Source organism: Trachurus japonicus, chromosome 13 (assembly GCF_045865225.1).
Source record: "Trachurus japonicus isolate A0001 chromosome 13, Traja_1.0".
In the NCBI taxonomy this organism is placed as follows: domain Eukaryota; kingdom Metazoa; phylum Chordata; class Actinopteri; order Carangiformes; family Carangidae; genus Trachurus; species Trachurus japonicus.
The window spans coordinates 23756855-23828943 of record NC_140919.1 but is presented as its reverse complement, the minus strand read 5'-3'; the positions used below and the strand labels follow the sequence as shown (position 1 = coordinate 23828943).

At 41.2% G+C, this 72089-nt stretch overlaps 3 protein-coding genes across 4 annotated transcripts in view; all 3 read right to left on the bottom strand.

Moving 5' to 3' along the window:
* Positions 1–20391: 20391 nt before the first annotated feature.
* rab38a (RAB38a, member RAS oncogene family) lies at positions 20392–29006 on the bottom strand. The gene is made up of 3 exons (XM_085795489.1): positions 28698–29006; positions 24135–24415; positions 20392–21518 (listed from the first exon to the last, which is right to left on the bottom strand). Exons 1-3 carry the CDS (start codon positions 28897–28899, stop codon positions 21363–21365), a joined length of 639 nt encoding a protein of 212 aa, XP_085651615.1. The 5' UTR covers positions 28900–29006; the 3' UTR covers positions 20392–21362.
* A 2003-nt stretch (positions 29007–31009) lies between these two features.
* Positions 31010–40057, bottom strand: ctsc (cathepsin C). Its single transcript, XM_085795488.1, has 8 exons — positions 39695–40057; positions 39116–39261; positions 38276–38430; positions 34307–34462; positions 33729–33847; positions 32082–32213; positions 31462–31694; positions 31010–31374 (listed from the first exon to the last, which is right to left on the bottom strand). Exons 1-8 carry the CDS (start codon positions 39852–39854, stop codon positions 31108–31110), a joined length of 1368 nt encoding a protein of 455 aa, XP_085651614.1. The 5' UTR covers positions 39855–40057; the 3' UTR covers positions 31010–31107.
* Positions 40058–67320: 27263 nt separating this feature from the next.
* The window catches only part of grm5b (glutamate receptor, metabotropic 5b), an 84218-nt gene continuing 79449 nt past the window's right edge, over positions 67321–72089 (bottom strand). Inside the window, exons 17-18 of one of the 2 annotated variants that reach the window (XM_085795487.1) lie at positions 72003–72089; positions 67321–69683 (exon numbers count right to left, since the gene is read on the bottom strand). The exon at positions 72003–72089 is cut by the window's right edge and continues 80 nt beyond it. In XM_085795487.1, coding sequence (XP_085651613.1) covers positions 68600–69683; positions 72003–72089 — 1171 coding nt within the window. In that variant the 3' untranslated portion in view covers positions 67321–68599. The remainder of the gene's footprint in view (positions 69684–72002) is intronic. The other variant, XM_085795486.1, reaches the window with a different exon arrangement.

The following is a 72089-nucleotide window of genomic DNA, read 5'->3' as shown; positions in this document are numbered from 1 at the left end:
TGCACATAAACTCAATCTAATTTGCTTTTATAGTACTTGTAATCAGTTGCTGTTTGAGCAACTGAATGCAGCTGACTTCTTACTTGTGTAAGGTGTGACTCACAGTCACACAGAGGTTGAATACTGCAAATTTCCCCCTGAAGCTGGCACAAATGACTGGCATCACACCAAACTAATTATGCATAGTAAATGTTTCTAAAATAATGATAACAATTAATGTCAAATAAATATTGCTTATTTATATATCAAAATTATATTCCAGACTGGAGCTACTTTAAGACAGTTAAATGGTGAAGAGTATGTGCAGATTCTTCTAACAGTTAAATTAATGAAGAAAATGTGGAGGATTAAGTTTTTAAGACACGCAGGTGCCTGGTAAAAGCTTCTTTAGGGGAGCAAGACGGCAGCTAATGGATATTTTCATTACTGTGCGACGTGCCAAGAATTTTCCGGATTAATCAATGAATTCTTCTGTCTATGAAATGTCAAAAAATAATCACCACATATCGGAAGCCAGGAAATGTTAGCATCTCTCTCTCTCTTTAGAAAGTTCCTTCCAAACAACTTTTAATTGAGCAGTCGTTGCAGCTCCACTTTAGGAGACTTGACTCATGACCCTAGAAAATCCTGACTACCAACAACAACCTGTCTTTAACTCACTTATTGATACCCTACGACCCAGATGACTGACTGTCTGTCAATGCAGCTGAAGTAGCTTTAGGAAAAAGTGCACAAAAGGTGGAAAATTCATTTTCAGAAGACAAGTTCAGTGACTAAGACTTAATGAAACCCATCTTGTATTGTATCTTGCAGGTGTCTTGCTGTGCGCTGCCTCCTCCCCCTCTTTCTCTTTCTCTTCCTTTCTCTCACCTCTCTAGTCAGCTAATAGCGTCCTGGTGCAATCATGATGTGATAATACCTACGTAAAGAGCCCTTGAAGCTGACAGCTCTCAGCTCTCAGACTCTGCAACATCTGTGACTACTTACTGGTTATTGCTTGAGGGAATATAGAGATTAACCCACCAAATCAATGTCTAACATTAAACCTGTGAACATACTGTATTGATATGACATAATAACAGCACCCTTTAGGCTCTGTTTTAATGTCGTACTAAGCAGTGTTGTGATTTTTTTCAAATTTGTTTGTTTTTCTTACATTTTAAAATAAGAAAATTAGATTATTCTCCCCTATGTGAAAAAGTCAGCAAATATTCCAGGACAGTATAGTGTCTCCTTTGAAAAAACACAGAGATAGATAAATTCAATTAGGATGAGACATTAAAACGCGCATTACGTTGAGGCTTGGTCCTGGTGGGCAGCCTCCCTGCTGTCTGAACCCACTCACCACCGGTGGGTAATCAGCGGGCAGCCTTGCACAGTTAGTGCTCCAATTATCTATACACCTCTGTCCAGAACATACGGCTTCAGGTCTCATTAAACAATGACGATGTTAATCACTCGTTCAAGGAGTTCTGGCACTAATTGCACTAACAAACCACCACGTGTCAAAACAATAGAGGTGTTCTCGCCAGTCCAGCACGCGGAGTCTAGCTGCTGTGGGACTTGAAATAGCACATTCTCTGAGCCTGTTGAGTTTGTCACATTCAACATTCACATTCTGCTTCATCTCAGGCTCTGCTCTGCTTGTGTCCTTGTGCCTGTAGACATTTTCTCTTTTCTCCACCCTTCGCCTCCCTGTTGAGCAAATACTATCTTTTCTTCCTGTGATAATCTTGGTTGAAACAGGGGAATTTAAGCTCCAACAGAACCAGCAGGTAGTGTGAGCATTAGTTCATCAGTGGTTTGTTGCCCACTCAGGAATTTACAAGACTGAAACTACAGCTGAGACTAATAGAAATCACTGTAACAGAAGAAGCATCATGGACACACACACAGTTGAATGTTGAACTGCTCACATAAGCACACATGCATTCAATGGGCCACTCCAAAAGAATACACAATGCCTCTGCACAAGTGTACGTTCTGCTTCGGCCGATCAATCTTATTTCACAGCAGCAATTGTGGAGCAGTCTGTAAAAAAAAAAATCAATGAGAAATTTAAATGTCAGACCCAGCTTTAATGTCAGTATAACTAAAATGTCAAGAAAATCTACATTCAATCACTTCCCAGGTGGATCCACAGGGATGCATACACACACAGACACACATACTGACACAGCCAACATGCCGGTAATTTAATATTTCCAGTTCTTTTCACTCCGCTCTCCTCCACTTCCGCTTCTCTTTTGTTTCCTACTTAATAAGTAGCAGCATTTTCATTAAAAGCTCCTCAAGGTCGACCCCTAATCTTTTAGGTGACATGCCAACCTTTTCTGAAGCATCAGAATAAGCCCAAAATATACACTTGTATATGAAAATATCAAATTCTAATGGGAAGATTTTAGTCAAATTCAATTGGCATATGGTTAAATTAAAAAAAGAAAAGAAGTCACATTTTGTGAGTTTTGCTTTATGCCACAGTGTCCAGTTCTTACATTTGATGATAAACAGCTATAACACCTATAGAAGAGATTTGATGAATAACACTCCATACTGTACAATGCAAGCTCACTTCACCTCTTTGGCTTTGAAGGCTGCTTTGCACCTTTAATTTTTCATCATTCCTCACCTTCTGTTTATTCCCTCTACCTCTCTACTTCAACATTTTTTTATAAAATTAAAGGTCATAGCTACAACTTTTTCATCAAAAGGATATTTAAAAAAAAAAATAATGCATCCACAGAATGTCTAGAGGGGAGCAGAATAAAAGTATTAATTTTACTGAATTAAAAAAAAAGTATATAAATAATTGTTTAATACATTTTGGCGGGTCCAAAATATATAAATATTTACATCTGGTTGTGTTGGCAACGTCGGCATGGAATGATCTTTGTGGCAACAGCATAGTACAATGGGGGAAAAAAGGTAACAGAGTTGGAGGAGGAGAGAAAATAAAAACATCAGTAACTGGATCTTAATTCTCACACACAGACAACATTTATTTAAATATCATTAACACTTGGAGTTTTTCTGTTTCGTTTCTTCATATTGTCATTGTTTATTTGATTCTGAATGAGATCAATAAACATCTATGGGATTTAAACTGTGTTATAACAACTGAACTATAAATGCTCCTCTCCTCTGAAAAAAAAAAAAAAAAAACACAGTACAACGGAAGGTTGGAGCGAGAGCAGGCAGTGTGAGTGCGACACCTACTGGCCAGGAGGAATTAAACTTATAGCTAACACCTTTAATATTTCACAATTCCTCATCTTAAAGATGGAACATGTGCTTCAACTGGTAGCAGCAAAGTCTGGTAGCTCTGAATTTTGCTCAATCTTTACTCTTTTTGCTGTTTTTTATCGTGTTTTTGTCAACTACTGATGGATACTTCTGTGGGGAGAAGAGTTTATTCAAGATAACAGCTATTTTCATTGAAACGGCACAAGTCGGAGGATTCCACCATATTCCAGCTGAGATGAAAAGCTGTTTTTGTGTTTTGCCATGCTGGTGCAAAGATGAAGTTTTGGAAGTGGAGATACAGTATAAGCCACATATGTCAAACTCAAGGCCCAGTGGCCAGATCTGGCCCACGATAGAATTTTATGTGGCCCGCGAGAAAATTTCATATTTCTATATTATTAGTAATATATCAACAAGCGCCAAGCCCTATCTGCTGATCTGTTGAAATCAGCACATCATCGTCTCTCTGTCACACCTCCAACTCAGCTCAGGACCGAACCCCAAACATACATGAACTTGCAGCCAAGAAAAGATGTGAGTATCTGGTATTGACAAAATGGCACAGGATAGAAAACCAGGCTAAATATATGTGTTTTGTTTTGTTATTTTTTTACACCCTTTTCTGACGTCACAGTACAGTTTTCATGTGGCCCCCAACATACTTCATGTTTTAAATTTTGGCCCCTTGTCTGTGGATCTACCTGGTTTCACTCTCATAACTGAAGCTAATGGCAAGAAACAAGGTGGGGGTCTGGCTTTATTTGTGAACCAGAGATGGGGTAGTCCTGTGCGCATATGGAGAATGTGTGTTGTCCAGATATTGAATTATTGGCAGTTGGTAGAGACCATACTATGTACCAAGAGAATTCAGTCATATAGAACCAGAACCACCACCCTACTACCACTTGGCAGGTCACAACACAACTTAGTTTATGCAGAAATGTTACAAACCCTGTAATAGACTACTTGACAGAAAAGCCACAGTTTGTCATGTTGGGGAACTGTGTTTCTGGGACATTAATAAGCAGCACGGGGGCTCCACAGGGGACTGTCCTGGCTCTGTTCCTGTTTACATTGTATACAGCAGACTTAAAATACAACTCTGAGTCCTGCCACATCCAGAAATACTCGAATGACACTGCTATTGTGGCGTGTGTCAGGAATGGACAGGCATCTGAATATTGGGATCTGGTTAAAGCCTTCACTAAAACTGTCTCCTACTGAACACCTCAAAGACAAAGGAAATAGTTATAGCTTTCCAAGCCCCCTCTTCAGCCTGTGAATACTTGTGGGGTGGACTGGACGTTGAGGTAGTGTCAAACTACAAATATCTAGGTGTAGTATACCTAGATCTCTTGACATCTGCGGTAAGATGCTGTAGATGTTTTATCAGTCTGTGGTGGCAAGTGTGTTGTTTCATGCTGCAGTCTGCTGGGGAGGCAGTAGCCTATCAGACACAAGGACGCAAGGCGACTGGACAGCAGGCTCTGTGATTGGAGTCAGGTATGATACACTGGGGGAGGTGGTGGAGAGATGCACACTGAGGCCATTCTGAACAACTCAGATCGCCCACTTTATAACACCTTTGATGGACCAGAAAAAAGGGCAGCGGTGAATAGATCCTCTCTCTTCGACGGAGACGGAGAGATATAGAAGATCCTTTGTACCTACAGCCATCAGGCTTTTTAATTTTTTGGTAGATAAGCTGACAGACAAATGACTTTATTTGTGAATAAAGTCATTTGTCTGTATAAAGTCATTTGTCTGCCACAATTAATAAATTCATTCTTATCTTGTCCCACTCTCCTCTCCTTTACCATCACCTCCAATTTCCTATACAACCTCTTGATCCAAATTTGTATTCCCCACATGTGCTCATCCCCTCCATCCACCTCTGCCTTGTTCCCAGTCACCCTTTCCCATCCCTTTCTATCCCCCTCCTCCCCTCTTCTTCCTTGTGGGTTTTGCCTGAGGCCATAATCTGTCTTCCCTTGCTCAGTGCTGATTGGATCCACAGGGAAATGGCAGCAGGAGACAGGTGAAGGGACATGGCAAAGGGGCAGCTGTGACTGAAAGATTGTGTGTGTTGTGTTTGTGTGAGTGTGAGAGTGAGTGTGAGTGTGAGAGGGGGATAGAGAGAGTGAGCAAGGTAAGACCATGAGAAGGAGGGTGTATGTGAACATAGAGAGGTCAGTGGCCCTCAATTGACACAAGTGAAACTTTCACTTCTTGTTGGTGCATGTTTCTGTCAAACAAACTCACCCACCACACACACACACACCTACACACACTTCTCTCCTCCCAGACACTGTGCACTGGTTGCATGCATTATGTATAAGTGTGGCTGAGGGGAAGGAATAGAACGGTTAGGTGTGTGACTGTGTGCTGGGCAGTGCAGTGTGACCGATTGCTTGTAGACTCCCAGGCTAAATCCCCATTTAGACAGGTACATGGCTTAGATGGAATCCCAAGATATATAAGAGATGTGTGTGCTCAAGCACATCTGTGGTTCACTCTTCATGTCCATCTGCACATAATAAATCTGTGTCTGGCTGATAAATGTGTGTCTGTGTGTTTGTTCCTCCAAGCCTGGAATGTTTGTGGTGCAATTTATTCACACAACCTTTGCAGCAGGAGAGCTAATTTAAGCCCTGCGAGACTCTTACACTCAAACTCTAGAAGTGCACTAAGCTCTTCTAAGCATATTAAACAAATGTGTGCACCACCACAAACTTTAAAACTCTTATGTCCAAGCCAAAGTTTAATTCCTTTTGGGAACTGCAGCTTATAAACATACAGACCACTAATTATAAATATGCCAGTGTTAAAATTAACCCCCAAAGACCCAATTATACAACAATGAACAACAATACATTTTGGAAAATTGCAACCATCAATGAAACAATAAGTTCCATTTTTCTCTGACCTTGGTGGAAAACATTAGGAGATCAAAGAAAGGTGTGAGGGAGTACAATCTCAGTGTGGAGAAAATCTGACTGCATTTATAAGTTTATTTTTCCTGTAACTAATTCTATAGATAACACTTGGGCCATAGATGCTCCTGTCCTTACCACAAAACAATGCAAACAGTATTGAAATGTCACAATAAGGTGATATGAAAGAAAAATACAAATAGATGAAATAAATAAAGGGATCTGAATAAATGACATTCAGACATTTTGCATGGACACATTTGACATTGCTATAAATTGTTAAGTCAAGAAATATTCAGTTTCAGAGCATGAGATGTAGTGAAACATTTATGTATGGTGTTTTGTTATAATTATATTGTTAGAAATTCAATACTTGTGTACTGTACTTGAAGATGACTTCTAACAGGACAAACTTGAAAGTGAAGAAATCTTGCCTATAGTTGACTACACAGAGGTGTTTGAGTTCGGTCACTGAGCATGCTGAATGGTGCATTAAACAGGTGATTAGTTAATGGTTGATGCACCCATTACAACTATGCAGAGGTTTAATAATGTCAGCTTTAACCTTGACCCATAACATCCACAATCACATCACATTGCTGTACATTACGTTTAGACCTGCCTCAGCTTCATAGGTCACAGGCCACTGCACCCCTCACACTCTGCCACTGCTTCTGAGCCAGAACAAAATTAATAGAAACCAAATGTGACAGTGAAGTAAGTCAGAGGTTCATCTGTTCAATCTGCAAACTGCCACAACAAAACCATAAACTGTTATTAAGTTTTCAATCTTCCCTCCACCTGCCTCTGCAGCCTATTTTTGTTTAGTTTAGTATCTTCATTGTTGACAGTGTGTAAAAGTCTCACTGGCTCTGAAATTCACTGCAGAAATTTAAAACCAAGACAAGGCAATTAAAGAAAGACATCAGAAAGAAAGTCGGGAAACATGATTGACACGTATGTGTCATAGATTTACTGTAATTCTGTGTCAGTTATCAGCACTTTACTCACGGGCATGAAGACCATGTCTATTTTGATGCAAAGTAGGCCATTAAGCATCGTCATAGACACCAAAGTCAGGATATTAAAGCAGGAGCATATTAACGTGCATTTTCTTTACTCTGTTGAGCTCAGCATTTGCAGGCTGTGGTGTTACTTTCTCTACGTCGTGTTCAAAAGAGAAGTGAATGAGGATTTAATTGTAAAGCTCCCTGAAACTTGATACTGATGTATAAGATCGATCAAACGGGCACTGCGATCAAATTTTCCTGACCATATTGATTTGATGTCATCTGCATTTAGTTAGTTAACCACATGAATGACAGCAACAGCCAATGATAAAAAGGGGTTCCAGTAATGTAAAATAAAAGAAGTGACTGGCATACAATAGACTTTTCCTTTAACACTGATGGTCTTAATGCTTTTGGTAACTGAACAGAGGTGATTCCCTGGATCACAATGCCAAGTAACGCTTGCAGATATAGAGGAATCATTATATTTTAATGCAAACCTGAACTTTGTAATGTCAGCCAAAGGCAAATTCAGCTTTTGCTATTTCATGACAGCAAATCTATCTCACCACAGTGTACATCTTAGTGAGTGTATAAATGGGAGTGAGTCTGTAAAGGACAGTTGCAGAAGGAGACAGTGTGCCCATGAAGCTGTGCAGCAGGAGCATATGCCAGCCCCTGGCACTCCATCAAAGACAGTAAGAAGAGGACAGAAAGAGAAAAAGACATGAAAGCGAGGTGGGGGGATGGAGACCAGAGAGGACTTGTGTTACAAGGCATATGGCCTGTGTGAGGAGACAGATGTTTCTGTATGGAGCGGAGAGGTGAGCGCACACACGTCCTGTTGCGTATGCTATTGCAGTGGCCTCATGGGATGAACAGACAGATGTGTGGAGAGGGCGCACAGGCATGCTGGGACTCTCAAAGCTCATCCAACCCCTCTCTAATGATATTCTCTTTTCTGCTATTCACCTACTACCAGCATCATCTTCTCTTCATCTCCTCATTAAGCTTCACTTTCACAGTTGTTCACACGCTGCCATCTCACCTCTCAGACTCCCCTTTCTTTTGTCCATTACTAATGGTTGTACATGTTATATTGACTGTTTTGGATATCTCTTCATTTGTTTCTGTCTGTAAATACTACAAACAAAAACTTCTCTCCATGATTTTTGACTGAATTACTATTTAACAATTTTAACAACATGCGAGTCCCTGCTCAACATGTGATTTTTCATCATTCTGCAGAACTAATCAAATAAGAGATACACAATGATACTGACAATGTGATTTAATATAACAGATGAATGCTTGATTTTTTATGCGATTATAGTCTTTTTTTTCTATTTGATACAGTTTAGAAAAAGACAGTCTTGTTAAAAAGCTTAGCCAAGCTTAGACTTTAAATGAGCAGTGGCAGAGCCAGTGATGGTTTTCTCTGGTCACTGAGCACAGATCTTAAGTATACAACAGTATTTAACACCCCCCAAGAGCACTGACTGCTATTACTTTAATTTCTCACACTGGTTAAAGAGGGCTATAGTCTATGTATACATAGACACAAGAGCTTCCTATATTTCATAGTTGTACAGGACTTTGTGTACAGAAGAAGACAGAAGATGTGTATCTCCTCTGAGGGTTTATCTTTTTTTTCATGACTTTCCATTGTTCGCCTTTTCTCCCTCTACTTTCTGCAGAATGTGGACAGATGAGTACAGTGTCAGGTCTCAGGTGGTGTCATGTGTTTGTTCTGTTTTTTCCCTTATTCCCTTTCCCAGGGATAGAGACTGTTGCTAATATAGCTATAAATCAAATTGCATGTGCGTGTGTTAGAGAGACCAAGAGACTTGATTTATAGGCGCAGAGAATAAAGCAACAGTGGAGATACAGAGGGATGGTAAAGTAAAGGTGAAAGGTGAGATAACACCTCAGAAGCACGAAATTGGCAACTGTGTCACCAACATGACAATTTATAGTTTTGTTTTTGTTTCTTTCTTGCTTAAATGATTCAATTGCATCTGTGATCTCAAATTTACACTCAACATGATTATTTTATCAAGTTCTACGAAGTGATGCTTTTTATAAATCCTGAAAACACTGGAAACCTGGCATCACTTTCATAGTCTTAGACATATAAAGGTAGTCTTTATCTTGCTTCTTTTTCCAATTCAATTAACACAGATAAGCTGAATTACATTTCCCACCTTGAGGAGTAGCTGTAGTTCATGTGGTGGAGCAGGCTGCTTATTAGTGTGAGTCTGAACAAATGTGTGTGGACAAAATTAAAAAAAGCAAATTTTAGCAAAAGTGTCTGGTAAATGAATGCAGTGATTTTTTTTTTTTTTGCTATTAAGAATATTTTTTATTAATAATAAATAAATAAAATAAAAAAAATGAATGCAGTGATTATGTAATTACAGTAAATGTGGATGTAGTGATAGATAAAATAATTGTAATTCTGTCCCTTAAGACGCATTCTTAAAGAATACCATTTAATATTAGTCAGTCATCATTCATCTGCTAATTAATGATAATCAAGCTTATTCATGTCTCAAAACATCAGTTGGCAATGACAGCTGCTGTTTTGAGACATTGAAACGTGTTTTACTGTTGTTTTTGCAACAATCAATCAATATAATTAAAGATTTCAACAAACCTGTCTGTCTGTCTGTTGATTTGACCCTGCAGTCATCTGGACCCTGTAAGAAAAAGCACATAGTGCCATCATTTAATATATTACCTCTTCAGAGGGTAACTTATTTTTTACTGGAATGTTTTCCTGAGTGTCAGCTGACTGGATGTAAATAAAAACATGCCACCTGACAGATTATAGTATGTCATGACTGATGCAGGTCACATTCCTTGACCTTGTGTGTGTTGTGGAGTATTATTAATAATCTGCTCTCAGTGCTGCTGGTGTTACTATAACCAGGAGCAGTGGGTCAGGGTTACACACTGGTTTTAGTTTTGGACAGAAAAACACATCACATGCATTTACAATGACCTGACTGCAAACACTGGACATGTGTGTGAGCAAATATATTTACTATCAATATGTAAAAAAGCAAAATGAAAATAATAACTGGGAAGCAGAACAAGATGCAAAAATAATGATATGATCTCCCTTAATAAAAGTTCAGCTAATGGTGAGCAAACATCCATACACTGGCTGTTCTTCTCTTCTGACCAGGGTCTTGGGGCGGGTGGGGGGGGGGGCTACAACCTGGGCAGGTCGCCAGTCTATCACAGGGACCAACAACACACACGCTCACATTCACATCTAAGGCCAGCCGCCAATGAACCTACTCTTTGGACTGTGGGAGGAGGCTGGAAAGATCGAAACCAGAACCTTTGTGATGTGGCCGCGGCACCACTGTGTCGTTTTAACAATGACATTTGATTAGGAGCCATGTTTGTGTCATCCCAAGGTCTGTTTTTATCTCAAGAAATCCAGGCTTTTTCAAGTTTGCAGACTGAAAATGAATGAAGATTGGGCTGAAGGATACTAACATGCTGTCGTACCGTTCTGATGGGAGCTGCAGAGTCATGGGTCCAAATCTCAGTGGATTCATCAGTGCTGTGTACGCCCCCTGAGACAAATGTGTGATACTTGACTTGAGCCTGTTTGACCCTACATTAATACAAAAAAGTGATTAACACAGCTTTAAATTTGATTTCAAAAATGTAATCCACATGAGGCATGCTTTAAAAAATAGTATTTAAAGGGATAGTAGCATTTTTTAAAAAGTGGGGTTGTATGATCTGATCTGAAACTGTGTTTTTCCTGCACTTTAAAGGGCTGGAAAATATTATATTATAGCGAACAATGGAACTGTGTATTTTTTTTTTCAGGTAAAACCTCTTTTAGGCCGCGAAAATAGGCCGTTTCTTTGGGTCTGTTCACAACACTGTATGTTGTAAATCTCTGGGCAGGGCTATGGGCTGGTGTTGCTAATGGGAGGAGTGCAGAGAGTCTTCTAGTGCAATTAAAGTACTTAAGGACTATTTGTAGATCATACAACCCCACTTTTAAAAAATGCTACTATCCCTTTAATTCAGACAACTTTGGACTGAAATCATAATTAAAGCAGAAGTAAGCGATCCGGTCGTTTTGGTTAACTTCCTGTCAGCCGATGGAGTTAGCAGTCCCCGCCCTCGTCCCTACGTCACCACATTCACGCGCGTCCCTTGGCTGCACACACAGAGAGGACCGCCCCTTTATGCCGTTCTCCCCCCTCATTGGATAAAGGTTGTAGGACACAAGGAAAGCTTTCTCCTCGGCTTACAGCAGAGCAGAGTGACTGACAGACCCGTGTTTCAGACCAAAAACTCTAAGTGATTGCTGTCGGAAGATATAACTATTTAAGACTTATATTAACACAAATATTCCGCTTACTTCTGCTTTAAGAGCATAAACAGTTTAAGCTGAAGCAGAGCACAGATGATTTTAGCATGTCTAAAGCATCAGGCTCTGTCTCATTTTATTCATTCTCTGAAAAATGATCTGCTTGACAGACATTACAGGGAATGAATAGAAGAACCACTGCAGGGGATCATAGAAACAGAGCCCACAGGTGGATGCTGGGGAGGTGGCAGGATTGAGAAACTTCATAGGCAGCCAGAGCAGCAGTGACAGCAGCAACAGCAACAGCAGCAGGTCATCATTAGCAGAGCAGGAATGATGAAAGCAGAGGGTTAAATAACCCACCCTAATCAGATGAGGAGAGCATGTGACCAATCAGCTGATCAGGATTGGTGCAGCTTCAGTTGCCTAAATGAACTACAGGCTTTGCATCATTTGTTAATTATCCTTGGCGCTTACATATCGTGAATACATTTCTTTTTTCTTTTTTTTTTTTTTACATTTTACAAACTTAGAAGAACAGTTTAGTCTTCAGTTTCTTTATCTGAGATGATCATGTATGTAGCTTTAAAACAAGCTCTTGCACTGGTGGGATTCTAGAAATGCCTGAGGGTCACAAGCTTGACAGAGTTAAGCGGCCTTGGTGTTTTGATGCTAAAGCGGTAAAGCTGCGAATTAATGAGCCATGTGTGAGTACTTCATAACAAAGCTATGGGGGTGGTGGTGGTGGTGTTGGTGGTGGTGGTGTGTGGGGGGGGGGGGCTAGATGAGTTACAGCTCCCCCATGTACGGGGGAGTCTCCACAGGTCACTGGAGTGAAAATCCAAACACACATGCACATATAGATATACACCCTGGCAGCCTTGCTGCAATTTATTACCTCTATTTATATCTGTTACAGCTGTGGAGGCGAGGAGTGAGAGGGGAGGAGGAGGAGGAGGAGGAAGAGGAGGAGGAGGAGGACTGGGGATTGGAGAATGCAGGGAAATAGGGCAAGGGGTAGAGAGAGAGATATAGAGAATGGCAGGGGGGAGAGAGAGGTAGAAAGGAGTGAAGGGGGGGAGGGAGAGGGAGAGGGAGGGGTGAGCAGGCATTTTGGTCCAAAGAAAAAATAATTTCAGAATATAAGAAACAGACTGAAGGGGACTGAGACAGACATGAAGCAGAGAGAGGTCTGTAGGATTCTGGGGCGACCGAGATCTTGCGGAACGAGACGACATCCTCTGTTGCCATGACAACCGGCTCCACGTGAGCCATCACTCGGTCCCATGCTTGCTCGCCCACACAGAGAGGAGGCGCGCTTGTGCACATACACACACACACACACACACACACACACACACACACAGGCTCACAGACACAACTCTTGAACGTGCCCTCAAACTCCCACACTGCCTGGCAACTTAAACCTCTGATCCACCCACCTGTCTCCCACTCTTTAACCACCCACCCTCCCGTCCATCCATCCATCCATGCAGTCTCTCTCCCATCTCATCAACATGGCTCCTTGTGCTCTGACTGCCACCTTTATTATGTGTATGTTGTGTATGTATAGAATTCATCTTGCATATTCAAAGTTCTGAGAGTTTAGGTGCAGCATACTAAAAAGTCTTCTTATTACTGTATACTTCTTATGTATTATTCACTTTTGTCTTGGTACATTCTGATGTGCTGAAACATTTAATCTTAGGTAACTGTTAATCTCCAGTCTAACCTGGTTTCCCATGGATGTCATTGTGTTTGTGTAGCTACATGATGTGTGTTGAAAGAGTGCAGTGAGTGGTGGGGTTGTGTTTGTTGGTGTGTATTGTCACACATGCACTGCTAGATATACCTCTATAAAGGACCACAGAGAGGAGCGCAGCTGTTGAACTGAATATACCGTCACTTATTGCTGTGGCCTACACAACATCTTGCATAACAAACTTGCAACAGCACAAGGTCACATTATCATGGATGCTCTATGCACATCCACGAGAGGAGAGACAGTTGGCACAGAGGGGAAGGACATTGCTGACCAATATTCCACATAACCATCTCCCTGCCAAGGCAAAGAGAGCCAGCAAACATTTTCCCGCTACACACACACACATAGACACACACACACGGTCGGCCAAAATCACCCATTCAAGGGGCAAACACAGCAGCAGCGATCGACTTCCTGAGCAGAGTGTTCTCAAGTGGAAACCATTAAATCTGTACTGTCATAAATTATTCTGGCATCTGCAAGCCTATCTCCCTTTGTGACAATAGCTGGACATGTTGAACAATACTGTGTGACAAGAAAGAGTCCTGTTGTTTCTGCAGAGGACAATGTGGCATCATCCAGCTGGGGCACACAATTGGTACCCAACAGCAGCAATTAACAGCAGGATATGGTTTAATACATGTCGTGCTGGAAACCCACAGCCCCATTCCTGTCATTCTGCTCTGAAGTGTGTCACAATTGCTGTCCAAGGTGCTGAACTGGGATTGCCAGGAGAGCAGAGCTGTCCACATTATCACTGATAAACCAACAGTGGTCTGGGAAGTCAGTTCTATTGAACCAAACCGAAACAAGCTGTGTAACAGGAGAAAAACATCCCCCAGGGTGGATATGCAGACACGATATACTCAATTTTGCACATTTTAGCTCTTAAGTGTAAGTACAAGCTCTTAAAATGCTCCCAGCATGTGTGCTATATTTAATCTTAGTAATCAACCGGGGTGTGAACACTGAAGTGTTCTGCATTTCTGAGATGAATGCACAAGATCAGATAAGATAAGCCCACATCATTCACGTCATCACTCATCTTGATAAACTTTTGGTGGGAGAGAAACAACCTTAAATGTTGCAAATTTATTTTCTCACACACCTCTTGTTTTGTTTGTGACGGAGGCCTGAGCCACTCTGAGCTTACACTGGTGAAAAGCAGTGAAACATCCTAAAAAGGTCAACTGTCTGCAAGGGTAACATCGATCGAGCCCTCAGTCTACCACATTAATCAGTGCGTTTTTTGTTTTTTTTCTTGCTGTATGACTGACTGCATTAATCGCTGAGTCACTGTGTCACCTTATCGAAACACAGTCTGTTCAAATACAAAACAGGCTATATCAGTCTCTGATGTTGTGGGTCAGGGATCATGTTGCCAAGTTTTCAAACCAGTTAGTTATTCAATTAAGCTGAGGTGGTGGAGTTTGTGTTTGCTGTATTTTAAGTGTGCAGTGTACAGTACATCTGCCCCCTGTCCTGTGCTTCTAATGTGGATTAATAATAGCTGGTTTAGTGCAAAGAAAGAACACTGAACATTTTCAAGTGTGTATACAGTCAAATTCTAACATGACTTCAAATTAAACTACACACCTTCAATGTGCTGATATCTTCAGGTCTTTTTTTTTTAAAACAACAACAGATGATGGTACTTATCTCCCTTCTCATTTTCTTTTGTTAAACCCATAAGCAGATCTTGTTGTCATAGCATTATGTTCTCTTTCAAAAGGTTCAAAAATGTGTTTTTCTAGTGATTTCTCTGACAATAGTGTTAACCAGGTGAAACTAATACAACACTGCCTGTCCTTTTTAATCAGCATGTGCCGATCCATAGCAAGATAATATTACATCATTACAGCCAAATCCTGAAGCCTCTCAGCCAGATGTCATCACATATATACGTATAAGTTGAACACAAACACAGAATGCAATTCACCTTCCTCCACCCTGTTGCAGCAGCGGTGAGGTGGAGAACCAAGGACCTTTTTATACAGGCTCGGCCCACAGACCCACACGTCTTGTCAATCAAACAGGAAGCAGAGAAACAAAAACAGGTCATACCATGCGTGTCCTCCAACAACCTTCACGCAGTAACTCCTAATATTAATTATGCCCTGTGCTTTTGGCCCATGTGGTGCTCTTTTGGCCCATGTGGCCCCACAGTGTGGGAGCAGACAGAGACATAGCTCTCATATACACTGAACAAAAATATACATGCTATACGCCAGGTGTGGCATATCAAGATGCTGATTAGACAGCATGATTGTTGCACAGGTGTGCCTTCGGCTGGCCACAATAAAAGGCCACTCTAAAAATGTGCAGTTTTATTACACAGCACAATATGAATGAAAAATGGGAACAAAAACAAAAGTATGGCGTTTATTTTTGTTCAGTGTATTTTTGTGATTTAGACAAAAAACCCACATGGGCAGTTCTTTGCTCTCTGAACAACCTTTCCAATCAGTGAGGGGCTGCTCGGGGTGTACTATTGTTTTGGGGTTTTTTTTTTAGTTTGGTTTTTTTTTTGCTCAGCTGGCAGTGCAATCAATTTTTGAACAGTGTTTGCTTCTGCATTTCACCAGCAGTGAAGTTCATCTGAGGGCAAGAGAGCTGCACCTGGCAATAATGTTTTCCAGAGCATGACCTCCAGCCGTGATCATGTGCGTAGTGCTTCGTTTTATTGAACATGCTGGCCCTTGATTGGATGGGGAGTGCAGCTAATTCTCAGGGTGCTGAAGCAGAACAATGATGACACATCACTGGGATTCCTCCAGATAACCGTTTCATCCCGTATCCTTCTACATCCTCCTCGAACGCTTGATTCATTTCATCGGTTCAGCCTAATTTTAGCATTACCGCTTCGGATGAATCAAATAGTTGGCCTACACTGAAACATGAATCACCACTTTCAGTCTCAGTGAATATGCACTAATTTGCAATGACATTTGAAGAGCCCCATACAAAGCAAACAAAACACAGCTTTTAAACAACAAGCCTCCAAGTGCCTTCACATCTAAAAGTACTGATACTGATGGCAAAAACAAATGTTTCAAATAGCTCATGCAATTGTAAATAAATTCAAGTGTTATTAGTTGTGTGTGTGTGTGTGTGTGTGTGTGTGTGTGTGTGTGTGTGTGTGTGTGTGTGTGTGTGTGTGTGTGTGTGTGTGTGTGTGTGTGTGTGTACACACGCGCGCACACATATGCGTGCGTGTGTGTCTTAGGTCTGGTGTTAAAACAGATTCTCTCTCCGGCCAAGCTGGTTGTGAATGATCATTCAGTGAGTCATGTAAGCTTTTGATATTCCTCATAGCACTCCACCACATTTAAAACTCACTGAGACTTCTGCTGCTGTGAGGCCTCACACTCACACTCACCCACACAAACACACACACACAGAATGAGATTAGTGCACGTACAGACAAACAAACACATTTATCGATCAAAGTTGGAGATACAGCCTCCATTTTCATTCATCCAGAGTCTCCCCTGGCTGCTGCTATTGATTCCCTTTTACTGTGTGTGTTTAATTCACAGCCAGAGTACGCCTGCCACAGCCTTCACTTCCAACACCTCTCTCAATGTTTATCGACCATATAGTAGCAGTACATCTGAGCTCAGGCCCTGTATTTTCACTGGCTGTTTTATTGCCATTCTCATAAGATTTTTATTGTTTATACTTATGTATCACCGCAGCAAGATGAATAAACTTAATCTATATTACAGGTGATTTCTCACTTGAGAACAAGCAGCTGAATTTCCATGCATTTACAGATTTACCACATGATTATATGAATGCATTTCCTCATACAAAGTTATAAAAGGCTATTGCAAATGTTTACAGTAATACAGTTTACAGCACAATAACGGTGATGGTACTGACAGGCAAGCTGTGTGTCTACACATTCATCTGTGTGTGTGTGTGTGTGTGTGTGTAAGAGGGGGGGAAGAAATACTTTAAATCATCCTGAAATCACGTGCAGCTTATTTCCTCTTTATCCTGTATGACTGAGAAGTCTTGTGATTATAGTCCCTTGTTACGGCTCCTCTCTCACTCTTTCTCTGTCTCCCTCTTTTTTCCTTCTCCCTGTTACATGGGAAAGGATATCAAGAACTACAAGGACAGGGCCCGTAAGCAAAGAGAAACAAAACGACGACTCTCTTGGCAGCTTGTTGCCTTAGAGACCAGCAGTGAACGAAAGATAAATCTGTGAAATCTTCTGATCATCTCTGTGTATGTGTGTGTGGGTGTGCAGAGAAAACAGGTCTGCTTCTGTCGCACAGCAGAGCAGAGATTCCCACACAACTGTGTGTGTATAACCTCTGTACCGGCTGCCTCCACCCTGTTGTGTTTTCTCTCAGAAACTGTTGCATGAATGCTGAAAATCACATCCAATTATGACAAATTAGTGAGAGCGACACCGACTCTCTCCAGTGCACGACCTAACCTCTAAACCGATATCCGTCAGAGAGTCTACTAAATAATGGATTGTCTTCGTCCCTCAGGGCAAAAAAAAAAGAAACTGCAGTGTGAAACGAGGCACAAATTGTTATCTTTAAAGGGCAATAATTAATCGGAGTTCCTGTCTGAGGTATAAGGCCTGCTGTTATCAGCCAACACTGATAACAGGTTGGCTGATGGGACAGTAAGGCCCAATTCCAATCCGCCCCCTAAAGACTCAAGCCCTGAGCCCTCACTGACTTAAGTGACGTCAGCTCTAAGTGACAGAGTGTGAGAGTCTGTGAGGGTCCAGATGCTGTAAACCCTCTCAGGTCAGAGGAGCAGCCGAAGCAAAAGGCTCATCTCCCTGACCTGCAGAACTGAAAGATTTAAGAGATCATTTGTTCCTGCTGCAATCGTTTTATATAACACTTGTTAAAATGTTTTTTGTGTTCATCTTTTTTGTCATTGTTGTGTGAGCTACTGGACTAACTTGAATTTCCCTGCTAGGGATGAATAAAGTATTCTCTATCTATCTATCTATCTATCTATCTATCTATCTATCTATCTATCTATCTATCTATCTATCTATCTATCTATCTATCTATTTATTAACGGTTCGACGCGTCCCATAGAAAATGAACAGGCAGCCGCGTCGACGCGGACGCAACGAACGCCAGTGGATCCCAGGCGTTACCCGCGTCGACGCGGGTCGACGTGGCTCATTGCGCCTTTCCCACTGCCACCAAAAGCCGATTGTTAGCGGGTTTAAACGGGTTTTTTGGCCAGTGGGAAAGGGGTATAAGTCAGTGAGTCCGTGAGGGGTCGGATTGGAATTGGGCCTAATGCTTCAGTGTAGAAAGTAGCTACGGTGAAATTTTATATTGAGCAAAACCTTAATCAAATTTGCCAACAGGATTTTAGGAGCATAAACAAACCCTGATCTGAGTCTTTCTTTGGGATTTGGGAGTGATGACAAATCAGCTCATGGAAAAGTTGCTGGTGAAGTTGTTCAGGCTCAGTTCAAAAAGATGGAAGAATGTGCAACACTCAAAAAAAGAAGACGTACTGAAGAAGACAGCCATCGAAACCGGTCTGTGTGTTTAGTTGCCTGTACTTGTGAGTATTTAAAGATACACAAAGGACACTGAGTGTTGCTGGCTTTTTGTTTGTATGAAGTTGTTCAGGCTGACATATGAAACCAAGTATGTGGTGACCTTTAATATGTAGGCCTGTGCCAGAGCTCTCCAGCGGTATGTTGTACTGCCTGGCTGAGTCACATGGTAGGTCTGGAGCAGGTTACCAAGCTGAAAAAACAACAACTGACCTTTCTTCTATAAATCAGATATTCAGTGTATCAGCAAGTGATCAGTAAAACATATATAGTGGTTATAGAAAGCAGAATACCAGCAGCAGGGCAAGAGTAAAGAGAGGGAGCGTGTCTCTCCGAATCTCTCCGACGAACAGATGGAGAGATTCATTTGTTCCTACAGTGACAAGGCTTTTAAATGACCTATGTTGAATGTTGGATGTGGCTGTTTGTGTTTTTTGGATGTGTTTGTTGTATGTTTTTACTACTTGCTGTGAAACAATTTGCCCCCCGGGGATAATAAAGACTCTTGAACCTTGAACCTAACATTTAATCACATGTGCAGAGTTGGGATAGATAGACACACTGCTGCTTTAAGTCCTTACAGTTTAACACACTGATGTTATTCTGCAAAATTGGGAAACGGTAATGCGATTCCAAAATATATAGACATCAGAGATCAAATTACAGAACATTAGCAGAAAACAAAACAAAATCCACAGCTTTTTGCTGTTGGTCAAGAAGTGTTTTTTTTTCATTCTTCATCTTATATTTGACAGAATTTTGAAGTAAATGTTTCTGATGATTCTGACCATGTTTATTTTTATGTTGGGAACCTATTGAAAAACCTTTAACTCGTCTTGCACTTTGTTCGAGAACAGTTTGATATAGGCACTGACCTGACTGGTTGTGAAGGTTCTGGTTGATCACGTCCTTGTGTTGTTTTTTTTAATCAACCAGGAAAGTAACATGTGAAGGTGAAACACAAACTGTAGAGGAAGGTTGAATTGTGAAGGAGTGGATTGTGCATTCACACAGATGTTTTCACTTATGTGGCCTGATTAGACGTCCTCTCAGGACTGTGTGGACCACGGAGGTGGATTGAACCATAGGTACTAAGAAGATGACTCACCTGACGCTGCTGCCCAATGACACGGCGTCTCCACACGTCCGCCATCTTGGTTCAGTGAACTCACTCCCACAGAGCATTAAGCCTATGGTGCAGTTTCGAATAGATTTAAAATTTAAAATTACAAATAATTTAAATCATGTTCTTTTCTATGAAAGTAACATTATAGAACAAACGTGACAACATTTGAAAATCGGTCTGAGGAAGCGAGTTCACTGAACCAAGATGGCGGCTGTGTGGTGACGTCATTGAGCAACAGCGTCAGGTGAGTTATCGAGTCTTCTTATATACTATATCTATGGTGTGGACTGTCTACACCCTAATCACACTGTTATGATTGGATATTATTGGGGTTTGGTGATATCATCCCTATAGCTAGTATGACAAGATAAATCCACATGCAGACACACAGCAGATCAGTAAAGCTATGCTTTATTCATATGAAGATGTTGAGAACTGGATACGACTTTGGTTCTATAACATGTGTCTTCCTATATACAAGTTTCTATATGTATCAGCATTTATGCCATAATTACAAATATTACAAATATTAAACATTTATATAAAACCATTTCATTTAAATGGAAAACATAAACATTGACGTTGCTTTAACAATGCTTTCTTCAACATACACAATGCTTGTCATAGAGGTTTCAATATGTTGTCATGGAAATTAGTTGATTCCTATAGGTCAGAGATGAAAGTTGTTATACATATACCTTTTAAGTGCACTTATAAATTAAATATATAGTGATATATCTATTTAAGACATTAAATAAAATGGGTTGTATTAGAAAAGGCACTTTAATTACATGAGTAAAATCTGCTGTACATCACATTACTGGAGCCAGTTGTACATAACAGAGGACAACAAAGGACTGGCCCCACAGGACAGTGCCACAAAAAGAAGCATGTCAAATACAATGAACGCAGTTCTAAGGAAACAATATAATGTAATTGTAGTGTTATCAGGGCCGACAGTTAATAGCTTTGGGTATGAGGTGAGTTGAGGAGAAAGAAACTCTGGCAGAGAAAAAGAGTGGCCAAGAGAATGAAAGAGAAGAAAGGAGAGAAAGAGGGAGAAAGAGAGGCAGCTAGCTACCATCTAATAAAACTTTGCCACAGATACGCTGAAATTTGCTGTAAACTTTCTGTGCATGTATTCGTTACCTGTGTCTCCATGGTAACCAAAGTGGCAGTGTCAAGGCTTGAAGTCACCTAGAAGATGACCTCAGCTCTTACACACAGCTGCAACCACCTCCCTCCCTCCCTCTCTGTCTCTCTGTTGACACTCATACACTCTTCCTCAGGAACAGCCAAAGTAGTTCTCCTTCTCCTCCTCACAGACAAACCCGCCTTTGTGTGTAATGAGATACAAAAAGGACGTCCAGCTGTCAGGAGCTGTTACTGGGATCTGAAGCAGGAGGAGCATGTCCCACCTTTGTCCTTGTCTAACTGGGGGGTGACGGTGTCGGGGACCTCTGATTGGAGCATGTCTTTCTCACTGGAGATGATGTGCTTCACCAAGCAGTTGGCCGCTTCATCGATGTTGATGTTTTCCTGAAGAATAGGAAACAGTAGAGGAAGACACGGAAAGAGGGGTGGGAGTATGAAAAGAGGGAAACACCAGAAAGAGAAATAAATCAGTGAATTATCTAGTGCATCAGTCATTAAATCATATTGTCTTACATGCTCTTGCACACAAAGACGGCCTCCTCACTTTAGACCAATTGATCTCAAACAGTCACATACAGCATGAAAATGCAGATTGAAACCCAAATCATGTCCAATGATTCTTAGCATTATACTCAAATATTCTGCCTCTTGCAAATAATACCCAAAGGAATGCTTTCTGTGACAGCTGAGTAGCTGGAGTTAAAGTTATTTCAACAAACTGTGGCCTGGGTATTATAATGTTTTAAATAAAGTGTGCTAACAACATAATTATCTTTGTGAGACAGAAATAAATGCTTTGAAGTGCTTCTCATTCTCCTCTGTTCCCTTTACACTGCAAATTGGCAACAAGTATACATAGCTTTCGCACCACTGCACTTGATTTTTACTGAGAGTGTTATTTTTCTGCAATTATATTTTTCATTGTGTCATTACCAAAGGTTATTTAGAGGATTCTGCCTTGATTGGATACATACAGGGAGCAGGGTGTAGAAATATGGGAGACATATAAGTGAAGGTCTGGAGAAAGTAAGATTGTGGTTATATGGTGTAACACAGCTTCCAGGCCGGATGCCCATTTATTACAGCCAACTTTAGAGAGCTACATGACAATCGGCGTGAAACTGTCTGAGCTGAAATGTCCAGTATTGACAACACCCAGAGATTAGACAGCACCCGTTCCAAGGATTTAGAGCGACTTGGACCAGAGCTGACAGCTGAGAAAACTACAGAAATGACCCTGGGTGGGGTTCACACAAGGAGAGAACGAGCAACAATTACTGTTGAAAAAAACACACACACACGCACACTCACATACACTTGCACGTACTCACACACTCTTTGCTGCAGGAGCAGAGGAGATCTAAGAGCGTGCTCAGTAGAATGTGACACTGTGCCGTCTGCAGCACCCTGAAACTCTCACACACAAACAAATCCTTGTGTGCGTGTCACATCGTCATATGTCATCCTTATCTTTAGATCTGGAGAAAAACATCTTCTAAACCACACACACACACACACACACACACACACACACACACAGAAACACCACTAACAACAACAGCCAGCTTCACTTATTTTCTGTGCATCCTCATGCGTAGACAGCATATCCATCACAGTTGTTTGTGTTGTTTGGCTAAAAAAGAAATGCTGTGTACTATTTTCTGCTGATATTTATCATTACACTTACTTACAAATCCTGCATGATATTACTACTGTTTTTTCACATACTTGCTCCAACTGTGTGACCAGCTATAATTTCCAATGAAAGTCACATGACTTTCATTGGAAATGGTTTCTGCTGCTTTGAAGTAAAGCCCCTCACTTCCTCCACTGATTTTCTGCCTCAATTTCAACAGCTTAAATTCTCAATTTCTCTCAGCTGCCCTTATCATTGTCTCACTGCAGTTGGTCACCTCTATTTCTAGCTGCATCCATCACCTGTTGCTTGCTCAGTTTCTCTGGTTGGTTCTCAGGAGAAAATCCCAAATGGTCACATTTATAAATGTGTTAACACCTCCCATAGCTACAGTGCAAAGGAATAAAAACACAAATTAAAGGATTGAATGCACGTGTGTTTGTGTGTGTGTCTATGTGCACGTCTTAGTTTGTTTTCCCTTTCTTGCTGTCCAGCTGTGAGATTCCTGCTCCACATTAGCTGCTATAATCGGGGCTTGTGCTGGTGTGTCAGTGTGTTAGTGTGTAGGTGGGCGAATCCTCAGTTCAGCTGAGAACCACTACACTTCTGTCTGCGTCAATGAGCTCTGAATCATACTGTACCTTTACTGTTATTGATTTAAACTTTTTACAAGCTTTAAACTTTTGTTTCAGTCCATCTGTTTTTCTTCTTGCTCTTGTCCAGTTCAGACTGTGAACGTTTGTGTAATCACAAAGTTTTATTTTTTCCTGTTTCCAACCTTTGTATGATGCTAAGCTAACCTGCCACTGGCTCCTAATTTATGTTTAATGGACCCCTCTGATCTAACTCTTGACATGGAGACAAGTAATCCCTTTTACAAGGGAAAATATGAAATCTGTGCCAGCCAATGGAAAACACTGGACTAATACATTCACATGCACATTGCGTCCGTACGATGAGCACTTGATGCCAGAGCGGCTGATCTGGGATAACCACGGGAGGAATGTGGGTTGTGAGACAGCTCTGTGAAAACGCAGTGGAGCTTGGAGACGGAGGCTTTATTCTGATGCAAATACTCAACAGACTGAGAGCCTGTTAAACTCAGCACTTTTAAAGGATTTCTCCACATCCTGAATGTGCCTCTGCGGTGGCATCTCCACAGGATGATCACGTGGTGGGTCTGATACAGTCGAGCTAGCAGGGAGTCAGTTGCATCTCAAGGACATTTGAGCAGAAAGGACACGCCTGCTGCAGAGGTTTGAACCTCAGAGCTCCTGTTGAAGGCCTGTCTTCGTATTCCCAACGCCCTCTTGCTTACTATTTTACTGATTTGTATTTGTGTGTGTGTGTGCGTTCTTTCTCACCTTGGCAGACGTCTCGTACCACCCCACAAATCCATTCTCCTGGCAGAACTGCTCCATCTTTATTCCGTTATTAGTCAGTACGTCCCGACCCTGGTCACATTTATTAGCCAAAAGCACAGTGGCCACATGTTTCCCATTGGCAAGTGTCAGTTTGGAATCCAAGTCCTCTTTCCATTTCGTGACGGCCTCAAAAGAAGCGGGCCTTGTGACGTCAAACACAATGAAGGCACCCATGGCCTCACGGTAGTAGACGCGAGTCATGTTGCCAAACCTCTCCTGACCTGGAAGACACATGTAGCAACTCATAATGTAATAATGGCTAATAATGTAATAACGATTGACACACACAAGCAGAGATACAGATTTACAGACAATCATAAGCCTATCCATGGGGGCAAATTGTCTTTTTTTATTTTACTGTTTCTATTTATTGTATCTGTTTACTTGATTGTTTTATCAGTGTTGTCTAATTGTCTTATTGTCTCAAGTGTTCCTGCTTGAACTCTTGCAAATCCTTTTCCAATGCTTATCCAGGTCTCCTTCTGCAAATGGCAAATAAACTGACTGTGACTCCTAAAAAAGCTTTATCATTTGGTATGGTAAAATTTTCAGACTTATATTGATCATATAGACAAATCCCTCTTTTCATTTGGTCCCCTTCACTGGAGATCACCTGCATGATGCCACACACACAGTGAGACAGGCGAGAGGCAGAGTCACTTTAGCACCGAGCAGACACAATCTTTTAAATACAAGTTATCTGATTCCCTAATTTTTTCACACTCCAATCCGATATGTCACCACGCACACACATTCTCTACATACCTCACCTCCTTCATACCTCCACACATTCATTCACATGCATGTTTTTACAGTCAGAAGAGCAGCAGAAAGAGAGGGATTAGATGCAGACACAGATACAGTAGAGCCAGGAGGGGAGACGGAGAGAGGTGTCTTTAGTGTGTATGTGAGTGTGTGTATGTGCGTGTGTATGACTGCCTCTGAACTTCTCTGTAAAAATTCCTGAGGGTAAAATTAATTCGATAAGCTCTGCAGGAATGTTGTATCCACTCTGATTTTCCCATCCATGGGTTCTGCCACAGCACCAGAATATAATCACTTGGAGCCTGACAGACACTCTCACCCTGCGGACGGACTCACCCACAACCAAAGCAGCAGGTTGCGTTGCGGTGAGGAGGAGAGGAGTTTGTGTTCATTTACATTATCTATTCACCTGCTCTGCTGCACAGGTGGATCACAGCTCAGGCTCCAGTGTGGAACAGCTGGTAGCATGTGTGTCTGGCTCAAGGACGAAGATTTTCACAGAGTAGAGGCTTGTGTTATAATATGATGAATTGTAAAATATAGTATTACCTGCCAAGTGAAAAACTGTTTTCAGCTTTCTGTATGAGCTACCTCAAACATATCAGTTAATAATTTTAAAGAGAACATAGTGAAACTTAAGAAAACACATGCAGAGACAAAAATGCACTACAAATTCAGAAAACAAACTTCAAAAAACAAAACAACTGAAGAGTTTCCAGGGACACAAAAAAGTGACAGACAATGGGTCACGTTTGTTTAATGCTTCTCAACTTCAGAGGTTATGAAAATGACTTCCTGTTACTGGTGTTTGAAAAAAAGGTAAGTTCGTTTGGGTTATTATAGCGTCAATAGTGCATGAGTCATATATTATTGCTTGTATTTACTGATAGCATAACCTCAGTCTTTAGCCCGGTCCGTCACTATTTTGTGTCCTCAGAAACACTTCTGTGAGTTTTTGCAGCGCATGCGCCGTCAAGCTGATGAAGGTGTTTTCTGAATTTATGTTTTTCTTAAGTTGCGGTGTGTTGAACTCTCAGGGCCACTTTACTGTATATTTCCACAAGATATCACCTTAATATTATACATTACTTTAAGGGGCAAAGATTTAAGTTAGAGTTCAGAAAAAAGTGACAGCGGACTGGCTACATAAGAAAACAACTTCATGGTCGTTATCAGATTTTGATTTGTACTGTCATAAATCATGATCGTTGCACAGTAAAATGTGGCGATCTGTTTGAACCTGAGCCTTGCCAACTTCACACCAGTGACAAGACACAGACATAAACACAAGTTCACAAAGCTGTTATGTGAAATAACAAAATCTGTTTCACATCGGCTGACAATGAGTTTATGTAAGACCACAGTCCTCATGGTAGGAAGATGAATGGATTCATTAATAGTGATGAAATGTGGCTGTAATTCATTTGAGATGAGTCAATGCCCAAAACATCTGGATTTCCTCAATCGTACAGCCTGAAGCCACAGACTTCTACAGCTCATCATGTATATCTAAGTGATTTTGTTGTATAACAACAGCCCATAATAGCCAAAAAACCCCACTTAACTCACTTCTCATGTATAGGCCTGTGCAGATTATACCCCGTCTCCATGGCGGCACCAGTCACAGACAGAAATAGAAGAGCTGAAGTTGCTATTTGTCTTGGGAAAACGCTCAGGAACAAGTGAGTTATGACATCTGTGGCGTGAGAAAACTTAAGTCCACAGTAAAATGCAAAAACAAAAAGATTTTTCTGCAGGTTTGTTTATTTAGTATAATTTTCACTAACGATGGAGCAAATTATACTGTAATAGACAGAGCTCATCTAAATTAGGTAATTTATGTTTCTCCCCTCAGGACTTGTGTAACCTGAAGGCCTTTGTCAGGAGCACATACAGTATGAGACATATAGCAGTTTTCTCTGAGGGAGACACTCCCTCACAATAAAAGCTTTCTGTATACAAGCACTTGGGCCTCAAATCTCCCTCACATGAGTTTTAGACACATGACTGCTTGCGCTTACTGGAGAGGGCGCACAGGAGGGGAGAGAGCAGCAGGTCAGAGGATTCGTCTAAACCTCAGCCGACACTCATGTGAGATGAGACCGCTGAAGGCTTTAGGTTTGTTATCTTACCCAACAGCGTCGCAGTCAAAAGCCGGCATTATTTCTGATTTCTGCCTTCGCTCAGGGCAGTCAAAGCAGTCGATGCTCACAAGAGAGAAGATCATTTCCATTCTCTTCCATGTACACTTCCATCTTATTATCAAACAGACCCTTCCACTAAGAGTACCACAGTGGCAGGAGGCCACAGAGTTAAGCCTATTACAGAAGAGGAACCACTGCCACTGACTGAATGTATGTATGGTTATGTGACAAATGGATGTGTGGATATGTGGTTGTGTAAATTTACATATAAGACGATGTGTATATTTGTCCTCAAACTAGTTTTAGAGCTTCAAATATGACATAATAAACATGCTTGTATTTGCACCTCTGTGTGATGATGTCATTTTTAGGCCCAAGTAACCAGCTGATACACTGGTCATAATATTAAATAAAAATAATAAAAGTCATAATGTGGCAGAGTGTTGCCATGACAGCTCTGGTATATCATGTGGTGTCATGATGCTCTGTCCTCAGGTCATGTGACACACAGAGAGGAAAGTCTGGCTTGTTTTATGTCTGAATGATGATAAATGATAAATGTAATTTAACATGTAGTTAGTGTGGTGCCCTATAGAAATAAGCAGCTTTTTTTTAATAAAGGGTTGGGGTTTTATTTAATATGAAATGTATAAAATAATAATTATAACTCAGAGGAAATGTTCTCTCTTTCATGGCTTCTCTGTACGTGTGTGTGTAAATGGGAGAGGCATGTAATAGCAAAAATGTGTAGTTAAATGATGTAAAGTGAGTAATGCCAGCAGGTCAGCTGGTGCACATGAGGGACATTAGGCTTGGATGACCCATAAACATAATTCCTCTACAGAAATGGTTAAATAACAACTGTGACAAAATGATCAAACGCTCATTTTCTGGATCACAGCACCCCAAACCCCGTGGAAGCCACAAATCCACATGTCAGTCTTATCCCTCAGGTTTCACATTCTTTGACTTCTGTTCATTGAACACTCCAGTCCATGGTTTTCATTTCATTCATTACTGAGATAGCTGATGGGAAACATTAACTATGTGAAAACTGACCAACCTCTCCCTTGTTTGATTATGAAGTGATTCATTGAGCAACATTTGAAAGAAAAAAAATAGATGTGAACATAATTTCCATCAGGACTACAACTCCTCCCAAACATTAATGGATTATTTAAATGTAGCCTTAAATTAATTTGACAAAAAAGGAAAGTTCAAAAGACTCAGACTATTCAATGTTCTACTAAATTAACCCCATTTCGGCCTCCTCTGAAAATCTAAACTAAACAAACAAAAAAAGAGACTATTCTCTAAATAAACGAATCTATTTTGAGCAGGCTGTCCTATCATATGAGCTACTTATTTAAAAAAATAAAATAAAATCCTATACAAACTTCTAGTGTATTTTCTTTTACAGATAGCAAATGTTCAACAGGCTAACTGAAAAACAGCCATGAGTAAAGTTAGTTAGTGAAAAGTTGTGTGACAAACTATCGTGCGTTGAAACTCTTATATCTATACGATATTCTTATTTGTCTTTTACAGGTGTTTGTTTTTTGGTGTGATCCGTGTGTTGAGAGTGGGACCGTACCTGCGATGTCCCACAGCTGCAGACGCACCGTCTCCTGGTCCCAGTTGAGGACCTTGAGAGCGAAGTCCACCCCGATGGTGGCTCGGTAGTTGGGGCTGAAGTTGTGATGGACATACCGCTTGATGATGCTGGTCTTTCCGACTCCGAGGTCTCCTATCACAAGAATCTTATAGAGGTGCTCCTTGTGGTGGTTGTTCTGCATGGCGACCGAGGAGGGCGAGAGCTGAGCATGAATCCACCGGAGAGGAAGAGGGCCCGGGGGAGAGGAAGCAGGGGCAGGGCGGCAGGACGAGCGCGGAGGGGACTGGAGAGGAGGAGAGGAGAGAGGAGAGGAGCTGCTGCTGCTGCTGCTGCTACTGCTGCTGCTGCTGAGGGAAGGGGAGGCGAGGTACGCCCCGGCCCACACAGGGAAGTGGAGCAGAGACGTCTGGACCTTGTGACTCACGCAGGGGAGCAGCCCGAGACTGCACCGAGGTCTACAGTCTACACCAAGTAATACAAGTAGTGGCTGCAGAAAAACTTTTATACAGTCTTATTCAATAGAATGGGTTTTAAACTAGCTAAATTCTGAATGTGTCAGACATATGAAGAGTAACAAGGAAAAGAAAGAAAAGACATTTCGCTCTAATGCCTAATGACTTGATTAACACTTGAATAAATACACATACCTTTCTCCACTGTGAGTCATTGGTTCACTTTACTGTCTTGATCAAATTATGTATGGATATTAAAGGGATAGTTCAGCCAAAATTCGAATTTCACTCATCTACTCACCCTCATGTCGACTAAGGGCTGGGAGAAGTTTCAGAGTTATCCGTGCCTTCTCTGAGTTACGGGGGGGCCGCACAGCAGTATTTGTCCATATAATGGTTGTCAATGGATACCAACTTTCTTCGTCCAAAAAGACACACCAAAAAACATCCAAATACCTCCATACTGCTCATCTGTAATGTCCCTCTTGTATTGAAGTCCCGACATGAGAAATTGTTCCGCCAGTCAGTGACACAGGAAGAGCATTAAACTGAGACACTGGGAGCTTCCGCTACAAACAAGCTTAATATATAGACGGAGGTATTTGGATGTTTTATGGTGTGTCTTTTTGGACGAAGAAAGTTGGTATCCATTGACAACCATTATATGGACAAATACTGCTGTGCGGCCCCCCTGTAACTCAGAGAAGGCACGGATAACTCTGAAACTTCTCGACATGAGGGTGAGTAGATGAGTGAAATTCGAATTTTGGCTGAACCTGGCCAAATGAAGGAGATGGTGCCATTACCGTAGCTGTAACACTGAGTGAGAACTGGTTGCTGAGATACAAAAATGTAAAAATCTAACACCCAAGAAAATATCAATTAATCAAAAATTTAAAAAAAGAAAAAAGAAAAAAGTCCAAATCCCAATTATGTTTTTATTCCATCAGATTAAAAAAAGTGCAAATTTCAATACAATGTACAACAGCTTGCATCAGAACATGTGTATAAATGGAGTCTTAATAGAGACACTACAGTCAGCAACATCCCTTATTAATCAAGAAATCCCTATCCAGAGCTCTGTGGGGAACGCTACAAATCTACCCCACAGAGGAACATGGCAGTCCCGGTTTCAATTTGATGCAAGGACAGAAGAAACTTCAATTCTCCACTGAGCTTCCCTGAGACGAAGAATCAAGGTCCTGCATCTGACAGACAAACAAATGTTGACTCCTCAGTTATGAATTCCCTTTTAGTACTAAGGCTACAATTTACTACCCATCATGATTTGTCAGTGTGTGCCAATCAATCCATTTTGATTCCAAGTCTGTGTGTTGGCAGTTACAGCTCAAATGATTCACAGGCAGCTGATCAGTGATTGCTGAAATCAGAGGAAGAGAGAAGGGGGGATACAAACAAAAACATACATACAGTTTGTGTCAACACTTTTAGAAGGAAGAGCAGGAGTTCTTGCGTCACTTAAACTCTAAACTAATGTGGGATTGTATCCACATAGTAGTTATTAGATGACACCAACGGCTTTCCTGAGCAAATTGAGCTGCTCCATCAGAGACACATGGGCTGACTATCACTGCCTACATCTCAGATCACCATGTGTTGAAACTAAATTCCACCAATAATATAATAAACTTCAACCAGAATACCACTTGAAGCTTTAAACATCACATTTGAGTGACACTTTACTGTGCTTTGCTACTTTTGGTTTTAGGTGGGCCTCACTTTAGTATATAGCTTTTCATTTTCATGGCGTCAGTTTTCATGCACTGCAGTATATGACGCCTGTTTTTTCTCATTAGATTTTAGCTTTAAAAATCCCCCCCCCCCCCCCAAGCACACACTGAAAACACCTAGCCTACACTGAGAGGAAAAAATGAAGTTGAACTACTCAGACTCAGTCAATTAATTTCGTCCTGAGTTTACAATTTTGGGATAGGCTTGGCTGCGACTGCGATGCTCTCAATGGCACACTCATCACTTCCCCTGCGGATTCGGAAGTAGCCGTCCTCGCCCCAGGTGGTTCCCCAGCTGTTCTTAACAATCCAGTACTTCTGCCCGGTCATGTGGCAGTGGCCGTAGCCCACCAGCAGCACAGCGTGGTTGGTCAGCTCGAAAGGATTGAAGGGGTCTGCAAGGCCCGTGTGGTGGTAGATGCCCTCCTTATAATGCATGAAGTCAGGGTAGACCTGGGAGAGGAGAGGGACAATTTACTTCCACTGAATGCATATACATATACTATATGTTAAATATCAGTTGAGGAGCAGTTGCTGTACCTCAAAAGCCACTCCCATGGGCCCATTCTTGACCAGTTCCAACATCATGGCTGCTTCACTGCAGCCGCCGTAAAACCCACCGACGTAGATGTATTCTGCCGTGTAGATGCGGCCGCAATTCTGAGGGACGCCGCACGGGCTGTTCCTTGCAATGTACGGAAAGCATGACTCGTCCACAATGCCGAAATCCTGCGCATATTTCCCAATCAAGTATGGGAAGCCACCGTCACAACCTGCAATAGAGGAGATGGATGTTTGATGTCGTTTGTCATGTTTCTGGAGATTAGCGTGACTTTTACAAGTTAAAATGTAGCCCAAGAGGGAAAAATTTAATGAAGTCAATACCATCAGGACTCTTCAGAATAATTGGCAAGAAATGGCCTAATCAGGGTTATTATGAAACCAGTTGAATTTCTAAAGGCAATTAAGACACATTTTCTGAAAGAAATAAAGAAAGAAAAAAAAATACTTGCACTGATTAGGGAGGAAAGCAACCCTAATTTTTCTACACAGAAGCACTTTGAAATGTCTAACTCTGGCACAGCTCACAGGGGAATACTTAAATTAAATTAACTGTTTAGTGATCAGGAGGTGAGAGAAACTTTCCCATTAAAGTTTACCTTGAGAATATTCAGAGCAGGACACCACCTGTTGTGGGCTGAGGATGGGGGTCTCACTGTTGTTGGTGACAATTCGGACGCGAGACTCCAGCATTCCCATGGTGGCAAAGGAGTAGCAGCTACCACATGATGCTGGAATACAAGAGATTGACAGAGTTAAATCACACTGCTGTGCAACACAACAGAGCTGGCATACAGTGACAGTTTAAGAAAATGTTTAAAAAAGAAAAGATAAGTATTTACAAAAAAGAAGAAGGAGAAAGAGAAAAAGAAGGGAAAAAAAGAAAAAGATAGATAGATGAGTGGTGTTTACCGTTATTTTGTTGTTTGTTTTTTTGTCATTACTATGTTTCATTATCTTTAATATTTTGAAACAGAGAATAATATTGGTGTTGAAGTAAGCCAATGAAATTTGTAACAACAGAGAGGGGCAGGAATTATAAGTTTTTTCTTCATCCTGCTCCTTTTCATTCATGATGAAAATGTGTACACAATGTATATGTGCAACTATGTGAGAACCATGAATGAAATAAATCAAAATGAAATGAAATGAAATCCCAATTTTGAAAAACCTGCACAACCCAATGCAATCTAATCAAACAACCCTGAAATAAGATCCAGGTAACTCATTGGGTAACTCCACATTTTATTACCATTACTGTGATGTATTTCTGACGTTTGAATGGTTCCTCCCTGTGTACACTTGTCTGAGTTAGTTGTAATGGACAATAATGGAGTGAGTCAGAATGATGCACTGATTAAAGCCATTGGTTGACATCCATCGTGAGAGACCAGTTTAATAATATGCTCAGCAGAAACAAATTAAGTCACAGCACAGAGGCTGTGGGGCCCTGCAGCGTGGTTTAATAGTAGTAATGACTCAAGTCAGGCTGACAGTGGGAACAGTTTACATTTAGGTCCCAGACCTTAGGTCTCAAGACTAATAAGGTGTTACAGTCATTTAGAGATCTGCCAGCGTGGCCATTTCACTGACCTAATGTTTCAATCATATAAAAGATCTCCTGGAGAAAACAATGGCACAGGAGTTAAGAGCTTTCCCCTAGGGTATGATGAAGGCCTCATTTGTGCTGGTGCCATTACATCTGTACGTTCCCACATGTCAGCACTGCAACAACCAATTTCCCCCCCCTCAATCCAACCAATTTTTGTGAACTGAAATGGAACCTACAAAATCCACCTGGCTCATAACAGAGGAAAATAAGCTCCACGGCACTGTACGGTGGCTTAGAGGTCTCCTATTGAAACACTTCAGCCCTCTCCAGATCCTTAAACCCAGCCCTACAGAGGCCCTCTCAGACACTCAGCACACATAATCTCTCCACTCACACACTAGGCTGTGCAGAAACACAGAAGGAGAGAGCAGAGAGCTGACGCAGACCTGCCAAGAGGGAAGCAAAGTAGCTGCAGGGGCTGCGGTTCAGCCTCTGCTCTTACCGACAGCTGCTCCAGTGAAAAGGTGATCCCACAAGGCTTCTGATTCATAATGTCTGAACCTACATCTTTAATATCATGTGTGCACAGGTTAAAATAAAGCAACTGGTTTAAGGTGGACTTTTGGGACGCTGAATTAACCAACAATTAAGACAAGACAAGTGTCCAGGCTTCTGTAAGACATTTAAACGACACCTTGGTTTCTCACGGGGCTGACGAAGTTGACACCGTCAACGTTTCTCCAATCCCAGTGCTGAGGCAGACCTGCCGCCATCTTGGCATCATTAGCTTTCACGGGCATAGGGTGAACACGCCTGTAGTAAAAATGAAAGATCATTCATATTTAATCACAAGAAAGAAATCACACTGATAGTCTAATAGTCAAGAGAAAGGCAACAATATTATTAGCACAAAGCAGTAATTTATGTCATCATGTCTGTAGTGGGGAAGATAAGCAAATTAATTGTACATTTTGTGACTAAAGCATGAAACTTGCAGCATTTCATCTACATAAGGTTTGATTTAGATGTGGAACCACTTTGTCTGACCTCTGGTGACTTTTAGGTGTCATTGATCTCAGCATTGCATTTTTCCCAGCTTATCGTCCCATTATTTTCCATTGCAGTAATATATTATGGGACGATTAGTGGGAAAATGCACTAAAGTTTCATTCATGCTTTAGTCATAAAATGCACAATACCTTATATTTAAGAACTTATCTGCCCCACTACTGTGTGGCAGTACTGAAGAACAGGATGCAGGTAAACACTCACCTTGGGATGCGGGAAGCCGGCCCTCCTGCTCTGTAGTGCAGCTCCCGTAGAGTGTACTGCTCATGCTCAGGGTAGGCAACAGCTTTCCAGGAACGCTGAACTGAGTTGATGGAATCAATAAAGTCCAGGTTGTGTTTGTATGGTCTCTGCAGCAGCCTGCAGGGTGAATTATGTCACAACACAAGGTTATTTCAAAAGGAACAGATGGGGGGGGAGAAAGTGTTGAAAGCTGAATCACAGGTGTATTTTGTCAAAGCTGACAGTTTAATAAAGTTACACAGTTAAATTGCCAGAACAACAAGTGATATTCAGTGCAGTGGTGTTGTATGGAATGGTGTTATGCAAGTGTTTTTATTTTCGTTGGTTTGTGAAATATGAATATGCACCCTTGTTATTGTCCACCAAGACGTGGTGCAAAAATGTTGGTGTGAATCGCTGAGTCAGTATGGTCCTCAGTGCATTACACATTATTTGAGAGTTTAAACTTGGATAAATTTGTTCCTTTGAGTGTTGTGATTATTCCAGTACAAATCTGCCCCTAACTGAAGCTTCTGGAGTACACTGCTCGTACAATGCAAGTCATTATCAGCCATACCCAGTATCATGCAGGAAGGCTCCTACATCTTTTAGTGGGACTCGCACCTTCGGTATTAATTTTCACTTGTGTTAAAATAGGAGGATTTTAAACAGCAACACTCTTCTCAAGGCTGCAAAGTTTAACATTTTAAAAGTGAAGGACATGCTACCTACAGAACAATACGACCAAGTACAGGCCCATATCAATAAATTAGACTATCATGGAAAAGTTCATTGAATAGTTCATTTCAAATAGTGAAACCAATACCTGCAGAGCCATGACACACTGAAATATTCCATGTCTTTATTTTGTTTAATTGTAATGATTATGGCTTATATTTAACGAAAACCACAGATTCAGAATCTCAAAAAATTAGAATAATATTATATCAGACTTCTGGAAAGTATGTACATTTATATGCACCCAATACTTGGTTGGGGCTCCTTTTGCTTGAATTACTGCATCATTTCGGCGTGGCATGGAGGCAAACAGCCTGTGGCGTTATGGAAGCCCAGGTTGCTTTGATAGCATCTGCATTTTTGGGTCTAGTGCATCAAGCCATTCCTGAACCAGAGACAACGTCAGAGGTACCTGGGCTAAGGAAAAGAACTGGACTATTGCCCAGAGGTCCTAAGTCCTCTTTTTTCCCCCAATTGCATTTGTACAGCCCATTTTTACAAACAGTTTGTCTCAAAGCATGCATGCTTTCTTCTGCTGACAAGCTTTATGGACATGCTGGATTTGGCACCAGCCCACACTGCCAAAAGCACCAAAAGCTGGTTAAATGACTATGATGTTACTGTGCTCGACTGACCAGCAAATTCGCCAGACCTCAAGCCCATAGAGAATCTATGGGGTATGAGACACACTAGACCCAAAAATGCAGATGAGCTGAAGGCCACTATCAAAGCAACCTGGGCTTCCATAACACCTCAGCAGCGAAACAGGCTGTTTGCCTCCATGCCACGCAGAAATGATGCAGTAATTCAAGCAAAAGGAGTATTGAGTGCATATAAAATGGACTTACTTTCTAGAAGACCTACAATTCTTTCTTCTTATTTTTAATTTATTATTATATCATTATATTATTTAATTTCTTCTTAATTCTGAATTAAGGGACAACGAGGAGTTTGTATTTGGTTATTAAAAAAAAATCTCACATTAATGTGGATGAATCTACGCTACCCACACTTGTTGGCTCCATTTTCGATAAATATATTGTTTTGTCTCCATCGTTATTTTAATTAATGGTGGAAATTCTGGGCGAGCCGACCAGCATTTCCTTACTTTCGGTTTCGCAGACGCTGCCTGGCGAGTCATGAGTAAACGCTGCTGAATCGCCGTTTATGGTCGGAACTACAACGGTATCTGATTGTCTTCGAACCTCTGACTTTCATACTTGATGAATGAAAACATTCTTGGCCAGATGTCCGTCCTGCGCCGGTCCAAGATTTTCACCGTGCGCGCGGAGGCTCATGGTACAGTAAATGTAGTGTGAACACACCTTGTTGTCCCTTTAAAGACCCCCTCCCATGAAAATCGTGTTTTTCCTGCTTTTCACATGTTCCTGTGGCATTTTTCTTGTGTTAGAGGACATATCAGCAGAAAAGGAAGTGCAAAATTGCATTTCTGAGTTTTTCTGCCTTCAAATTGCTGTGAACCAATGGCAGACGCAACCTGGCCATTTCAGTGAGACTGGAGTTGACGTGTCACAACCAAGGGGGCAGTTGTCGGTCTGAGAAGTGAAGCTCACTTCCGCGTTCAAAAAACTGCAATCCCCTCGGCTGTCGCTGGGGGCTGGCTCCAGAAGGGAGCAACTCCAGTTGACCCCCATGTTAAAATAGCCGATTTTACAGCTTAAAAAAACATATTTACAGCCTGGTACATTTTATTTTTTTGGTCTCAACCGATAGTTTCTACCCCCGCACACACTCTGAGGGGGGTGAATTTTTTTTAAACTCTACCGTTTTACTGTTATTAGGTTTAAAGTTCTGGCCAATTAGGGCGCAGAACCGTTGAGTGACAGGTCCGGAGACCGCTGCTACGAGGCCAGTGGGCGGGCCCTCGGCCGGCCAACGGCCGCACCGCTCCAAATATGGCAAGTAGAATCCAACATGGCGCGGTTCAAACCCCCGTAGTAGCGGCACAAAACAGACTCCCCCAAACCAATGGGTGACGTCACGGGTGCTACGTCCATTCTTTTTACAGTCTATGGTCACAACTCCAGGGGAGGGCACTAGTGCTACAAGCTCCCGCCCCGCTCTGCATCTGGCTCAGAGGTGAAAGGCTTGTATAATAGGTATAGCTCAACAGCTCAGCTCAGCAGCTTGCACTGTGAGCAAGGACTATATTCCAGTCTGGGATCGAATCCCCAGTTTTACGCTAAACATGCTGAACTGGTAATTGTACAATGTCCAGCTGTCAGCGAGCATGGGAGGGTCGGTGGGAGGGAGTGGCAGGGCAGGTGCAGAGCAGCGCAGTCTCCGCCCAGCCTCCAGAGGTGCATTGCTAATGAGCTGCTGGTTTTAAAATGACCAAAAAGGGTCGCGGGAGGGGGATTTTAAACAATCTTTTTTTTTTTTTTAATTGATATTGAATTTGGGGTTTTTCATTAAATATAAGCCATAATCATTACAATTAAACAAAATAAAGACATGGAATATTTCAGTCTGTGTCATGGATTTTTTGAATTGAACTATTGAAGTATATGAACTTTTCCATAATATTCTAATTTATTGAGACCTGTATAAAGTCTTCAGTGGCAATTGTGAGCTCTCGGCATGTGAGGAAAACACAGCGTGATGCACTTCAACGTGTCAAGGTGGTGAGGCATTTGTCTTGTTCCTCAGTAAGTGACTAACAGTTTTAATGACACACTGATCAACAGAAAAACACACTCTTGTTATGCACAATGTCACTTGCAAGCAGTGTGAAAAGGTTTGTTTTTCAAAGTGGACGCTGAGCAGTTAAAAAGAGCGGCTAAATGTTTGTAACTGACTGAAAATACAAACTATTTGTTTATGGTGGTCTCGCATACATTTCTCAACACAATGGAAACCAAGTGATTAAATCACTTCACCAGTAGTTCAAATCACTGTGGTGCCGGATAAATATTTTTTTCCAAATACTATTCTTATCGTAGAAATTACAAATAAACTTAAATTCATGCCAACTGACACCAAAAAGTGCAGGAAGCAACCTCGTCAGAAACAAAGACAAGAAAGTGAACATCAATTTCACACACAATATCAAACTTTTAAATATCTTTTTTTTTTTATTATTTAAATACGGGTTTTCCCCTGTACCCAAGTCGACTAACATCTGGATCATGCCCCATTTCTCCACTTTGCATTTTGGTTATATGCCATGCATGCCATCATAAATTTACATACCCACTGCTGAAAAGTGGTTGGTAATCTGTACGCGGAGTCACTGATTTCACCTTCTTCCCTACAAAACAGGCCCAGTTGTTTCCAAGGACATCGTGGACCCACCCTGGCAGGGTCTGGTCACAATAGCTGGTCACCTTAGTGCCCTCCTGCGTGTACTGAAAGTGTAGGGACAAGTGGATCAAGGCTTGTTGTCCAATATACAACCCAGTCTTGTCATTTCATGCAAATTCTCAGCAACTGCGCAATTCTCATGCTATGAATTATTAAATTAATAAAAGAGAATGGAAATGAAAAAAAAGAGAAGATCCTGCACAAGTTTAAAGGAAAACTCTCCCTGTTCTCATTTTGGCTCGCTAAGCTAAATCAAGTCCAAAGAATGGGGAAGTTGAACAGGACAAAGTATAATGTGGTTTTGCAGACCAAGGGACCATGACACAGTGTCATGTGAGTGAGGAGATGGAACACATGACTAAGACCTTAATCTTGAGTCTAGTGTTAGTTCCATCTTGATTCAGCCTGTACGAGGTTTTACAGACAGATTCATATCACATGAAACAACAGGATGCTGAGCAATACGGAAACTAAACCCTTAATGTCAGTGAAGGTTTAAAAATATAACCTGAATAACTCTTAACCCACAAAAGCTACTTCCTTGACAAGTGAGGAGGTTAACTTGACATTTTATTTACTTAATTTTGTTTGTGATGAGTAAGGCTATGACTCAAGGACAATGAACAGCACCTGATGCAACAAAACTAACCTAATTTAGGATTTTCTGAGTTGTGCATCTGGGAGATGACAGGATCTTAATATAAAATGTCATGTGGGCTCATCTTTTACCTTGAAGAAGCCAAACCACTTGTACCCATTGAGGACCACTTCGAAGCCCTGGTTGTAGATGATGGTGAAAAAGCCAGTGTTGCCCAGCTCGTCTGTGGCTACAGACAGTTTCTCCAGTGTCACGGTAACAGAGTTCTCCCCTATGGCTGGAGGGAAAGAGCAAAACAAACAGGTGTTAGTTAGACTGCACACTGCATAGTTCAACACCATTCATTTCTAAAATTAGTGTTATGCAGTACTCAAGCCAAGATGAGCTTAAAGATTGTTTTTATCTTCAAGGGCCACAGCTAAAGCACAAAAACATTGAAATGTGTGTAACACACAACAGGTGCATGTTAAGACATATTAAACAGCTAAATACTTTGTGTGCAAGGGTTTTTCCATTCAAACAAAAGGAGGAAGTAATTTGTGAATCAGCTGCTGCAGTTTCCTTAACGTTAGCTGAAAACCACACACACCACAGGCCCCAACTTGTCTCATGATCTCCAAATTGCGAAACTGCTTCCAGTTAGTCCCCTTATGAAGGGGTCGTATTAGTGTTATTATTATCATCAGCATCATTGTGATTATTATCATTACCTTCAGCGGAGCAGTTGACGGTCTTGTCGTGTCCTCCCTTGGAAACCTGAAACACCCATGTCCCCACCAGCTCTTCATAGGTGCAGTTGGCCGGTGTGTCACCCCTGGACCCTTCAACCCAGAGCAGGAGCACGCACACGAGCACACCGCTGAGCCTCATCTCTCCACACACACACAGCTAGCTTAGCTTACCTGTACGCGGCACACACACAAACACAAACACAGAGGCCACGCACGCACGCACACCTAGACAGCTGCGTAGGGAGGTCGGTGTCTTCAGCTGGAAGCCCAGAAGTTAAACCACACTCCTGAGTCGACCCGGCCCCTGTCCTCTGCCCGCTATTTATGCAAACTGAAACTTTTACCAAAGAGCAGCAGCGCGTCGAGATGAGTCCCCTCAGAGCACAACGCGCCTGCGCACTGTTGGCTGACCTACTGCTAACGCTTTCTGTGGTTAAACCAGACCCATGACCAGATCTCAGTGAATATGTTTTACTCAAATAACATGGGACTATTGTCACAACATCAGCTCGCGTCATTTAAAACTTTAATGGCATGACACTTCGCTTGTTGTTTCTGTGGACCGAGCTAAACCGAGCAAATACGGAAGTACAACACAGTGAAAGTTTAGGTGTAGACTGTTTCTCCTTCGCTTTTTGGTTTCGTTTACCTTGTCATATGACTGATGGGCTGGTGCATGCGCAGTAGATGTAAATAAATTGAGCAATTAATATAAGGAACAGGTTGTTTGTGTAACCTGATTTCAATAGTCTGTAATTAGTGTGAATGCTGGAAGCATTCACACTATTGTTATTCGGTTCGGCCATTTTCTGCCTTTCTTCGTCATGTAACTAGTCCTTCATACTTTGTGCTATTTCAACAATTCAAATATCAAAATGTTCAGCCTTTTCGGGACAGGTGTGCTATGTCTTTTCTCTTTTCAACTATTCATACTTTTTGCAATATTCAACTATTTCTGATTTTTTTTCCCCATAGAGAATGCATTGGAACAGTCTTGAAACTCTTCAAATCTTCTTACTTCTTTCAGCCTTTAAAGCGTCCACATACTTTCAGCTAGAGACTTCATTCAAATTCTGAGCTGTAGACAAACTTCTAATGTATTCATCCTGTATTTAAAACTTTTTCATAGCTTGTACCGTTTTTGAGATAAATCCTTTAAAAGCACATGAGGATTTCTGACAAATTTCACACTTTTCAATGAGTGTGTATGGGGTTGGGTCAGAGTGAGTGACATCATCGTTAGAGTGAGAGGGATCGAAAAAACATTCAGGATTTTTTCTGGATAAATTGCCAGCACGGCCACAAATTAAACTCTAGACACATGATTTCCTCACCGGTTTGTAGCCACACTTGTTGTGTCTCATTTAATGTGTTCAAAACAGCAGACAGACTTACAGAATTGTCTCAATGAGCCTAATTGTGCAGCTAGACCCGCTCCAGTGGCTCATCCACTTCAATAGAAAAGTAGGAGCTGATTTTTTTAGAAAAGCAGAAATGCCCCCCTTTTCTACCTTGCGACCCTGAGAAAAGTTTTTGCCCTACAAACATTTAATGCACATCAATGTGCTCAGGAAGGTCTGCTTGCCCAGATGGTCAGGAGGACCATATTCTGATAAGAGTTACGGTTCTCTTTTTCTGGGCTGTTTTCGGAAGCTGCACTGAGCTCAAATCTCTCTGCTCTGCTCTGCTCTGTGTGCAGTTGGTCCAGCTGTTGGGGCCAGCTCGTTATCAAAGTCTATAGTGCAGGTGCAGCCTGGCTGCTCGTTAAGATGTTTTTAAACACAGCCCCACACACACACATGATAAACCAGACTGACAGAGGATGTCCACGCACAAACACAGGCATCACACTCACACAGACAGACACACACAGACACTCACACACAGTCACACACACACACATACACAAACAGACAAACACACAAACACAACACTGTTCCACACAGTAAAATGTAAGCATGGTAGTCGCCATGGTAACTTCTGAGGGCAGGCTGCCAATCAATCAGATCATTAGGGAGAGAGGAGTTTTGTGGCGCTTAACAGTTTTACTTTCTGCACATGTACACGCAGACAGAGAGACCGTCAGACTCACACACCCAGACACACACACAGGTTTTCAGCTCAAATTCATCAGGCTCTCAATTATTTTATACTTTTGATGTAAACATCTCCAACAATTAATTTTTTTCTCATGAATTTAAGTTCAGACGTTTAGTCTTTCCAACTCTATTAATAGTAGTACAATTACAGGTGGAGCCTGGGATATAGGACGCAGCATCTATCTATCTATCTATCTATCTATCTATCTATCTATCTATCTATCTATCTATCTATCTATCTATCCCCTCCCTATTTTTAACCCCTCTGTCTCCTTTCTTTCTTTCTTTCTTTCTTCTACTCCTTCATTTGTATTTTACGTTACTTTTTCTATCCTTCCCTCTCTATCCATCCATCCATCCATCCATCCATCTACCTCTTTCTATCTATCATCCCCCTCTCTCTTTTTCTTTCTTTCTTTCTTTCTTTCTTTCTTTCTTTCTTTCTTTCTTTCTTTCTTTCTTTCTTTCTTTCTTTCTTTCACTCACTCCATTTCTGTCTTTTTACTTCTTTGTTTGTTTGATTGTTTCTTTCTTTCTTTCTATTCCTTTTCTCTTCCTTTGTTTTTACTCCATTTCTTTCTTTCTTTCTTTCACTCCATTTCTGTTTGTTTACTTCTTTGTTTGTTTGATTCTTTCTTTCTTTCTTTCTACTCCTTTTCTCTTCCTTTGTTTTTACTCCATTTCTTTCTTTCTTTCTTTCTTTCTTTCTTTCACTCCATTTCTGTCTTTTTACTTCTTTGTTTGTTTGATTCTTTCTTTCTTTCTTTCTTTCTTTCTTTCTTTCTTTCTTTCTTTCTTTCTTTCTTTCTTTCTTTCTTTCTTTCTTTCTTTCTTTCTTTCAACAATTTCTTCAGCTCATTCAGCATTGCTGGAAGCATTCACACCATTTCCATTCTTGGAAATGTTTTTTCTAGTTGATTAGTTGATGTTTTTTTTCCCCCTCTCAAACATCTGCCACACCAAATAACTTCTTGTTAAAAAAGTCTTATTGATTAATTGTGTTTTGATTAGACAATAAATCCATTCAGTATCATGTTAACTTGACTTCCATTTTAAAAAGTTTTACTTGAATAAATCTGGTAATTCAATATATTGATTGCACTTTGTTTTCATGTTTACATACAGTTACAAAGCCCACAGACTACAAGGAGACTGAAACTCGGCCATGATTGCTGTTACAGTATTTGTTAAACCTGGGCATTCATACAATAGGCTACCATGTCTAACATCACACCTGTGTTACATCTCATTGGTTAGGCCTCTTGTCTTTTTCACTCATGTTTCTATTTGTTTTTCCCGTTTTTATTTCGATACCCACATCTCGCCTCATTCCTGATATCTGCACATGCTCCTGTGTCATGGCCCTGAACCTGCCGCCATTAGTGGCTCGGTTTTCAGTTATTAGTGTGAATGTTCACACTATTGTTATTCGGTTCGGCCATTTTCTGCCTTTCTTCGTCATGTAACTAGTCCTTCATACTTTGTGCTATTTCAACAATTCAAATATCAAAATGTTCAGCCTTTTCGGGACAGGTGTGCTATGTCTTTTCTCTTTTCAACTATTCATACTTTTTGCAATATTCAACTATTTCTGATTTTTTTTTCCCCATAGAGAATGCATTGGAACAGTCTTGAAACTCTTCAAATCTTCTTACTTCTTTCAGCCTTTAAAGCGTCCACATACTTTCAGCTAGAGACTTCATTCAAATCCTGAGCTGTAGATAAACTTCTAATGTATTCATCCTGTATGTACAACTTTTTCATAGCTTGTACCGTTTTTGAGATAAATCCTTTAAAAGCACATGAGGATTTCTGACAAATTTCACACTTTTCAATGAGTGTGTATGGGGTTGGGTCAGAGTGAGTGACATCATCGTTAGAGTGAGAGGGATCGAAAAAACATTCAGGATTTTTTCTGGATAAATTGCCAGCACGGCCACAAATTAAACTCTAGACACATGATTTCCTCACCGGTTTGTAGCCACACTTGTCGTGTCTCATTTAATGTGCTCAAAACAGCAGACAGACTTACAGAATTGTCTCAGTGAGCCTAATTGTCCAGCTAGACCCGCTCCAGTGGCTCATCCACTTCAATATAAAAGTAGGAGCTGATTTTTTTAGAAAAACAGAAATGCCCCCCTTTTCTACCTTGCGACCCTGAGAAAAGTTTTTGCCCTACAAACATTTAATGCACACCAATGTGCTCAGGAAGGTCTCCTTGCCCAGATGGTCAGGAGGACCACATTCTGATAAGAGGTACAGTTCTCTTTTTCTGGGCTGTTTTGGGAAGCTGCACTGAGCTCAAATCTCTCTGCTCTGCTCTGCTCTGTGTGCAGTTGGTCCAGCTGTAGTGGCCAGCTCGTTATCATGTCTATTAATAGAACAGGTGCAGGTGCAGCCTGGCCGCTCGTTAAGATGTTTTTAAACACAGCCCCACACACACACATGATAAACCAGACTGACAGAGGATGTCCACGCACAAACACAGGCATCACACTCACACACAGACACACACAGACACTCACACACAGTCACACAGGCACACATACACAAACAAACAATTCCATTCCATTCTTCATTCTTCCATTCTTAGATAATAATTTAAAATATTTTTTAAATGCAGCCAGGGAGCTCTCTCCTCAATGGGCTGAATGAGCAGCAGGAGAAGGAGCTCAACTTTGTAACTTGCTGTTAAGTGCTTTTTAATTCATTTTAATTCACCAAAAAATAGTCACAGGTCACAAAAAAGTCCTCTTCTTGCTTGGTGTGGCTAATTTCTGCACTTTCCTTACTTTTTTTTTAAGCATCATTGAAAAATCTCACATTCATGAAAGTCTCAATCTCTTTTGCACAACTCCACTGTAGTGTAGGGGTTAGGGTGGCCGGTTGCCAACCCCAAGGTCACTGGTTCGAATCCAAGGGAAGAACTCTTGTTATGGTATGTTGAATTCTGCTCTCCTCCCCCGCCTTCAATTGGTTACAGGTGTTTGTTATCTCCTTGATTACTCGTACCAGTTTGCAGCATAGATATATATAAGAACTAGATGACTCACCCGCAGCTGTTTCCCAATGACAAAGCGTAGCCAGTACGGCGGCCATCTTGGGACGGGCAACTCTCTCCCTCAGAGCATTAAGCCTATGGTGCATGTTCTGCTATAATGACCATAACGCCGGGTTCACACCGGACGCCGAAGCGCCGCGAATAGCCGCGGAGCGGAGTCCGCTTCCATTCGGCGCCCTCGTTAACTGGTGTTGTAGTTCAGACTAGACGCGGAGCGTCGCGGTCCTCCGCGGTCGGCTCGCGCCGTGGAGCGCCGGTTTCGGCGTCTGCTCTATTTTGTGCGCGAGCCGCGGCCGACCGCGTCAATTCTGGCAGGAAGTCACACAAAGAAACACGAGAGAATCCGGTCAATTTTCAAAATAAAAGCGATTTTCAAAATAAAATACCGCGATTGACAAATGCGACCGTATTTATATTTGTCAGACTCAACAGAGAACAAGAGAGATGAAAACACACACACACAGGATAGGGAGACACGGAGTGGGCTGGCTGCAGGGAGGAGGAGGGGGGGTCAAAACACACAAACAAACAGGGAAAGAGAGAGAGAAAGAGAGAGGCAGAGACGAGTTGTTGTAAAGTGAAGGAGGACGTGAAATTAATCTTGGAAGTGAAGTACAGGGAGTTGTTTGACCCACAGCACACGGTGTTATAATTATATGAGGTTATTTACTTATCCATGATGTAAAAAACACAGCTCTGAATGTGAGTAAACAACAGCTGAGGAGCAGAGGCGCTCGCGACCGCCGCGGAGAAATCAGCGTCTGGTGTGAACTGGAGGGACGCGGCTCGCGCGCGATTTCCGCGGCCGCTCCGCGTCGCGGCGCTTCGGCGTCCAGTGTGAACCAGGCGTAACTTGCTCAGTTTTTGTCCGATTTCAAAACGGTTTGATTTTTATGAACGTTTATGCAGTTATGATGCAGCATATTTAGAATCACGGATAATTTTAATAATTTTTTTTTTTGTAAAAGTAACATTATAGTGACATTATGCAAATAGTTAAAGTGATAGCTACATACTGATTTATTTTTCACAGAGTTATGAATCGTTTTTTTAGTGCAGATGACTGGATCACCTATCTACTGCACTGTAACTGCAGCCAGAGTCAGAGCAAGTTGCCCGTCCTCATATGGCCGACTGTGAGCTACGCCTGCGTGTAGTCCGATCCACCCCCTTGGTTTGCAGCACATCATCACATTACAATGAATAAACAGTCTTGAAAGCAGTGTGCTCTCTGTAGCCGAGTGGCAGAGTGAAGGCTTTATGATCATAAGGTCATAGGTTCGATTCCTGCCTCAGGCATTTCACATCATTGCTTGACTTTTGATTCCAATTATTCAGCTGTCATTGGACAGTCTTTGATTCCTCATAGTATAAAGCTCATTAGTGTGAATGCTGGAAGCATTCACACTATTGTTATTCGGTTCGGCCATTTTCTGCCTTTCTTCGTCATGTAACTAGTCCTTCATACTTTGTGCTATTTCAACAATTAAAATATCAAATTGTTCAGCCTTTTCGGGACAGGTGTGCTATGTCTTTTCTCTTTTCAACTATTCATACTTTTTGCAATATTCAACTATTTCTGATTTTTTTTTCCCCATAGAGAATGCATTGGAACAGTCTTGAAACTCTTCAAATCTTCTTACTTCTTTCAGCCTTTAAAGCGTCCACATACTTTCAGCTAGAGACTTCATTCAAATTCTGAGCTGTAGACAAACTTCTAATGTATTCATCCTGTATGTACAACTTTTTCATAGCTTGTACCGTTTTTGAGATAAATCCTTTAAAAGCACATGAGGATTTCTGACAAATTTCACACTTTTCAATGAGTGTGTATGGGGTTGGGTCAGAGTGAGTGACATCATCGTTAGAGTGAGAGGGATCGAAAAAACATTCAGGATTTTTTCTGGATAAATTGCCAGCACGGCCACAAATTAAACTCTAGACACATGATTTCCTCACTGGTTTGTAGCCACACTTGTTGTGTCTCATTTAATGTGCTCAAAACAGCAGACAGACTTACAGAATTGTCTCTATGAGCCTAATTGTGCAGCTAGATCCGCTCCAGTGGCTCATCCACTTCAATAGAAAAGTAGGAGCTGATTTTTTTAGAAAAGCAGAAATGCCCCCCTTTTCTACCTTGCGACCCTGAGAAAAGTTTTTGCCCTACAAACATTTAATGCACATCAATGTGCTCAGGAAGGTCTCCTTGCCCCGATGGTCAGGACAGCACATTCTGATAAGAGTTACGGTTCTCTTTTTCTGGGCTGTTTTCGGAAGCTGCTCAGAGCTCAAATCTCTCTGCTCTGCTCTGCTCTGTGTGCAGTTGGTCCAGCTGTAGCGGCCAGCTCGTTATCAAAGTCTATAAATAGAACAGGTCAGGTGCAGCCTGGCCGCTCGTTAAGATGTTTTTAAACACAGCCCCACACACACACATGATAAACCAGACTGACAGAGAATGTCCACGCACAAACACAGGCATCACACTCACACAGACAGACACACACAGACACTCACACACAGTCACACATGCACACATACACAAACAGACAAACACACAAACACAACACTGTTCCACACAGTAAAATGTAAGCATGGTAGTCGCCATGGTAACTTCTGAGGGCAGGCTGCCACACAGGTGTAATCAATCAGATCATTAGGGAGAGAGGAGTTTTGTGGCGCTTAAAGGGATAGTTCACCCTAGAATGATATTTCGCTCATTATCTACTCACCCTCATGTTGACTAAGGGCTGGAAGAATTCTCAGAGTCCACCGTCCCTTCTCTGAGTTACAGGGGGTCTTGGCGTAGCAGTGCATGTCCATATAACGGTTGCAAAGGGACACCAGAGCTCTTCGTAAAAAAACACACACAAAAAAACATCCTGGTCCGTCCAAATCTCGCGTGATTCGCAGTAACCGCACTGACGCCGGCGCAAATCACGCGAGATTTGGACGGACCAGGAAGAGGAGCTTCGAGAAGCTTCCGCTACAAACAAGCTTAAAATATAGACTTATTTAATTTTTTTCGGGACAATTACGCAATTTGGGGCTTCAGCACAAGACGGACATTACATACGAGCATCATGGAGGTATTTGGATGTTTTTTTGTGTGTGTTTTTTTTACGAAGAGCTCTGGTGTCCCTTTGCAACCGTTATATGGACATGCACTGCTACGCCAAGACCCCCTGTAACTCAGAGAAGGGACGGTGGACTCTGAGAATTCTTCCAGCCCTTAGTCAACATGAGGGTGAGTAGATAATGAGCGAAATATCATTCTAGGGTGAACTATCCCTTTAACAGTTTTACTTTCTGCACATGTACACGCAGACAGAGAGACCGTCAGACTCACACACACACACACACACACACACACACACACACAGGTTTTCAGCTCAAATTCATCAGGCTCTCAATTATTTTATACTTTTGATGTAAACATCTCCAACAATTTATATTTTTCTCATGAATTTAAGTTCAGACGTTTAGTCTTTCCAACTCTATTAATAGTAGTACAATTACAGGTGGAGCCTGGGACATAGGATGCAGCTTTTAACATGTGTCCTATCTATCTATCTATCTATCTATCTATCTATCTATCTATCTATCTATACCCCTCCCTATTTTTTAACCCCTCTGTCTCCTTTCTTTCTTTCTTTCTTTCTTTCTTTCTTTCTTTCTTTCTTTCTTTCTTTCTTTCTTTCTTTCTTTCTTCTACTCCTTCATTTGTATTTTACGTAACTTTTTATATCCTTCCCTCTCTATCCATCCATCCATCCATCCATCCATCCATCCATCTACCTCTTTCTATCTATCAACCCCCTCTCTCTTTTTCTTCTTTCTTTCTTTCTTTCTTTCTTTCTTTCTTTCTTTCTTTCTTTCTTTCTTTCTTTCTTTCTTTCTTTCTTTCTTTCTTTCTTTCTTTCTTTCACTCCATTTCTGTCTTTTTACTTCTTTGTTTGTTTGATTGTTTCTTTCTTTCTTTCTATTCCTTTTCTCTTCCTTTGTTTTTACTCCATTTCTTTCTTTCTTTCTTTCTTTCTTTCTTTCACTCCATTTCTGTCTTTTTACTTCTTTGTTTGTTTGATTCTTTCTTTCTTTCTACTCCTTTTCTCTTCCTTTGTTTTTACTCCATTTCTTTCTCTCTTTCTTTCTTTCTTTCTGTCCTTTTCTTTTTTCTCTCTTGTTTCAATCTTTCTTTCTTTCAACAATTTCTTCAGCTCATTCAGCATTGCTTCCAGCATTCACACCATTTCCATTCTTGGAAATGTTTTTTCTAGTTGTAACTCAGGTTCTCTGTGGCTGTATGGTTAGTGTGTTAGGTTACCACTCATGGAGTTGTGGGTTCAATTCCTTCCATGGACATGTTTCTTGTATGCCATTCCGCATGTCTTTGTCAATTTATTCTGCTAATTCAGCATGGTTCAGCATTGGGTTTCAGCATTCACACGCATGTTCCGTTAGGAAATGCTGTTTCTAGTTTTGGACTTTGTTTTCTTCAGTTCCTGTTTTATTAGTGTGAATGCTGGAAGCATTCACACTATTGTTATTCGGTTCGGCCATTTTCTGCCTTTCTTTGTCATGTAACTAGTCCTTCATACTTTGTGCTATTTCAACAATTCAAATATCAAAATGTTCAGCCTTTTCGGGACAGGTGTGCTATGTCTTTTCTCTTTTCAACTATTCATACTTTTTGCAATATTCAACTATTTCTGATTTTTTTTCCCCCATAGAGAATGCATTGGAACAGTCTTGAAACTCTTCAAATCTTCTTACTTCTTTCAGCCTTTAAAGCGTCCACATACTTTCAGCTAGAGACTTCATTCAAATTCTGAGCTGTAGACAAACTTCTAATGTATTCATCCTGTATTTACAACTTTTTCATAGCTTGCACCGTTTTTGAGATAAATCCTTTAAAAGCACATGAGGATTTCTGACAAATTTCACACTTTTCAATGAGTGTGTATGGGGTTGGATCAGAGTGAGTGACATCATCGTTAGAGTGAGAGGGATCGAAAAAACATTCAGGATTTTTTCTGGATAAATTGCCAGCACGGCCACAAATTAAACTCTAGACACATGATTTCCTCACCGGTTTGTAGCCACACTTGTCGTGTCTCATTTAATGTGCTCAAAACAGCAGACAGACTTACAGAATTGTCTCAGTGAGCCTAATTGTCCAGCTAGACCCGCTCCAGTGGCTCATCCACTTCAATATAAAAGTAGGAGCTGATTTTTTTAGAAAAACAGAAATGCCCCCCTTTTCTACCTTGCGACGGCAAGAAAAGTTTTTGCCCTACAAACATTTAATGCACATGAATGTGCTCAGGAAGGTCTCCTTGCCCAGATGGTCAGGACCACATTCTGATAAGAGTTACGGTTCTCTTTTTTGGGAAGCTGCTCAGAGCTCAAATCTCTCTGCTCTGCTCTGCTCTGTGTGCAGTTGGTCCAGCTGTAGTGGCCAGCTCGTTATCAAAGTCTATAAATAGAACAGGTCAGGTGCAGCCTGGCTGCTCGTTAAGATGTTTTTAAACACAGCCCCACACACACACATGATAAACCAGACTGACAGAGGATGTCCACGCACAAACACAGGCATCACACTCACACACAGACACACACAGACACTCACACACAGTCACACATGCACACATACACAAACAGACAATTCCATTCCATTCTTCATTCTTCCATTCTTAGATAATAATTTAAAATATTTTTTAAATGCAGCCAGGGAGCTCTCTGCTCTCATGGGCTGAATGAGAGCAGGAGAAGGAGCTCAACTTTGTAACTTGCTGTTAAAGGGATAGTTCACCCTAGAATGATATTTCGCTCATTACTGTATCTACTCACCCTCATGTGGACTAAGGGCTGGAAGAAGTTTCAGAGTCCTCCGTCCCTTCTCTGAGTTACAGGGGGTCTCAGCGTAGCAGTGCATGTCCATATAACGGTTGTAAGGGGACACCAGAGCTCTTCGTAAAAAAACACACACAAAAAAACATCCAAATACCTCCATGATGCTCGTATGTAATGTCCGTCTTGTGCTGAAGCCCCAAATTGCGTAATTGTCCCGAAAAAAATTAAATAAGTCTATATTTTAAGCTTGTTTGTAGCGGAAGCTTCTCAAAGCTCCTCTTCCTGGTCCGTCCAAATCTCGCGTGATTCGCAGTAACCGCACTGACGCCGGCGCAAATCACGCGAGATTTGGACGGACCAGGAAGAGGAGCTTTGAGAAGCTTCCGCTACTAACAAGCTTAAAATATAGATTTATTTAATTTTTTTCGGGACAATTACGCAATTTGGGGCTTCAGCACAAGACGGACATTACATACGAGCAGCATGGAGGTATTTGGATGTTTTTTTGTGTGTGTTTTTTTACGAAGAGCTCTGGTGTCCCTTTACAACCGTTATATGGACATGCACTGCTACACTAAGACCCCCTGTAACTCAGAGAAGGGACGGAGGACTCTGAAACTTCTTCCAGCCCTTAGTCCACATGAGGGTGAGTAGATAATGAGCAAAATATCATTCTAGGGTGAACTATCCCTTTAAGTGCTTTTTAATTCATTTTAATTCACCAAAAAATAGTCACAGGTCACAAAAAAGTCCTCTTCTTGCTTGGTGTGGCTAATTTCTGCACTTTCCTTACTTTTTTTTTAAGCATCATTGAAAAATCTCACATTCATGAAAGTCTCAACCTCTTTTGCACAATTCCACGGTAGTGTAGGGGTTAGGGTGGCTGCTTGTCAACCCCAAGGTCACTGGTTCAAATCCAAGGGAAGAACTCTTGTTATGTTATGTTGAATTCTGCTCTCCTCCACCGCCTTCAATTGGTTACAGGTGTTTGTTATCTCCTTGATTACTCATACCAGTTTGCAGCACATCATCACATTACAATGAATGACAACAGTCTTGAAAGCAGTGTGCTCTCTGTAGCTGAGTGGCAGAGTGAAGGATTTATGATCACAAGGTCATAGGTTCAATTCCTGCCTCAGTCATTTCACATCATTGCTTGACTTTTGATTCCAATTATTCCGCTGTCATTGGACAGTCTTTGATTCCTCATAGTATAAAGCTCATTGTAACTCAGGTTCTCTGTGGCCGTATGGTTAGTGTGTTAGGTTACCACTCATGGAGTTGTGGGTTCAATTCCTTCCATGGACATGTTTCTTGTATGCCATTCCGCATGTCTTTGTCAATTTATTCTGCTAATTCAGCATGGTTCAGCATTGGGTTTCAGCATTCACACGCATGTTCCGTTAGGAAATGCTGTTTCTAGTTTTGTAGTTATGTTCTTGTGCATTTGGTTCAGTGTTACTTCCTGTGTTTTCCCTCCTCACTCTCCTTGCACACCTGTGTTTCACCTCGTCAGCCCTGCCCTGCTCCTTGTGTGTCTCCACCAATCAGGTTTCTTTGCCCTCCTGTCTCCTCACCTGTTGCTTGTTGATTTGATTAGTTCTGTTGTAGCCTATTTATTCTTGTGTGTCTTTCAGTTCTTTGTCGGAATATTGTTTGTATGTTGTGGTGTTCTGTTCCTGTGTGTTAGCCTATTTATTAAACTCAGTTTGCAAGTCTGCCTATGTACGCTCCTGCATTTGGGTCCACCTGCTCCTCACATCCTGACATCCTGTCTGATTACCTGGTTCCACCTTTAACTATTTCCCCTGACATAGTTTATTTAGTCTGAGTGTTCCCTTCATTCTTGTCTATTTCATTTTCCTAATATCATTTTCATATTTTCCTATGGTTTACCTATCTGGTAAAGAATCATCTTAACCAACTGTTAATATAGCCTACCCTAATGCACCATTTTTACACTTAGCCTACAGTTACTATTTATTTCAGTGCCTACATCCAACATGTGTAAATTCATGCATTTGTGCTCTAACAAACAAACAAAAAAGTATAAATAAATCAGCGTATTCGTATTTTATGACTTCAGTATCTTATCTAATCACATCACTTCAAACAACAAACTGTGTTTTCTGTGCACTCAACTTTGGTAGCATTTGCAAATGAAATGGTTGTTTTCAAAACACAGTTTGATTGTAAGAAAAAAGTACAAGTATTTTGGTCATGTAGTGACATTTAAATATCAATATCTCTGTGCACTGTGTGGCAGAGAGAGAGACCAAATAACATCACAGCAGCTAATTTCCCTGCACGTATACAGAGCACATATCACAGGGGTGAGTGTTTAAATGCCGAGGCCTAAAACTTGACCTTTTCCATTAGTTTGTGTAAATGCAGCATTGTTAAGTTCTTGTTTGTCACCTTGTAATCTTGTTTATAATGTGGTTTTCCAATAGTCCTTGTGGGGAATTTCACTTTCACTTCTCTCCTCTGGTGAGGTCGAGGCGTCAACTTGGCTGTTGCCATTTGTCTGTATGGGTGTCATTGCATCCTGATAGCTCTGTTGTTAAAGGGGTTAAAGAGCTTATTTTAGCCAACGGGCACTTAAGGGAAGTGCTGGAGGCTTTGATCACCATAGTAACTGTGACATAGACTGACTCATCTCCTTGACAGACCATAATAAGCACTCATCTGAAGAAGGGACTGAAGATATTAGTCATGCAGTCTCATTAGTGCCATTACACTGTGTTTGTGTGGAAGTGAGTGCATGCGTGCATATAGTGTGGGCCCATGTGTACAATCTTCTGCGTCTATAAGCGTGTGTGTGTGTGTGTGTGTGTGTGTGTGTGTGTGTGTGTGTGTGTGTGTGTGTGTGTGTGTGTGTGTGTGTCCATGCAATAACACAAACTGGAAGAGCAGGAAGCGGAGAGACAGAGATGGAGGGATGATGTTATGAATGTTAACAGCCTGAACCCACTGAGCTCCCTCTAAGAGTGACTCATTGAAACTAATGTTTCAATCTTGATTTTGTTCTCGCTTCCACTGGCAGGAAATTAAAACTGAAGTGACTTTCGGTTCTGTAATATTGGCACCCACAGATTTGTTCCCTGCATGCTGGGTTTACTCTCTCCGTACCACAAATTCCTCTTCTCTTGTCACTGTCACGCCTTTCCCTCAGCCCTTACTTGAGCCGCTCAATGTTGCTCCTCAAACTTATAACTTGTCTACTCATGTTTCCCCAACTCACACACAAGTTTGAGATCTGCCTCCTAACACACAAAATGCACCACAGAATCTACGCCCTCCTCACTTTTTGTCCTTTTTTTTATTCACTCTCATTTGGTCTATCAAATGTTATCTGTACTGTACAAAAAAGCCAACCACAGTTTCCTAGTACAGTTCGAATTCCAAATGTCTTAGATTTGGAATGAAGTAATGATGAGAAATGCAACAATTAATCTCATTTGAGAAGTGATCAACCAGATTACTTACCCAGCTATTGAGGCAATCTCATTCGCCATCACAGATCTGTTCATCAACTGAATAAAGTGGGACAGACACTGGTCAATCAATGACGATCAATTATTACAGCTAATTCAATGATAAAGGCCAGTTTGCCATTTCCAACTGCTGAAATGACTTGAGCCCCAGAGCTGTACAGGAAGTTAACTAGCATCTATAAATAATATGTGGAGGGATAATCAGGGATAAGTCACCAATGGTAGCTACTATTAGAAGTAGCTACCTCCAAAACTACCTCCAGCATATCCATTATGGATTGTGTTGCTACTTGGATATTGTTGTTGAAGTATAATAGGCTACTTCACAACAATATCCAAATAGCAACACAATACTGTAACATCTGTGGTTGCTTGTCTGTTGATTTTTAAAGACATTTTCTTGGGGAGATAAATAGTGTAGCGTCAAGGTTCACCTTTTTATTAGACAAATATGATGCATTGGTTTTTCGCTGTAATTACATGTTTTTGTCACCTACCTCTTAAGGTTTGTTAGGTCGTGGCCTCAGCCTACTGTAGATCTGTGCCCCATTTATGCGTGGCATTCAAAATACCCTGGATACATCACTGTTCGACAGGTGTACAGCACTGTACGTGTGTGAGCAGAGCATGCTTTCATCTGTTTCCCTTCTTTGTATTCACTGAGCAGCTCCTCTCTCACACATAAAAGAAACTCTTTTCCTTGAAGCTGCAGCAGCCGTTTGAGCCTGATCACCTTTGCATTTTGAGGAATTGTGCCACATTAATGTCAATTTAAACTCTGAATGACTGACTGAAATTGATATCAGCGTAATAACAACAGTAATTTATTAATCTAGTTGCTGCTGTCCTCAGTTCAGTCCGGTTGAGTCACAGCAGAAGCTATTAAATACCTGCTCAATGTGTGACAAGAGTGATGTTCATTTTTTTGAAAGCCATGTGGTTGCTTTTGTTGCTCTTGTCACCTTGAAACGATTTTAGTTGTTAATGGGCAAATTTAGCTGACACAATATGCCTAAATTGGTGTTGATTAGAATATTTTTTTGTGTGTTCATTGTGTTTTACTTCCACTATGTTGGCCATAGAGGGTTTAACAACATGCCCCGGCAAACTGCACTAACATCACTGCCTCTCTCTGCTTTTTCTGTTACTCTTTTACCACCATTGATCAGCCAGAAAAAAGATGCAGGAGCAGCATTTCATTAAGTTAGAGGTGTGGGTGGAGCCACTCCATCACAGAGTGGGGTTGGCCACTCGAGCCTTGTGGTGTTAATGTTACATCCTTCACATTTAAATTAAGTCCTCTGGAGTGGCTTCATGGTCAGTTACCTCAGCCATATGCATACGCATACACCTACACTGAAGGAGAACCGAGCGCTGTGCAATCAAATGGTTTCACCTTCCATATACATACAGTATGCTCATGCCCACACATGCATACTATGTATACACACACAGCAAGTGTGCATGTTTCCATGCACATGCACATCCACACACACAGCACGACACTGACTGTTAACCACATGCTGCCATGACACCCCTTGCCCACACAGGCTTTATATATAGGGCCCGTCTGAGTTCAATGAACCCCCAGCACGCCGTTTACATAGGAGCAAACAACTCAGCACTGACTGCACTAAATGTATGGTATGGGAGGGTGAATGAAGATTACATGGTGTATTTCCTGGTTTTATTCTTTTCTTGTTTTTTAATAGAATGTAAAAGTCTCCTTCATTAAGCAGGTTTATTCATTTACAGCTATTAAAAGTCAAAGATACGCTCACTGATGGATTTATTTATATTTGCGTGATGTGATAGGCACTGTAAGATGATAGGCCTACAATATCCTGGCACACATTTGACATAGTCTAGCTATTTATAGTTGATATTAGGCTACTACATAACCAGTGCATTTACTCAAAAGCACTATTGCCATTTCATGATCAAATTTAATTCACTTCCTCCCTAATGGCTGTTTCCAGTGATGAAAAGCAACATTTTGTTTTGCTTGTATTCCCACCACTTCTATTCTTCTGCATAGCATACTGTTGGCTGGCCTGGATCAGAAGGAAACCCGGGCTTCTTTTGTCATGGGTTTGCTCAGACAGTGACACAAGTCATCAAGACATTCATGTTGTTCTCCCACATCAATAAACCAAGAGGCAGAGGATCAATGAGGTTGTCTTTGAGCACTGAATCAATACAGATTCCCCAGAGATAACCACACGCCTGAAAATCCTATAGGAAACAAGCACATATTGATGCAGTCATGATACTTGAATAAATGTATCAGTGCCTGATGAATGTGCTTGTCTGTGTATTGCATGTACATTTTCCAGTCTAAATTGTCTCGAGTGTAATGACAAACCTATGTGCTTGTCTAGCAGCCCCCACCTCACCACCCCCCTTTCCCTTCTTTGTATTCCTGCCATTTTCCTATTATTACCTTATCATCATTTCCATTTATGCGAAAATGGGCAACAATTTGGAGATATCTGTGCTGCGAGGAGCAGAGAGAAACAATGGCGGAGCAGAGTGACAGAGGGAAATGAAAGAGTGCGAATTGGGCAGACAAAAGAGAATGAAAGGTGGCAGGGTAATTTCATTTTCTTGACCTGTTTGCCTTCAGTTAAATGAATGAAACATTTTTGGGCGCTGATTCATCGACTGATGTCATTCTGTCATCCTGGCTGCCATGTCACTGCGACACTGAAGGAGATGGAGGGGGGAAGCAAATATAACCGGTGCTGTCAAGGTGTTGTCTAAGCAGCAATGTGCTGTGGGTCAGACACTCACAGGCTGCTGTGTTCAATATAGACCAGAATGGAGTCTCCAAACCTGCACCCTATTTAATAATCTATTTCTTTTCTGAGACATTTCAAAAAATTTAAGTAAATGGTGCTGTCAGTGAATGCAGTGCTATGTACAATTTATGAAGCAGCAGCTGGTATTCAAGTACAAGTAGGGATATACTTGTCCAATTTCTTCTCCCATGATGCCTACAGTATATCTGCTGATTCAGAGAAAAAAGTCCATAACAGTGCTCTGTTCTTCCTAGACTGAAAAAACCCCCTCAAAATCTCACTGAAAGGAATTCTTTGGAGACTGTTACGTAAGACAACATTAGGCCAGGGATTGCTGCAGCACTAAAAACAGAGTCACCAAACTGTACTGGTATTAGAAAAAATACATTTCACAGTGATGCGGACAAGAACAGCCTGTATCTATTGGGACAGGAAGACTGGTGAATAGAGTTGAATACAGAGAGAGAACCTGCTCCACACTGCACAAGACCTGACTGGGACTGGAGCGATGGTTTATGTTTCTGCAACATTCAGCCATTGAGCATCTGTGGAGAGAGCTGAATGTGGCGGCTCACAGATGCTTCACATCCAATCTGAGAGATGAACTGCCCAACTCCATTTGTGCAAAGTAGAGACTCACCCAAGTTTCTGCTTTAACTTTGACAAATCACTGAATTTAGGGTCTTAATATGTTTGTAAGTGATTGTAAGTGAAAGATTTGCGTTTTTCATTTTTATTCATTTTACAATCTAAGAACAAATTTCTTACTTTGTCATGAATCCATTTAAAATTAAATCTGCACTAACCACAGCAGTCGACATTATTTTGTTCCTTTACACAAATTCCTTTATTTCTTAAACAATAGAGTAACAATTGCTGTTCTAATGGGATCCTTCTTGTTAATTCTAACACTAATACTTCAATGAGATGAAAGCAGATTCAACAAATAGATTAGACAAATAGAATACAACCAAATGAAGAAAATAAATGTTTAATGTCCATTATTAATGTTACATGTGACCTGTTTTAATCAATTTAAATTTAACATAATTTATACATTATCTAAGCCTCTTCTGTGACGGCCCATTCTGTTAACTGTATCTTAGTCAACAGAGCTCATATTAACAGGAACTCTGTGGTAGTTCAACCCTATTTCTTGTCATGTTTGAGTATAGAGACAGAAAAGACAGGACGATGAATCATAGTTTTTTAATAATGATTTCAATAATGATTCAAAGATACTCTGTAGTACACTTACACAATGATTTATCAATGGAAAAACAAAATTAAAAGCAAAACCCTTTTTTGTTAGTTTGATAGTTTTGTACCCTCAACATATCCCATCTCCTGCCTGACTCCACAGCACTGCTGTGTGGTGGTCACACTGACCGGAGGCTCCCAGATACACTGAATTACATCCCAGTTAGAAAAAACATGATTCATGATTCAGGATTCATGAAGAGCTGTAAGTTAGAGTTAATGAATGCCCTGTGACTTTTTCTTCCTCCATTTCTAGTAGGCAAAGCCAGCTCTGTCTTGGTGCTCAGAGGGTGGGTGTTCGACTGCAGTGAGTCACATTATGGTGACTTTTAGAAAATCCACCTGTTAATGCTAAAGTGCTTTGATAGCACAGTGTTTCAGCAAAGAGGAGAAGTGCTCAACAAAAGATTTTAACTCATGTGTTCTCTTACCCAGCACACTTAGATTTCTGTGGTTGTGTAGCTGCTGCCTAATGCCGGTCTAACTCCAAGTATAGTCACTACTTCCCCTTCTGCACAGGCTTCTGGAGGCTTGTGGTTCTTCGCAGACCCCATTAGTGTATCTGCACTCCCTGCCTTGCATCTCGTCTTTGTACCTGTCACTCATGACACAGGGGAGAAAAACAAGGATGGCATGCAGTGACAGAGGAATCAGAGCAACCTGTCATTTCCAAAAAGGAGACACAGGGCAAAAGATATGAAATATTAAGCATAATTGTTTTGGAATCTAACTTTTTGCATTTTCTATTTGACAGCTCATGCTATAATGCATGGATGCGTGGGCCAACTAACAAGTACAAGCACATTTTCCAATTTCCAAACCTTGATCACCTACAATAGGAGCATATTGCACTGTGCAACGCAAAGGTACTCCCTAAAAAGAGACAGAAAATCCCTGTGGGACTAAGGAGGTACTGCCTGCTTGGTTTATTTTTTAGCCCCTCAGTTTAGGTACCATACAGAAAATCAGCAAACACAACAAAAATGCTGGTTGTGATAGGCTACAACCTCATAGAGAGGAGAGTATGAAACACCATAATCCCCTCTTATTTGGGGTTGTTTCAGAACCAGCTACAGTAAAACTCATCACTCGGTTTGTTGATGTTATCAGGACTCTTCCTGCTGGTTGTCAGTCTGAGTGACCTGATGAAAAGCCTCTACTCAGTGCAAGACAGAGTTACTCACAGTCAGGGAGTCCTTTTAGTGTTTGTTTGCAAACTCTATGCAGCCTTTCATGTGTCTTGCACTGAGAAGAGGCCACTCTGCCATATTGTCCAGATTGGTGGAGGGCTGCAGCACTGGTCGTCTCTCTGAAACTTTCCCCCATCTCCACACAGGATCTCTGGAGCTCAGCCAGAGTGATCTCCAGGTTCTTGGTTACCTCTCTACCCAAGGCTCTTTTCCTACTGCTGGCCGTCTGGCCAAACCGAACAGTTGGGGAGGAGTCCTGATTGACCCAAACTTCTTCCATGTTTGAATGATGGAGCCCACTGTGCTCTTAGAAACAATAAGTGCAGCAGATTTTTTTTTGTAGCCTTGCCCAGATCTGTGCCTCGTCTCTGAGCTCTTCAGGCAGTTCCTTTGACCTCATGGATTTCATTTTTCTCTGATATGCAAATTATTTAGACAGGCGCATGCCTTTCCAAATCATGTCCAAACTATTTAATTCAATACAGCTGGACTTCAATGAAGGCGAAGAACCATCTCAAAAATGGATCACACCTGAATGACCTACATGAGTGTCACAGCAAAGGGTCTGAATATTTATGTTCATGTCATATTTCAGTTTTTTCTTTTTTAATTAATTTGGGTTTGTGCTGTTATTATGGGTTGCTGAGTGTAGATTGATGAGGAAATGGGGTCTGAATACTTTCACTGCACTGTATGTTAAATGTGTTTGTTATAACTCCTGGACTAGAAGCTGGAAAAGTGTTGTTGCATCTAATTTGTTGTGTCCTTTGCTAAACAAACAAACAAACAAAAACAACTCAACCAGGGGTTGTATTGAGAGTACAGGGAACATCCTGTTAACACTGTCCTTTCAGTTCCCAGTTCCCAGTGACTACAGATCAGCTCACACAAGTACCTTCATGGGCATCACCCCAGGCCAATTTGGAGTGACTAGATAACAACTCATTAATTAGTACATGAGAAGAGCTGTGTTTGGCTGAAACTGCTCTGGTTCTTACTACCAGGTCTGTTGGGAGCCTCCAAAAAGCCTGTGAACAAGGTCCCAGTGTCAGTGACAAACAATTTGGATCCCAGCACAATCTGAAAGCAACAGAGTAACATCAAACCTGTTGGACTGTAATCACCGAGGCTGCTCTGAAGCTGCTCTGTGAGCTGCAACAGTGTATGAACATAAACTCTGTCTCATGTAGATTGATCAGATCTATAACCAAACTCCCCCTCGTCTCACCCGTCACCAACCCCCCACTAAAAAAAAAGCCACATAGAAACATACTACATTTTCCAAACAGCTAGAGCCATATATTCTCACATTTTACACTTTACAAAGCTGAGTGAAAATATTCAGTAGATAATCAAATATCCATATAAAACCATCTTCCATTGCCACATCAATAAATAGCATCAAATTACATTCTACAGTTCTGAACATAAAGGGGAAAAAACAAATGAACAAAACAAAAAAATAAAAAAGTGAATTTAATTAAAAGTAATTCACTTACTGTCCAAAGTTCCCAAGGCTGGATAAACACTACAAGGACTCCTTTGGAAAATGTAATTTAAGCCATTTTTTTCCACATTAACAAGATGTTGGCACTGTTAAACAGCTTATAAATATATGTAATTAGAATCTCTCATCACAGAAACTTCAGTTTAATTACATTTTTGTAGTGTTTATCCATTTCAGCTAAAAAAAAAAAAAAATGCAGAAGCACCTGAAATTAAAAAAAAAAAAAAAGATGAGAGAAAATTGGCACTGAGTGGAGGAGCTTATGCTAACAACACTGTGATAAAAAAACACCCTTGGTCTGGGAATGCACTGGTAATTTCGGCCAGACTTTACTGTTAACATTTAAAATAAATAATTAATATACATTTATCATATACATTTTAATTTCAGGAATACTCTTTTTCTGCCTGGAGTGAATATATATTTCTAATCACATAGTACAGAAATACATATTTTACATTCAACACCCTCAGTATAGATGATTCAGCTCGTTCCTCTTCCCTTTAATTGTGTTTATGGTAACCCATAATCATTTTCTGTTTTATCAGAACGAAGCCCAAAGTGGCTGCTTCAATGAGCTGCGCTGAATTAAACTTCTGGGCCGTCTGTCTGCAGGTTGTAACGAGACTGGAGCACAGCACAGGGCCTTCATTTATATGCAGATGAGCTGCCGTTGTCACGAATAAGTTAAATTTGTTTTTCCGCTCAGATCACCCTCCTCAGTGTTGCAGGGGAAAAAAACAACATAAAAACGTGTACGTTTCACAAGCTTGTAAAATGTCACTACAACTGAATTTCCTAATTAAACGTGATAATCTTGATTATCTCAAGGGAGCAGTGAGAATGTAAACATCACTTCTATAGGCAACATTCATCTCCTTATCGATATCGCTAATACTCTACTGTCAAAACACTCTACTGAAAACACAGTCTCACCAGAATTTAAAGCAGGGGTATTAATTATGCTCGTGTCCACAGCAGTAATCCACACATGCTGATCTATAGGAAGATTTTAAAAACACACACAGCATAAAACTAAAGAAATCACCCACACTGGTGTTTCCTTGATACCCATCATGCCCTGCAAGGATGCCTCTGACTGTGTCATATAGTTTAAATATCACAGTTTAGTTTGGTTTAATTTGATCACCAATAGAAACACAGAATGAGTTTGTTTAACTAAGTATATTTAACAAACCATCAGTACACAATACTGTAAACTCTGTAAGTTGCCTGTTCTGTATGTAAAACAATAACGCCCTAGAGACACACACAGACCTGTTTCATAAGATATTTTGCTTTCTCATAAATTCTGAATAAAATAGTATTTCAAATCAGTACTGTATAATACAGAACCTTACTTACAGTATTATCTTCTCTTCACTATATAATCTACAATGATGACCTAAAATCTGTCATTTTACTCCACTGGCCGCAGAAACAACCACATATGAAAACACACACATGCTCTATACTCGGTAATAAAAAGCAACATTCAAATTAGCAGCTTCAGACAAACTTACAAAAATACTGTTGGAACATTTTTTAAAACATCTAGTCATCACCCACTGGGGTGTCTAGTACTTGGGTTTCGATCAACCTGCTGCAGCAAAAGTGGATTCATCCAATCCCTACAGGAATTTAATATTCAGGAGAATGATATGTATCTGGTAACATTTTGTACAGCGCAGTTTAAAGTCTAGTTGCCATTAGTTTATCCTGAAAATGCAGGCTGTCAGGTTATTTTATAAAATGACCTTTAAAGTTAGTTAATGTATTAGCTGATTCAGAAATTCTTGGTTCAGCCCTTAAGAGGATACCATTCTTAACGCAAATGCTGGATATTGTCCCAAAATTATCATTATCATTTCATATGGGTTGTCACACTTCTGTTTTATACTTAAATAATAATAAGAAATATAAAAATAAAAATCAGTTTTACTCATAGCGATGGATAGTTTTAAGATTTTATCAACACTGCACATTGGGGTCTTTTAAATTACAGTGCAAAAACAAACAAACAAAATAATCAGTTGAAACAGAAAATTTCCATGCAGAATCTTTGAGAGTGTGACAGGGACTGCAGCCGGGGGGATGCCATCTCTGTCAACACGGGAATCAAACCCACAACCTTATGGTCACAAAAAAGCTAATCAGACAGACACATCTTTCTCTGAGCACTGACACTGAGGAGCTGTCGACCTGTTTGTGCGCATTTGTGAGACTGTAATCAAATAAAATTACGTGTATATGTATGCATTAGTGCGCATGCGAATGTGTGTGTGTGTGTGTGTGTGTGTGTGGGAGAGGAAATTTAGTATGGAAGGTGAGTAATAATAATAAGAAATCCACAGGATAACAATAGAGCATTAGCACTGTGGCACTAATAAACGTAAAAGAATTCACTGATTGGAAGAGGGATGCAAAGACTTACCAACTCTCTATGTGCAGCTTATGGTTTTGTCTATATCTTACCTAATAGTTTCGATGTTTACTTTTTTTATTATAACTGTAAAAGGTGGCAAATAATTTGATGTGCTCCAAAGTGTTTGCCATGACACATTATAATAATTTGACCGGTGGAGCAGCCTGACAAAACAAACTTTTCCCACTCTGCCGTCACAGCATATGCAACCATATGTCTGTGGTGGTGTTTACACGGTAAACATAGTTCTGTGTTCTGTATCAAATCAAACAAATAATCAGGCAGAGCAGCTGAAGAGGCTGCTCTGTCTCACCAGAGACCTCATGCCACACTGACAATAATCTATTCTAAATTAACAGTGTTTATAATTTATCTCTGTGAATCCCTGTGTCTGAGTTGCCTGCTCCTACAGAGAAGCCAGTGTCAGTTTAAGAGCGTCACTATTACGGATGATCCATCATCACTACATCATCAAAAACCCGAAAACCTGAAACAACCCCATTATTTTTATCTGATAAGATAAATGAGGGACGAGAGTGGCTGGTAAAAGCCTCAACTGTTCATGTTTTCATTCGAAAGGTATAAAATAAATGACCTTGGGTCTGCTCTCCTCCTATCAGCAGATAAGCATGTCTGGATTAAAAGTATTTTTGAACGCAGGGATTATCAATCCAATTCTGTAGAGTGCATTTATGAAAATAAGTGAGCCAACGGCATTTTGGGTAGACATCATCAAGAGATCGTCTTCCTGGGCAGCATAAGATTTTGCTCATCATCATCATGTTTTGTCTAGAATAGGAAGGGACAGAGATCAGACCAGATTAATATGAGTGGTAGCTTTCTGTGATCCTTGAGGTAGGGCTAAAATGTGGAGCCATGGTATTAGTGCAGATGTTTCACAGTTTGTCAGCACGCTGTCCCATCTGTATTACTACTGTGTTTCATTTCCACACGGAGACGATTACAACACATTTCAACGAGTTGGATTTAAATGCTATAGAAAACCTATTTCTTTAAAATGGTACGATATGACAGATTAGAAAGAGCAAAACTCGATCAGGTGCCGGTTGGTTGGAGGAACAACTAAACTGAAAAATCAGACTTGACCAGCGCACTGAGATGACTTCACAGATTAGTTTTCATCTCCCTTTGGTTCATTGAGTTTACAGGTTAATACCTGCATTAGTTCTTAATACCAAATACACAGTTTGTGTGACCTCTGCCCTTCCTAATGACTATTTGTTGCTCATCATGTGTGATTCTAAAGTAGGATGAACTGAGCCCTTAAAGAGGATAAGATAGCAGTAGAAGTAAATGCTGATCCTGTCTTTTTCTGCAGAGGCAGCAAACAACTGTCAAGCCTCACCTAGGGGGGGATAACACGCAGCTGAAGTGCTGAAGCAAGCTCCCAGCATGCTATAAACATTGTCAGTGACAGGCAGCAACACATAAACCGTCTCTTCCCCAATCACATCTCAACAATAGCACTGATACATTTTTTTGACAACAGGTCAGCGCCCAGATTTGCACAATTACACGAGCAGATGTAGAGGTATTAATGCACAGACAGCACTTTAAGGGACCAATTATGTGCACACCTATTTCCGGCAGCTCTCGTGTCATGCTTTCCTCTTGTACGGTTTCATTCTATCATAAGCAAACAAATCTGTACACCTATCTAAGATGTTGATTGTGCGTATCCACTTTGTTTTTTTGTTTTTTTAAAATGTACATTTGGGAATCAAGAAGTTTAATCTCTTGCTTTGAACTGCAGAAACATACTGCAGCTTGTTTGAGGACATAAGACCAAGTTCACAGCACACTTCTTTAAAAAAAAAAAAAAAAAAAGAAAGAAAAGAAGAGAAACAACAATTAATGGCACACACAAAACACCTCCTTTACCATCTCACACTGTGCCTATAGGCCTTCAGTAAATCACACGGAACCAGGAATAAAAGTAGGAAAAAGTGAAACTAAAGGGCCTAAGAGGGAAGAACATTGCAAAAATAGGGAATTGCACCTTTGTAACTACAAATTACTAAATATCTCCCTTTCATTAAATATAGAATTACAAAAATGCAAAAGAAAAATGTTATTTATCTACCCGCTATCTTCCTTTTTGTTGCCCACCAAAGATTACAGAGCGATGAAAAAGAACAACAATCTAAAACATTGTTAATGATATAAGAAACCCCTCAGATGTGCACCTTGTATACGTATGGATAATATTGCTTTTACACTGGAAAATGTGGAATATTTATATAGAAAATATCCAAAACAATAGAAACCATTTTACATTGACATTTTTTTTTCTTTTTCTTATGAAACCATGTATTTACCCACAAGCTAGTAAGCTAGACCCTCCCTAACCCCTTTGGCACAATAATCATATTCATATTAATTATTATTATTATTATATTGTTAAATTACAAGACATTTGAATAGGAATGGTCACTCACACATTCAGAGTAGTAACACAGTTTCTGTAGTCGTAACACATATTGGTACTGTATGTTTTAACATATATTAAAAACATCTTTTTTTTCTTTTTTCAGCTTTGTTGATATGTAAATAAATGTACTTTCATCTGAAACGAAACAGAACTGTCTTTGCATGCCCTTATTATTTACAGGATCACACTTGTCTGAGTTTGTTCTTGCTGGCTACTGTAGAGCAGAAATACTACACTCCAAAATAATCCGACCGATGGACTGCATCTGCGTCAGGGCTGTCACAGCAGACAAGCGCATACGCTGCAGAGAGTATGGAGCCCATGGCGACAATATTACACAGGCAACGTTTTGAAGCACTGATTGTTGTTGTGATACCAACAGTTTAATTTATCTTTGATTAACTTGAATTCACCAAATCCACAACTTTGCTCCAGATAACATTCCTCATATAAAATGTATAAAAATGTTTGTGGTGTGTATCTCAACCTTGTAACTTTAGATTTCTAGTTTTTTGTCTTTACTTTGCTGAGTGTTTTTCACGTTGGAGGGAGCTGACTCGATGCCAAGGCTCCATTTCTCAAAAGCATCTTAGTGAATGCATTCATCGGCACATTTTACACTATATCCCAGTACAACTCTGAATCCTCTCCAATTCGGTTGTGTTGGCACGTATAAGTACAATACTCCATTTAAAAAGGCATATGTTTTAACCCAGATATTTAATAGTCAAATTAGACATTTTAGGTTTTTCAGTCTTGTGCAAGTTCAGTTCTGTTCACCATCTACATAGACATTTATGAGTGGGATATCAGGAGGTGTCACAGCCTGAATTTGACCTGTACACTAATATTAGTAATTCTCTCCATAAACCAAAGCCTGTCTCCTACAAATAGCATTTGCATGCTAACCGGCTTTGTGAAATTACTTAGAAAGATTCAATTCAGTTCAAACATTTCATTCCGAACTGAAGAAGTGTTGCGTTAAAAGCAACAGACTTCAGACCTTTTCTTGCTGAGAGTGAGATCCACTGTCATGTCTATCCATTCAATACACAGCTACAACAAGCAGCTAGTTAGTTTAGAATAAACACAGGCAAAAGAGGGGAAAGGCCAGTGGGGCTCTGTCCCTACCAGCACCTTGAAAGCTAACTAATTATCATGTTACCAGACCACAGTCTTTACCCTTTCACCTGACAGACATGAGAGTGGTGTCATCGTCTCAAAATTTGCCTGTTTCTTCTATGCTAATTTTATTTTTGTCTGGCTAAACTGAATGTCGGTCATCTCCTACTACAGTAGGTTGATATTGTGACACTGACAGTCGTGTGGTGTCAGTCTCATCCAAGGTTCAAACTTCTGAAAATATATGAAAAGCCCCTTGGTTTTAATTTATGAATCTTTTTTTATGGTTCTGTCTCTCTTGGGTTGAAAAGAGTGGGGATCTTTCAAAGGGTCTCTGCAGCACCTGTGCAGCAGATGACCCTGGTTGAGAGCGAATCCGTCAAACTGTGCCCGCTAACATTAAAGATGACTCTGATTCCAATTAATCCCATTCAAAGCACCGTCTTTGATGAAACAGAGTGACAGAGCGTCCTGCTGACAAAGTGTATAGAGAAAATGTCATGACTGGGATCCAGCTAAGCCTTACATAATGCTCTGCTAAATGTCACACACTAACAATAAGCTTTGAGGTCAGATTTTTTTCCCAATCATTCACCGGGACAGAATTTAATGACTAAGTTGTTTATGGTAAAACAATGCCCGGTCTTCTCAATCCCTCCTCTCCCTCTTTCTCAAGTCACAGACAGAGAGGTACAAAAGGTTTGGTCCCAACTGCTTCAGGAATCATGTAGAAAATATACATTCAAACTTCTGAAGAAAACAAACTGGAAGAGTAGAAAATACTGAAATACTGGCAGGATAAAAGAAAGCAGAAAGAGAAAGAGGGACTGAGGAAAAGAAAGCTATGTAGAGGGAACAGATCGGAGAGCTGAATGAAATCAAAAGATGCTTTTGTGAGAAAGTTCTTCAGAATAACATACAGCCTGGTATGTTAACGCAATGCACTTTTGTCAGAAGCATGTTGGATTTTATCATCACGAAGAAATCCATAACCTCTCATATATTTACAGTGTTATTCCCTTACATTGTGTGTGCTCCCACTTATGTATTTGTATGTGTGAGTGAGTGTATGTATGAGCAGATACTGTAAATACTATGTGCCCTTGAAAGCCTCTGTTCAACCGCACAGAATTTAGGAGTCTTACCTCATCAATACTCTCATATTGTCATTAACTCTCACAACTATGCACGCACGTACACACGCACACACACACTCATAATCTGTAATTAGTTGATAGCCATGTTACCATAAGGCCACTACCCAAACCTAAACGCGTCGCTCTCGACCTTCCAGATTGATTTCTTGCTTTACAGACACCAACACACTGCAAAGTTATAGTGGCCACTGTTGCAGTGCTTCACATCTTGACTTGTGAGAGACAGCACTAAGAAAATACGACGTGGGCAAGCTTCTTACGCTTGCATCTCACTGCGAACATGTAAACACAAACACAGCTCGGTGCATTCACCAACCAGCCCTCCATTGCTCCCTCGCTTCATGTTTTCACTCCACGCAGGGACAAATGGATTTCAGTCCATCCATCCTCTTTTCTCCTTATGACCTGTTGTTTTTGAGTGCTCCTCTTCAAATCTGTGTTTTCTTCACCTGTCATCTCTGCCTCACAGTGAGGATGAACTCTGGCTGTAGTTTCTGAGCGTGAGTCTGCTATACCTGGGTGAAGGGGGAGAGGGGGGAGGGTGGGAGGGGACCGGGGGGAGACACAGTTCTGTCTCTGACACAGGTGAGCCGCTGCTGGACGCCAGAGAGTCGCGGAAGGGTGACGGAGGAGTCAAAGCAATAAGCTCCTCCTCCAACTCCGCCCTCCGCAGAGGGGAGTCGCTGAGGCGGGCCATCAGGCCCCCCCTCATCGGGGAGAGAGAGGGGGAGGCCTGGGGGTGAGGAGGCGGCAGCGGGTAAGGCGAATGAGGGACGGGGTGAACGAGGCAGCCGCCACGACCCCCCAAGCTGGACTCGACGGGCGGGAGGGGCTGGACGTCGGCGTAGGTGGTGAGGGTGGGGGGCATCTGCAGGTCGCGGGGCAACAGGTAGGGGTCAGCGGGGTGCGGGGAGGGAGGCGCGTGTTTGTGTGTGTGCGAGTGAGTCGGGGAGGTGGAGAGCATCATGCTGTTGAGCTCCGAGATGTTGGCGGTGAAGCGGTTCACCACGCAGCTGATCTGATCCATCAGCGAACTCTGGGGCCGTCCCGGCTGGTCGTCCACGGTGACCAAGCGGCCGTCGCTCCCGGTCACGACGGAGCCGCTGCTGGGGGGGCCGCAGCTGCTGCCCCCGCTGCCACCGCTGCAGATGCTGCTGGGGTACTTTGGTATGCCGGCCATCAGAGGCTCCTCCCCTAGACCCGTGCCCAGTCTCTGGCTGACCGTGCTGATCGGCGAAGGCGTCTGCGGCCTGTATGTGATGGAGTAGCGCTCCTCTGCCTCCGAGAGCTCGTAGAGGGTCTTGTCTGTGCCAGTGTCCTGGTGACTGGGCAGGGAGGACATGGACGGGAGGGAGGGCAGTGGGACATGTGGGGGCAGGTCGCTCCCACCGCAGTAACGCTCCTCAGAGGTTTTGGAGAAGGGCTTGATGACGGCGGTCTGATTGTTCTCCTTTTTCTTGATGTGGAAGGAGAGCCGCTGCCACAGATGGTTGCCACGTGAACTGCTGCGCTCCGTCTGTGCCCATGACACTGATTTCCCGTTGGAGCTAGAGGACAGAGAAGACGTGGCAGGTAAAAGAGAGGCAGAAGGGTTGTTTTTTAATGTTTGAAGGTTGATTCATCACCTTCATTTGATTTACAGTTTATCCGTTTTTTTCTTGCCTTGATGTGGAAAACAAATTTAACTGTTGAGTGATTGTAAAGATAAGATTGTACAAGCACCTTTAATTCTTTATCTTTAATTTAGACGCAGCATGCATCAATTTTGGATTTGTCTGTTTATGTTTGACAGTGTCTTGACTTTCAAACTTTACTTTGACATGAAGGGGTCTACCATGAACATTATACACAAAATACTCAGTACTCTCTGGCTGGCAACTGAACTGAATATAGGTGTTATGTACATGCAGAACCTTATTTGCTCCTTCTTTTAGGTAACAAATACACTACATTTGTTAACACTTAACTGATTTGTTTGTCATTTTTAATTTTGTATTGCATCATACAAAACTTAGATTAAACATTCCTTGTTACACCAATAATATTCGGGACTTAGGGAAATAATTAGGGACTCATTTGAACCTCCTTGTTTCAATTACTGATGTACTTACTTACTGAATAAGATTTATTTTACTAATAAAATAATAATGTCACATGATCTTTTGTAAAACAAATCCAAAAGCATTCGTTGGTCACTTATCAATATGAGGGATAACTGCACTACTGTACAAGAAACCACATATGGCAAAACCATTTAATTAGTTAATCCTAATTTCTTATCTTAGATGACTAATGTGGTTTATACATACAAACATATTCAAATGGAGAAAATGGAGAAAAACAGTTGGACTTCATATGCAAAGTGATTTCATTAAATTAATTTTCTGTTCTATTTTTTCACACCAGTATGTTCTTCATTTTTCTTTGTCAGGTTCTCTCTTCCTCTCTATTCCTCCCTCCATTTGTACCATTTCTTCCACTTTTCTCTACCTCACATTTGTCACAGTGCTCCGTCCCCTGCCTCCTCCCTGCTTTTCTTCCTCTCATCCCTTTGTCAGGTTAATTAGTGTGATTAATCTATAGTAGAACTTCTGATTAAACCTCACACCACCATGGCCAGGGGTGAAAGGAACTCAATTCACCCTGGAGACACACACACACACACACACACACACACACACACACACACACACACACACACACACACACACCTACACATGGACTCTGTGAAACTCACACTCACACACATGTCCACACATACACACACATAAATACACTGCATATGACGACCTGGACCTACACATGCAATATGATGTTGTCTGATCCCATGGGAGGAGTCTCTTACAGAAGGCTTTGTAGTGAGGAGGGACCAAGCCAGACCTGCATCTTCTATGCATCCAGCTCTGAGGGTGAGTTTAATGACTGGTGAGGGTAAATCAAGCACTTTTCAGTAGTTCAGACATCAGTCAAATATTACTTTTCAATATTTCTTCTTTTTCCCTGTGGTCTGCTGGTTTCATGTCTGTCTGCATCTGCTCAGACTACACAATGACAGCATCTCAAAGGCAACAGCTTCCAGCGCTGCACTCAGGAGATAGACAGCCCTGCCAATTACCACCACCCACAGAGGGAGACAGGACCAAAAAGAGATGGAGAGGGGAAGAGAGGAATAAAAGGAACGGAGATGGAAACACTCCTGACATTTCTCATAAGAGTAAGATTGAAATCTTGCTTTGCCGAACAGGGTGAGCTGAAGTAACCTGCTGACAAACGAAAACGTGTTCTAGTCTTTTTCCCCCCTTTTTTGTCTGGGCAAGTGGCTGTGCGTCACTCCCTTTGTGTCTTTTGATCAGTTTCCTGTCACAGTAGATGACTTGGGGATGGCCTTAAGCTGGTCACAAAAGCTATTATGTCTCTCATTTTCACACTATTCCTTTAGTATTTTCCTCTCTTTCTTTTCCATCATTTCTCTGCTCATCATCTTTCTCTCTGTCCATTCCCTCCATCAGTTTTTTTCCCCCCTCTCTCAGTTTTCTCCTTACCCTGCCTTCCTCAGTTCATTCCCGTCTCTCTCCTTTGCCATGTCTCCATTAGGCAATTGTCTGCAGTTCATGTTAGGGTCATAAGAACAGTTAGGCAGACTCGGGGGAGTTCAGAGAATCAATCTCTCAGAGCGCTCAAACACACACACACACACAGACACGCAAACACACAGACCATAAATAGTCTCAGAGTGGGGCCATTATAGAAATGATGCCTTGGACTGTAACTGAAGAGTAACCTGGCATTAACCTGGCCAAGAATTCTCTACTGGGTACACACACACACACACACACACACACACACACACACACACACATATATACCTGAGTGTCTCTCCAGTAGAGCCTCTGCGTTTCCACAGGTTAACCAGACTAGAAGAGCGACTGGCAGCTGAGGACGATTTGCCGTCG

Bases quoted from the DNA above. Each gene is read 5' to 3' on its own strand.
- rab38a (XM_085795489.1), bottom strand. From the start codon at position 28,899: ATGCAGAACAACCACCACAAGGAGCACCTCTATAAGATTCTTGTGATA. The intron at 24,416-28,697 runs GTACGGTCCCAC...TGTGTCTTCCAG, and splicing joins GCAGCTGTGGGACATCGCAG to GTCAGGAGAGGTTTGGCAAC. The intron at 21,519-24,134 runs GTGAGAAAGAAC...CCTATTCTTCAG, and splicing joins GGTACGAGACGTCTGCCAAG to GAAAACATCAACATCGATGA.
- ctsc (XM_085795488.1), bottom strand. From the start codon at position 39,854: ATGAGGCTCAGCGGTGTGCTCGTGTGCGTGCTCCTGCTCTGGGTTGAA. The intron at 32,214-33,728 runs GTGTCGTTTAAA...CTTGTATTCCAG, and splicing joins CAGCCCCGTGAGAAACCAAG to CATCATGTGGTAGCTGCTAC. The intron at 31,375-31,461 runs GTACAGCAACTG...CTCCTCTCCCAG, and splicing joins CCATGGGAGTGGCTTTTGAG to GTCTACCCTGACTTCATGCA.